Source organism: Gallinula chloropus (assembly GCF_964237585.1).
Source record: "Gallinula chloropus genome assembly, chromosome: 13".
Lineage (NCBI taxonomy): Eukaryota > Metazoa > Chordata > Aves > Gruiformes > Rallidae > Gallinula > Gallinula chloropus.
The window spans coordinates 11,867,211-11,922,826 of NC_140098.1; the positions used below are offsets into that span (position 1 = coordinate 11,867,211).

General features: G+C 42.6%; 1 protein-coding gene across 1 annotated transcript; it reads right to left on the reverse strand.

Annotated features, from left to right (window-relative positions):
• Positions 1–953: 953 nt before the first annotated feature.
• Positions 954–49,501, reverse strand: SLC12A4 (solute carrier family 12 member 4; the record flags this gene model as incomplete). Its single annotated transcript, XM_084270128.1, has 26 exons — positions 954–1,210; positions 1,931–2,105; positions 3,188–3,321; positions 5,198–5,212; positions 6,036–6,220; positions 7,027–7,134; positions 7,233–7,364; positions 7,535–7,704; positions 8,381–8,576; positions 9,608–9,776; positions 10,823–10,927; positions 11,625–11,744; positions 12,096–12,194; positions 12,690–12,808; positions 13,197–13,371; positions 14,119–14,176; positions 16,108–16,206; positions 16,290–16,454; positions 17,423–17,637; positions 19,542–19,783; positions 20,194–20,324; positions 20,603–20,657; positions 21,240–21,386; positions 27,574–27,705; positions 29,559–29,653; positions 49,228–49,501. 25 exons carry the CDS (start codon positions 49,499–49,501, stop codon positions 2,014–2,016), a joined length of 3,432 nt encoding a protein of 1,143 aa, XP_084126254.1. The 3' UTR covers positions 954–1,210; positions 1,931–2,013.
• Positions 49,502–55,616: the final 6,115 nt, after the last annotated feature.

The following is a 55,616-nucleotide window of genomic DNA, read 5'->3' on the forward strand; positions in this document are numbered from 1 at the left end:
TGTTTTTTTTTTTAAAAAAAAGAGTATCTCATAGTTTGGCCAACAACATCCTGAAGAATAAAATATTTTTCATAAACTTTATTATTTCTCCTTTAAGAGTGTTTGCAAATAGGTGTTAACTATGATGACTGCTGTATCCTTGCATACTACTGCTCAGTCCTGTAACAAACAGCACGTGAGTTATAAGTGAGATTTATTCTTCTTTTAAAATGCAAGTAAAATGAATTTTCATTTTCAAAATCAGAAAAATACAGACTTGTTAAAAAAAATAGAGAGAACAGACCCTGGAGTTGTTTCCTGGCTGTTACCTTGCAGGGACCTTGTACGCACTAGTACCAGCCTGCTCCCATCAGGTATGGCCTGTTTCACAAAGAACAAACTTAGGCTTTAGCTACAAAACTCTTTAACAAGCATTTTGTTGCTGTGCTATTCTTATTCAAGATAAAAGCCTGGATAGTTTCTCACAGTCCCGTCTCAGAGAAATGGGTGATGCTGTCATCAGTGAACAGCCAGGAGCGCTGCCCTGACAGGGTTGGCAGGACTAGTGAACCAATGAGCAAAAGCACACAGGTCAGAAATGTGTCAGTGCCCACCTCTCTTCCCATACTACTAATCCAGCCCACCGACGTCAGCTCCCACTTGTCCCTTGTATGGGAGTACAGCTTGTCCAGGCAGACGGAAATCCTCAGGAGGCACCAGCTTGTGCACATCCCCCAGCCTACAGGCACAGAGCTGCACCCAGCTACTGCATATGGCCGAACTCCAGACCCAGGAGCCTTTACTCACTAAGCCGGCACCTCCACAGCGCAGTACGTGTGCCTTTGGGGGAGCACTGGCACCTCCCTGCACCTTCCCCTCACCCAGCAAGAAGCTGGAGCCCAGCAGCGCCCCGCAGGGACGGACAGAGGGGGTTTCCCCAGGTAACTCACCACAGCACAGAGAACAGGTTCAGAGTGTATGCAACATTTTATTGAAAAAATACGAATGTTCTGTACATAAAGTACAACTCAATGGGCTTGATAAAATCTCCAGAGACTTATTGGTTAATCTAGGTCTTCTTTTCTTCCGTTTCCTCTAAGGGCATAAAGCATACAATGAAGCAGCAGGTCCCCTGTACTTGTGCAAGTGCAATCCCATCGCTGTGCGTGCAGCATAGCACCTGGCTCTACAGACGGGGCTCCAACATGCTCAATGTACTTTGATGGATGGTCTGCAAGAAATTTAAAGCATGGAAGAACTGCACAGGACTGGTCCTTCAATCCGCTGATGATTCAAAATTTATTGAGAGATCTCTGATCCTAAACAGCCTGCATCTGCATATCCAATACTTCGGACAAATAAATACAAAAATAAATAGGGATCTGGCCTCACAGAACCTCAAGTCTCAGAAGCAACACAGTTTGTAGCAAGCTACATACATAATTTCAACTATATCAACATAATTTATTTAAATCTCTATCAATAAAGGTATTAAAAGTATAAATTCTTACCCAATACTGAGAGTTTAGTTCTGGAAATAAACCCAGAAAAACAAAGCTTTAAGTCCTCTCTTACAATTTAGTGTGCTCTTAGAAAAGGCTTTATAGTTGAACTTCAGCAGAAACTAGCTGCTATATAATGTAATTCTATTCCCCCAAACCTAATACAAAAAGCTTTTTAAATCTTTTTACAGTAACTGGCTTTCATGTCCTAACTTTACATACAGTTACTAAAAATACTGCACGTTGCAGTGCTGACTAGAAATAGGTTTAGTGTTAAACTACATGCACAAATGCTGAAGTACCAAAGCAAAAACAATAATGTGGCAGCTTCACAATTAATTTATGTTGCTAACTGGATGGGGTAACAATACTGCATCCCAAAAGATATGTATGTTGCAAATGGAAAGACAACGAATAGGACTGGATGAGGAGAAAGTTAGGCAAAAAACCTTTTTTCTTCTCCATTTAAAACTGGAATGTCCGTTATCGCCAAGAAGGTACATGTAGACCAGGGTTAGAGGCTTGTAGTAAATCAGGAGTAAATTGTGATGACTTCTCGGCCGCCTCCTCTAACGAGTAATACTCTCTCCAGACCCTCCGTCAAGACTTCAAGGAACTCCATGTCTGTTTCCATGCAGTTAAGGAGAGAAGTAGTATCAAACCCAAACCACATGGCGATTAGTCCCTGTATGGGCTTTACGTGCCAGGGTTTGGCAGCGGGGAGGGGCTGCAGGGGCATCCTGTGTGGGAAGAGGGAGGGGCTGCCCCCATGTCGGACAGAGACAGTTTCAGCAGCTCCAAACCAAACCATCCCCAGCCTGAAGCTGAGCCCATCAGTGCTGCAGGTCACACCAGGCTACACAGTCACACTCCCTTCCAGCTGTTCTCTGTGAATACTGAGTGTTTTGCATTTGGAGTGGCTCAGCCTCCCCAGGGACGGGTGAAGGAACAAGCGTCCTCACCCACAACCTCAGGTTTAAAAATCTCTCCCAATCTGTAGCAGCTGTGGTTGAAACCCCCGTATGCTAAAGAGGAGTGTTTTTATCTTAGCCAGCAAACTGTCCTGAAACAGATATTGCTGCTATCTAGACTGAGGAGAAACAATCGCTTGGTCTGCAATTTGTGACCTCTATATTTTGGCACAGGCCAGTGAAAGGCTAATTCAGTGGCACATCCAAGGCTGAAGAGCAGCTGCGGACAGAGAACCGCCACTCCAGGAGGCTCACCTGATCACACCCTCAGCTCTGGCCTTGCTGAGGGGCATGCTGCAGGGATCCCTCCAAGTGCCTAAACACTGTGGGCTTGAATTTCATCTTACCACAGCATTGCCTGTGGGGCTACACGCTCCTGGGTTCTGATGAGAGATATGCCTGAGATGCACCTTCTCCTGCAGATCATCTTGTTCCCTTGTGTTCAGACATTGCCCTGCCCAAAGAAGGCATTTTGTGAATGCCTTCAAACATCTGCTACATCTACTACTGAGAATTAAATAAACTTAATTACATTCCATTAATTAATTAAATAAAGATTTCAAACCTACAAGGCTTCCAGAGCAACCAGTGGCAACTTTTACTACAAGCCAGTGCCCCTGCTCAGTGGATACTACGTCACATACTACAGCGTGACAACATTTGTAGCACAATGAATTCAGGAGCACAGGGCAAAGGAACATCATTGTGTGGGCCAGGCCTTGCCAGAAAGGATACAGTTTTCATCGCCGTCAGTGTTCTTTGGAGGACCAGGCATGTTGAGGAGAACAAGTCTGGCATCATGGGATCTATTTACAATAACTTCATTCAGCTTCACTGCTGTGTGCATTCTTCGGACATTAGACTGGTTCCTGCAGAAGAAGCACATTCAGACTTACTGTTAGAAACAGGCCTCTGAAAAATGAAAATGATTAAAAAGGACCTTAACAGCATGCTTTAAAGCTCCTGAACACCCTGGTGTGTGTCAGCACACAGCTAAACGTCTCAAACTTGATGATGGAGATCCAAAAGAAATTTCAGAGAGTTCTTCAGGTACTGTTTAGTCCACTGGGTTTAAGATCCCTGGAGTCAGGTCTCCAGCTTACAAAGTTCCATGCCTCCTCAGGAAGCATATTTGATACAGAGGATTTACAGTCCTGCATAAGAAGTTACAATGCATTTGCACAGGGATATGCACTCTGACTCTGGACACTTGTGCCTGCAGAGCCTTCCCTGCTGCAGCCCTCTGCAGATCCCCTCACTCCCACAGCAGCACAGACCCCGCGCCTCCTCCAGCGTGGTACTGGAAGACTCTCTCAGAGACCCACTGGAACCAAGCAGGAGACCAGGACCACTGAGCTCAGCCCACGCTTCCCGTGAGCACACGTGATTTGTGTGTGGAACAGCAGTTGACATCTCCAGAGAAAGCCTGGCTTCCTACAGGGATGTAGGAACACAGCCTACAGACGCGGGCTGGATGGATGCCTGCTTATGGGGCTTTCACGGGTACAGTATAGATTTTAATCCTGCCTTCAGCTGGACGCTCATCAGCCTCTGCCTGGCTCTTCACAGCAAACACGACACCAGGATCTCTAAAATCTGAATCACGATTTCAAATCCAAGTAGCCACTTGGTTCAAAAGGTATGGGAGAGAAGGCAATAGAAGGAGCTTGATCTCATAACCTCTGCTCCTTGAGAATCCAGGCTAACTGAGGTAACAGGATTAATTATTCAAAATTTATCATCATAAAATAACAGAAATTATACTGGGACAGAACTGGAGAGTATTCTTTGGGGATCTGGAGACAGGGAATGTTTTCTTCCTACAGGAAATTGTTATTTTGGTAAAGCAAAAGGAAAAACAATACAGAAATAGACATTTCAAAGGGAGAATGTATCCGCAGCTTTGAGGATTTCCACTTGGGTTTTTTTTTCTTAATTTTAATATATTAAAAACAAGTCTTAGTAGAAACAAATATAACATAAATCTATAGTCCAGCTTTACATGTAATGAGTGAAAGTCTTTAGTAACCTTGCTGCTCTTCCTAATATTTAGGTTTGCAAAGAAATGTTTTATACAGTCAGAAAATAGAAGATGTAAAGGTAAGAATGATGTGTGTGATACTAACACCACGATTTACTCACTTCAGAATTACCTCTCTGTTATTTCATGGTCTTATTTAATTTAGAGCAAGAACACCATCACCTCAGAAAGCCAGGGCCAACACAGAAGACGTGAAGAAACCAGCAGCACAAACAATATACTGTTACTAACAATGTATAGTTTTGGAAAAGTAATTGAAAGCTAAAGGTTTGGTCTCATCTAAAGTGACATTTACAGCTGGCATCTCCCCAGTGATTTGAAGGTGTAGGCTGTTAGAAAGAGTTTGTTTAGTGTCCAGAAAGAACATCAAAGCAGTGTTGTGGAACAAGAGCTTCTCTAAATGAGTAATGTTTTCCACTTCTTGTGTCATACCCTGCGCAAGTAAATAGGTTCAGACCTGTAATTAATTGTTTTCTATCCTGACTTAGTTCTTGTCAGGACAATCCTTGCAGCTTGTTACGTGCTGTTTATAGTGATACCTAGCATAAGCAGCTAATCCTGTGCCCTTTAAAAACACTGCTAAGGCCGATCAACTCTAACTCCTTTTCTTCCATAATTACATAGTTTTCCTGCTTTTAGTTAAGAAAATTAAGTCTTCCCTCTCAACCATCTTAATGTACTTCTAAGTTAAATAACAAACTTACAAGTTTTCCCACTCTCTGAAAGCATGGAAGAGGAAAAAGTACAGGTAGTTAACACCAGATTCAGCAGAATTTCTACAGTATACAGACTACGTATGATCCATCCTAAACCAGGTTTCTCATTGATTTATGAGGATCAATCATTTATGAGGATGAATCAAATCAATTCTCATTGATTTATGAGGAAGAAGAAAATCTGGAACTTTGTCTACTACACAAAGCTGAGTGAGTGAATGCCTCGTGCAAGAGGAGGTACATCAAAGAGGTCGCAGAAGATTCACGCGTTTTTATGCAAAGCCACAAATGGAGCTTCACTTCTACCTATTCAAGGGGCAGGCACGTGGTAACACTAAGGCCACTGTTAGGTGTGAGTGCTCCTTGGACAGCAAGCCTGTCTTAGAGGGTTTTATCACACACGTGGTCTATTTACAGCCATTCATCATCATCTCCACAGCTGCTTCCTTGCTGCATTAAACATCCACACTACACATTAGATAGTGAAATTATCATTCTTTAAAAATTCTGATTAGATCAGGGAAACTTATCAGTCTGGTTTTTAATTGTGTGCTTTGTTGAGGTATTTGGGAGACATGAGGGAAGTTATAATAGGATTTAACAGTTCTAATTTACAATTTGACTTTATCAAGTAAAATGTTGAGGGATGTGTGCCACGTATAATTGGTTAGAGATTTCTCAGGAGGCTAACTGCTGTCTTTTTAGTAGTCAGGTCTCAAGGTTTGTTGCACAAGTCTGAACGAAGGATTAGGAGACAAAGGATAAAAAAAGCACAGCACATCTTGAGTTTCAGGAGGAGCAAGCTGTTGCCTTAGACAAGACTCACGGCTTAATGCTGATGAGATCTCTAAAGGTTCCCACAGCGCTGCCTCGGTTCCGCTTCTCAGCATCACATTTCTCTTTTGTCCAGGTCATCTGGATGTTCTCGGGAACTGAGTCCCCCTCATCTTCTTCATCAGAGTAGAGGCTCTCCAGACGTGCTATTGAATGCCTGTCCTTTACCAGCTGGGCCTAGAGGGCACATGAATGAAAAGGAGACTCAGAGACCTTATTTTACCTTCTCTGGTTCTGTTTAAGCAATTAAAGACTTATCTGTGCAAAATAAAGGATACAATGGAGCAGTCAGTTTAGCATTTAAAAGAGCTCCGATACCAGACATCTGCCCCAGCCAGTGATCTTGGACACCACACTGACTCTGAATAGTTCTGGTGGGTGTAAGTTGTGCAAAACTGGAGCCCAGAGAGGCCTGTATCTATACAGGAAAAAACAAGGTCTAGCTCAGATCACATCATCGTCTGAAACAGTGGGCAAGTCTGACTCAAAATTGACAGCAGCAAAAAGAGTTGGACAAACACACACAAAAAAAGTTAGATCATCTGCACCTTTCATAGCTACAGGTCCAAACTGGAATGACATCATCAGGAGGAAAACAGGATGTGCTATAAATTGAGACAAACCCCAGACATCCCATATAAAGCAAAAGCAAGGTCAAGAAAGGGCTGAGAGGAGGATTACATCCTTAAGTCATGGAGTATCATTTACATCACAAAGAGGAACACACAAATCATTTCTACAGCATACACACTGCCATCATTTTCCCCCAAACCAAGTCCTTTCTAGCATCCTTTAGCCAAGTACAGGCTATTCGATGACTACCTGCCACTTTGGGAAACAAGAAAAGCTGCACTAGAAGTATTTCCTTACACCTTTGGAACAAAGGAGTTAAATTTAAGCAGCTGCTATATTTAACACTCCTAGGAAGGCACTTTGTGTCATCCGCCTCAGCAGCCCACAGCGATCAACCACAAATGACATACCTCCCTTTCCCTCTCTGTTTTTGTCAGCCTCATTTGCCTCAGCATCTGAGATCTCTGCTCCATCATAAGAGTTCTCTCATAAGTATATGCTGATATATCACTATTGTGCTGTAGAAATAAGAAAAAAATAATACTGTTTGTGAACAAGTCAGACCCAAATGGCACCATTCACATCATAAAGGGGAAAACAGGCTCAAATCCCTTACCATTTCTACCACTTCTACCTCTGCCTCTATTCGGAGCTGATAGAGGAAAGTAGCCAAGTCCTTCTTCATCTGAATGCTGTTATCATCCATCTGAGCTACGGTGAAAATTCTCATTTTGCATTTTCTCCAGACCTGGTGAGGGAAGGCAAACTCAGTATCTGAGCCAATAATTTGCTCACTAAACAGAAGCATCGATATATCCACTCTGGTTTACCCCTACAGGCTCCACTACTGCATCTTGTTTCTTTAGGTTAATGCACATAGAAGTAGTTGGGTGACAAACTCTTTGGCTAGCTCCTTACTTTGTGCTGTTTGAGAAGAAAAGGAAGCAGCATCAACATGCCTCCATCATGCACAATCCACCACACGTCAATGTTGCCTTCGTTGTAACGCTCGTGGTTGCTGGGGTAGAAAGACACGTTTTTGGGAACCAGCAGAGCCAGATGGGCTGCAGTTGTGCAGCGAACAGTACCTGCCCAAAAGGGGACAAACAGTTACTCACAATTCTGCAAGAGTGATCTATGAGGTTTAAAAGAAGAGGACACATCAGCAAACTATAAAAATCATCACTTCCATACAGAAAACTATGCACAGCCAGGCTTGTATAGACAGGCCGGACCAAATGACAAAGGTAGGATAAAAAGACTTAGAGGAACACAAGCCCTGCTTCTCATCTGAAATAAAAACATTAATCTTCAAAGCTAAGTAGGAGGAGAAGGCATCTGCTCTGTTCCAAAATGACTGCATTAAGTAACTGGACCATAGGGGAAGGAGAGGGATACAGGCAAGGAGAGTGTCAGCTCTGTATTGAAGGGAGACGGATACATTACAACCACACAGATTATCCAAGAAACAAAATCTAGTTTGCCATAAAACCAGTATCTCTCAAGTGCATAACTCTGTAGCCATTTATGAGGCAGAGGAATTTTAGATGCTAGATTAATCTTTGAGGGTCTTTCATAGGTCTTTTACCTACAAGAAGCAATATTTCAAACATAGAGCACTTTTGTGGGAAATTACTGACTTCACAATCATTACTAGAAAAATCAGACTAAAACCCAAAACCAATTTCACATGGATTCTGTTAACACCCCCTATGTGTACCATATGTGTAACACACATGTTCACACAGAACCTGTGAAGCTCACCTATAAACGTCTTCCATGACCTTGGGTCTTCACTTTGTCTCCAGCCGTACGGCCATCCCAAAACCACAGTGTTATGTTTCATGCCACCTAGTCCACAGGACTGGATCAAGTGGGCAATTCCTTCTCGAACTTTATTGGCCACAACTACTTGACAGAATCCTTTCACCTTCTCAATGTCCATCATATTTTTAATAGTCTGCAAGACAGACAAGCAAGAACCTCACAACCAAAAGGAACTCTTAGTACCCCTCTATCACGTGATTACAGTGTAAGTCCCTGGTTCGCACATCCACAGGTAAAACATATTTCAAGGCAAAGCTCTGCTCATCAGCTTTCCTTGGTAGAACAGAAGAGAAAATAGCCAGTACTTGTGAGTAAGGCTTTTTTAAACAGACAGTTCTCTTCCAAACATAATTTCTAACATATTAGGGTAAGAGTTTTTTTCTGTGCTATAATCAATAGTTTGTGGTATCTGTGTTACTGTCTGACTTTCCATTTTCTAATCCTTCTAATCCTGTTCTCATAGCTTAGCTAACTTCATTCAGATTTCCAGTTTCAGATTTCTATGTAACATGCTATCAAATCAATTTACAAACAGAAGCACCAAACCCCCAATGCCCATCAAGAATACTATACCCTTTATTTGTTTAAAAACTAAACCTAAGAATTAGCTTTCCCTTTATAACAGGTTTTCTGTATCAAAAAATACCCTGGGGAAAGAAAGCAGCAATGTGCTGATACAACACAGACACAAACAGGGTTCTGTTGTCACGTTTACAAAGCAAAGATGATGAAATAATTTATTAAGAAATTCACAGGACCACCAGTCTGTGCTTTCTGTAATAAATCTGTCACCACACGGTGAGACACCCTGCATACTCACTAAGTTTGTCCTGACAGTTATTGCAATGTTCAGAAAACTCAGTAGCTCTCTGCCCTCCACTGATCCACACACATAACCTTTCATGCTAGTTCTTTCTTAGAAACAAAGAGAGGTGCACGGTAAGGCTGTCTGCATAAGTGGCAAGCATTACTACTATTCCCAGCGCCACAACTGGCAGCTGAAACACGTCTGCAAGCCCTCTACGCAGCAGCTGTAGTGCTACCCAACTAGTCCTGTATTTCATGGAAGACTTATGGATATGCTTTTTCCCATGTAGGATTATGAAACTTCTCAAGCCATCTGCCCACTCACCCCATTTTACTTCCGGAATTTAAGACACCGACCTGTTCAGCAGCCTGGGCTTCTCCATAAGTTTCCAAGAAATTCCCTTGGATCACTGATCCTATGATAGTCAAACCTTTGCCAGCTTTCAGCTGAGATGCAAATGTTAACAATCTAGGGTACTTTACATGTAAATCTTCATCAAGTTTCAGAAGCACCAGCAACTGAGGCCTGGAGAAAATAAAAAAGGGGATCTAATTTTACTAAGGCTTTAACAAAAGCACTTCTAAAGACCTGCCTCTCTCCTCACTTCAGTCATGCTTGAACACTACCTCAAAACAGTATGTTCTTTCTGTATCTCACACACTAGAGGGGGTTTAATTAATATTTTGTTTCGGTTAATTCAAAGCAGATTTGAAGCACTGAGAGAATTATTCTGTTGCATTGTTTTGACAGTCACAAAATCCATTCATGTACTTAGCTGAAGAGGCCTGTGTTAGTGTTTTATTTATGTGGTTGATTTTCAAGGCCTTTTAAGCACTATTAGAGCACATGCTGTGATCGTACTGTAAGGCTGTCCTTCAGATCTATCTGGGTACTTGTGCCAAACAGTTGGGAAACATGAATATTTTCATCTAAACACAGAACCCATCTGCCTTCCCACCCCTGAAGCTATTGCTACATATCAGTTAAGTTATTTTCTCTCTCGAGCTGTGCTTGAGCACGTATAAAAAGATTTTATAAATCTTTTATAAAAAGATTTTATACTTCATAATTTTGGTAGATTCGTAGTCCTTTTGTTCAGAGCCTAGGAGTTGTGCAATGCATAACTCAGAGGAAGGTTCTTGCCCACTTAATCTGTCTTCAACACACAAAGCCAGGGGAGAAATGCTGGCCACTGTTCCAGTTTTTAATCCTAGAATGTCAGCAGTGACTTCTTTGCACCCCCTTGGGAGTTATCATGGGCTCTGGACCTCTGTACTTGGGATCTCCACAGGTTTCCCAAGTTCTGCTTCTGAATGTGCCAGTTAAAGATCCAAAGGACACAGAAGTTCTGCCCATGCAGAGCCCGCACAGTAGGGCTTAGGCAGTGGCAGGGCAGCTTACCTCAGACTCGACACTTCTTTCTTCACCACCACACCCCATCTCCCCACCCCCCTTTTTTAATTAAATATTCCGGGCATTTGAATTAATTCACACAGACCAAAGGCCAGATAAACTCCTTAGGAGTAAGTAGAGAATCATGGCAGTGCATTTGGTTAGTCTAAAATCAGTACCTCCAGTTCTTTGTGTGCGGAGGGCCCTCCTCCAGCCTGAGCAGAGCGTATCTGGCTGCGCTGAGCGACAGGCCCCGGATACCATCACCCCATTCCTTCTCCGCACTGCAAAGAACACACAACTCTCAGCCTGTACATGGTTCCGTGAGCATTTAACCACACACAGTCATGATATAGAGGAACCACTACCTAATGGGTTCAGTAAGGCGACACACAGCATACATCCCAAGTCCATTTATCATTTGTACAGCTGTGCCCCGGACACCACGTGTTGTATATACACCTCATCATCTAATTTGCAATCAACACTCCACTGCAGAGAACACTTCCCAAGCACATGCTGGCATTGTAACACTCAGGTCGTTTGAATTCAGTTACACAGCCACATTGCAGCCCGACTCCATCATATCCAAACCATCTCCAGGAACCTGACCTGCAGATTCAGCTTTCCAAGGACAGTTCTAGACAGCCCTCTGCACCAGATAAACTGCAGTAAGAGGGCTGCCTTCCAGAGTTCAGGGCCTGACATAATTAAGTGTGACAGCAGATGGGAGGATCCCAACCAGGGTTTCCAATCCCTGTGACTCAAGTTTCATCAGACACCTTTAGAGGCTTAACAACAAAGCACTTCAGGGGCTTTGGTTTAGAAGTGACAGAGTAGAACAATGAAAGAAATGCACTAATAAGGGAAGCCATCTAAGCCGTATCTTTGGGCAGTTCCCTCTCCACATGTGAAGGCTAGACATGATTCACAGAAAACAGACCCAATCTCCTCCCTCTCTTCTATCCAGTTAATACTTACCCTTGGTATTCAATATACTTGTAAATCATGCCTGCAATAAGCATAGCTACCAAAGCATAATACCAAGATGAAATGAACATCAGTGCCAGGCAAATACTCATGCCTAAAAATGAGAGGGCCCTGGAACAAAAAGCAAAGATATTAGTGACTAGCTGAGTAGAAAAGCTTAAAAACTAGTCAATTATTTCTCTTGCTCTTTTTTCTGTAAATTGCTTCCTCTGAGCTGGCAGTGGAACTAGAGCTTTCAGTGAATCTCCCTGGCCCCCACCAGTTTTAGTATCCTGCTGCTGGAATGAAGCTCTCATGTCATTAAATACTTGGGTCTGGCCCACTGCGGCTATTACATGGATGGACTCTTGCCTTCCGCTGATAGCCAGAGAAATAAAAGATGCCCAGAACCCTCATGGAGAGAGCCTCAAAACCCACGCTGCAGATGACAGACTAGGTGCTGAGCACCGGCCTTCAGCTTACCAGTGATAGTATTTAAAGCGGGGCCGCCAGTTCGGGGTCCTGAGAAGCGTTTGCACTGCGCACGCGAGATTAACAAAGAGGTAGCACATCAGGAAAAACCTGCAGAAGGAAAAAAGCACAAAGACTTTCAGCACACACACTGACAGATTCTGCCACGTATTATAATCACATGAATGATCAACTGTCAAAATACAGCCGTCCTGTCACATGTGCCAATCCCTCTGGTTTTTATTAGTCTGGACTATCAGTACAAAGGGGTCAGAACAGGCTTTTATTTGGATCAAGCCAGATCTATCTACAACATCAATGCTATCTTTGTTCTGTGATAAAAACAACGTTTTCCCCCAACAAAATAATAATACACTAAAGCCATATTTATTCACCGAATACTCCAAAGCAAATAAATCTGTATGTAGAGCCTGAGACCAGAGAACTCTTAGAAATACTGAAAGTGGAATTCAGGCTCCAATCATTTGCTTTGCTGGTTTAAGATGTGGTTCAGAAGGACAACCAAACTAGCAAAAGTCAGAAGAGCATCACTCTCTTCTCAGCCCACCCTCTACCCCCTTGAATAGCAACCCCCCCGTTTCTTACATTGAGAGAATTGGAGCAACCATGTCAAGTGAAGCAATAAGGATTCCCAGCTCAGCAATTAATGCTGTTAACAGAAGTGCCCATGTCGGTTCACCATTTGCTTTACCATGACCAAAAATCTGAAGAAAGAGAAACATTAAGCATATCTTCCTAGTAATTAATAAAAATTAGAATAAAGAAAAAAAGGCACCTTAAAAACAACAGTAGGTTTTCCTACACACTGTTTCCTCTAGAGCAACGAGTCACATTATTGTAATGGCTTTATGTGCTTCACTGAATTAATTTTATGAAGAAGTCTAGTATCTACAATATATGTCTATTCAAACTCCTCTGTAAATTCCCAGTTTTTAAGAAAAGAAAACAAAGAATTAAAATTAAAACTACTGATCTTCACATCAACTCTGGGTAAACTAAAGTAAATAGATCCGGTTTCCAAGAGCATAAAGTCAAAGGGCGGTTAGTTACTACGTACAGAATGTCTTTTTTAAAGAAAATACATGTACAGACCCAGAGGAAAGGAATGATGTTGTCCTTTGCTATTGCCTGCAGCAGCCGGGGGGCTCCGGTAAGGCTCTGCAAGCCTGCTCCACAGGTAGAGAAGAAGGACCCTATCACAATGACCCATGGCGAGGGCCACGAGAGGGTCCCCACCACTAGGTTCCTGTTCACTGCGTCCCCGTACCTGCGGAGAGGAACAGTGAGACACTCAATTTCAAAGCAGTGTTCTGACACTCACCTGGGCTTTCTCAGGTCAGGGAGCCTACAGCAGACCAGTCACTGACTTAGGGAGCATGGTCAGCAAGCACAGGCAAGATGAGAGCAACTTTGCAAGCTATGTGCTAACATACGGTAGGCTGTTTGGTGGACACTATTGACCTCACCAGTATGGTTACAAAAGTCAGCAGTAGTGCCTCAGATGGCAATGAAGCCAGAAAATAGTTTGCAAAAAGTAAGTTTGCCAAACTCAGTAATTAACCAAAAAGAGGACAATGAATCAAGGAAAAATAGGTTCAGGTTCATCTGGAGAATCAAAAAAATATATAAAAGGAAAACAGAAAGATAATTTTTGTTGGTTTGTATGTTGCTTCTTCAGGGAAGAGAAAGAAAAAATAGAAATCTATAGTTTACTGTTAGGGATTTGATCTTTGAAGGAGTACCCATGGAAACTGAAAAGGGTTCATCAGCATAAGACACAACAGTTTTGGGGTGGGGCGGGGGAGGAGGGGAAAGAATTAAGACACAAGATGCAAAATCTGTATTAAATCAATACAAAAAGATTCCCAAAATGTTTACAATTTATAAACAAATATGACAAGGCACCCAGCAGTGAAAACAAACAAACAAACAAAAAGAGCAGAAGGAAAAAAAGGGAGGGGGGTGTGAGATGGAAGAGAACATTAAAGAGGGGCATTAAAGCAGTAGAACTTACTTATCTCTCAGGACTACACCTTCTATGCAGGCTCCAAATAATAATACACAGCTGAAGTCTTGAGTACAGAGTGTGCTAAGGAAGCAGGATTTATTTAGACATGGCAGATGAAAACAAACAAAATACTGTGGAAAGTTCATCACATGCCTCTGTCCTACTGCATTTGCACCACAGCATCTCCATAAGCACATGGTAAAGCTGATGAGTAAACTAATGCCTCACTGCTCACATATACCTTACAATTCTAAAGCAACAAAGTTATTATTCTAAGTTTCAATTTTAGAAAAAGATAGTTTTAATTATTATGATACAGGAGGCAACTTCAGACACAAGAGCAGGAGAGAAGAAAGATATTTTACTATCAGTCTCTGGCCTAATCTAGCAGATTAAATTAACATTTACATATAAAATTCTTTCCTTTTAAGTTATTTTAAAGCAAATATAGCAAATATAGCAAAACATTACCTTGCACTTTCTCATTTTGTGGCCTCTGATGATGTCCATATCACAAATAAATCTTTGTATATTGGGTTTGGTTTTAAACTGTACTACTGCATTGGGGTTTTTTTTGACCTGCAAACGTTAACACTAGATCTGGGGTTATATCTGTGACCTGTTTTAAAAGTTATACTTTTCACAGGAAATCCAGACTTCCCAAAGTAACATCTGGAAAAACTGCGCTCCTAGGAAGCCTGATTCCCAGCTTGGCAAGGTTTGCCAAGAAACAGGTTCAAAACAACAGAATTTCCATGAGAGTCACCTCAGGCAGCAGCCCTTTGAGTGAGATGGATTCAGAAAGCCCTGACAACAAAGTTTTGAGATCCTTGTTCCTATTAATTGACTTTTGCCTTCGTTTTGTGTTTTCCTTTAATCTCTTACATCAATAAATTGTGGTTTAGGACACTAACAGCTGGATGAAACCAAAAGACCTTGGCTTCATCTTTTCTTTAGCAGGAGACAAGAGATTAGGACAGTCTTCCCTAAGCAGATTCTAGGCCTGAAGAGTTTAAACCACATACAAAAACCAGCAACTTGAGCTCGGGCAAAGGATGCTCCTCTGAACAAACAGCCCCCCGACGTTCCCCCACCTAGAAATCTGGTAGGAGGAACATCCTCACATTCCACAGATTATGTACTCCAGTCTCAGGGGAATCAGACTGTAAATGCTGAGTCGTTCACAGCTACATGGAGCTCACTAGTGAGCAGAGTGTTTGTAACACTTCCACACACGCCAGCTGGGCATGTGTCAAACAATCATGGAATAGCACTAAATCAGATGACTGAGTTAAAAATCAAGGGGGAAAGAAAAAACATTCCATAAACTGATGTAAGATGGCCATGTTCCACTGACTTCAAAATTAATAAATAAAGTCATTGAGCAAAGGATGGTCCTCTGAACAAACAGCCCCACCACGTTCCCCCACTTAGAAATCTGGTAGGATTCACATTCCACAGATTACGTACTCATCTAGATGAGTCTTCCCCGACCCACCCCACCCAAAATAACAAAAATCCCCTGAAAACCACTTCTGGGGTCTATCTAGTCTAATTTCTAAGTCCAGTTTATCAAGAAAGCCTATACTCCTCCTTGATGTCACTCAAACTAGAAGACTTTTTTTTTTCTTTTTAAAGGAGCTGAAATTTATGCTCTCTCCCATTCAAAGCCCTCCCTCCCCTTAATGGTCCACTGCCTAATAAAACAATATATATATACCTGTAACCTACCAGCCTGAAAAGCTACAGACCACTGCATAGCAAAGAAAACCAACAGAAATGCAAAAACACAAAACAAAAAACCCAACACAAAGAGGGGGATGGAAAACACAAGATAATCACTCTGAGGCTTTCAGTTCAAAGACTGTTGGTGTTTTTATCCCCCACTGCCCAGTCATACTCACACTAATTCAGTCACCTGAAAGCAGTTCAACAGATCAGATACACAGCCATCTGAGTAACTCACAACAGGACTCTGCGAATTGTAAAGGATACAGACTAACGAGGTGGTGACAATAGCAAGAATTGTTCCAACAGGAATAGATTTCTGTGCATCTTTGAGGTCCCCTGATCTGTTTGAACCAGCCATGATACCTGAAAACACATTTTGGACATAAGATCATGGGAGAGAAGAAAGCCCAGAGACCCAAGACGCCCCCTTGTCCCAGTATTCTCACCGGTCACTGAAGGGAAGAAGATGCCAACCAGGACCATGAATGAAGTAGCTATATCTGAAAGCACATACAGATGAAGGTTGTTCTTCTGGCCCGCTACATCAACAGATGGGTGATGTGCTTTCTCCAGTATCTCTCCTTTCTCCAAATAATTGCTCCACAAATTGTCTTCAAAGTTGAAGAAAAGAAGAGCATGTTTCAGTTCAAACCTGTTCTCATTATAACAGCTCTACAAGTGAAGATTACAAATGCAATTCACACAACTCAGTGACCAACGCAAATTAAGACATGTGCAAGTTAAATGAAAGAAAAGTTATTGCATGCTTCAAGGGAATCTGCAACAGAAACAACAAATACATATATATATATATATGAAAAGCCTACAGAAATCTCAGGACTTTTTGTATCTTTTAATATTACTATGTATAACATTCTTTTAACTTCGTATCTAGTTTAACTCTTAATAAGAACCACCACACCCACAGAGAGGTGCTGGAAGAACCCAAAGCAGCAACACTGACCATCTCTCTAGGTAGAAATGGGATTGTTCCTCAGACAGCAGAAGAGTTACATGGCTGGCATCTGAAGTTTCACCAATAAATGCTGTGACCGTTTTAGAAACTAGAGTACTGGCCTGTGTGAAAACAGGAGTCAGAGGCTCTCAGCACCTGCACAAAGCAGCTGTTTGCTGGAGAAAGGCCAGTAACAAACACTTTTCAGTGGTATATTCAGAAGCAAGCCAAGAAGGAGGAGCACTGTTTTTACAGAAGTGCTCTTATCTTTCAGGACACAACCTTAACCTGCTTAAAATGGGGAGTCAAAGCTACACAGAGTCCTGAAGAATTTTAATAACTTACATTAGTATAGTTCATAATTATAGCTGACTTTCTGCTGAAATGAGGAGATGTACAAGACAAATTTAATCAGTTTTACAGCAGACAAGTACTGTACAGGTGAAAAGTTCCATCAACTCTTTTTAAAGATCTTCAGACTTGGGTTTTTTCTTGAAGATAATTTTCTTCATTGTAATTACATTTCTTTCATTCTTCTTTCTTAACCAGCAGGGAACAGTTCAACCCATTTCAACTGCTTGGCATGCCACCTCCTTAAGGGGAAAAAATTATATTCTATCCTACCTTTTAAAATACCACTGGCAGCTCCTGGAATTCCTGCTATCTCAGAGACATTGTTCATTAGGAAATATTCATCACAGTTCTCGGTGGTTAAGTTTGTGCTGTGGCAGAAGAGCTTCCAAAGCTCAGAGGCCACAGTGACGTTATCCTTAACTATGGTTTTGGCACAAACATCAAACTGATCTCTTGACAAAGTCCTGTTGCCCAACATGCAAATCCTGGAAGGGAGACATGAAAACCAGTGTTGTTATATGGTGCCAGGAAAATGAAACCCACCCTTCTCCATAATTCTTCTTCCGTATCATGGAACATTGAAGCAGCTCTAGTCTGCAACCTCATTGCTTGCGTTCACAAAGATGGTGGCAGGAGGACAAAGACTTTGTATCTGTTTCCTTTAAGGGCCAGAAGCGTAAAGCTGCTTTGCCAACAATTTTGGGAGAGGTTTAAAAAGCTCCATCAGTGTGATTTATTGAATTGCGTAAATTTACCTTGAACAATGAAAGGGAAAGATTAACTGGGGGCCGAGGAGTGGGAAGGGAAAGTGGCCTAAACAGAACTACTTGAGTGGAAGAGGTGTGAAGAATACTAGCATTCACATTGCTAGAAATTTGGAACAAAGATATTGGGAATCACATTATCCCAGTCTTTGAGTAACAGCATTCAAATGACCCCTGACATTTTAGCTTCAGAATTAGGAACGTACATTTCCGTCACAGTAAGCAAAGGCTCTCCTTGTCTGAAGATACTCCACGTAATTGCTAAAATCCTCCAGTGCCAGTTGTGTTTCACCAAACTACAAATAAGGGTTATTCTGGCACTGAAAATTTTTAATCCACTTCTCCAAAGAGGGAGATATGACACCCTATCACATGACAGGGTGACAAAACCTAACAGCTTGTTGCACTGAAAGTTCATTCACCTTCTCTTCCCAGCATCAGAAAACACCCACTGGGGGAGGAAAAGTTTCTTCCATTTTAGTAAGTTTAATTGTTCCACAGATCTTACCAATCACTAAAGCCAGGGAAGTGGAAAAGGCAAGGCCGTTTTTGTAGTGTTTGCTAGCCTGTGAACTGTAATGTCAGAGAAACTTCCCCCTGTCCAGAATTAACTACAAAAACAATATCTAGTCACTTGAAAAAGGTATACAGCCCCAAGAAAAAAGGTAGGGAGAACGTTCAAGAACAATCCAAGAGATAATGAGGGAGAAGTAGAGACATTGTTTTATTTTTACTGCTGTAAACCTGCCACTGTTGTAAAACATTATAATCATTGTGCCCTGAAGGGAGAACTTGAGGGCTGCAAGTACTTAGTTATGGTCAAAACATTTCCAGACGTGAATAATTATGCAGACTCAGCTCTTCTATTTCCATCCCCTTCATCTCTTGTCAGCAGTATCAGGAAATGCTTTTTGCATTTCTGGTAAAACACATACATCCACATTCAGGGCAGGAGCAGCAGTAGACTCAGAAATCACAGTTAGATGCTGAACTGCCACCATGCCAAGGAGCACATGCTGTGTTCAGAGCAGGGCTACTCACATGGCAGACGGATCCACTTTCAGACCAAGAGGAAGTCTCACTAGAGCCTCAGCATGGTCCCCCATCACGTTTCCCACATTCCCAAGAGATGCCCTATTTCTCTGCAAGCCGCTGCATCTCTCCACCACAGTTTCCAACCATGAAGGCAGCACATCATGTCTGACTGGCCTGGAGCAAACGGACCTGCCAAACTGCTTCCTACTAACTGCCATAAATAACCTAGAAAAATTCTTGCTAATACTTAACTCAACAGCCACAGGCTAGGATACTGGATTGTCTTTGCAGGAAGCAGAGAGATGTCAGTCTCCATCAATCTGTACACTCACCCTGAGACTTCATTCCACCCAACCAGTTAAAGAATGTAGTAACAGATTCATTTTAGCATAAGAGGCTTCTAGTCCACAAGCTCTGCGTGCTGAAGTCTGCCACTGCCACCATACACAGCTAAAGAAATAATCTGAAGCAATTCACAAAAAAACATAGCTTTGCCAACATATTAGGTACAAGTTTTATGTAACTGCCATTGAACCCCACCTTCCAAACCTGCAGGCAAACCTATACCCCCACCCAGAAATATTACTCACGGAAATTCAGGTGGATCAAAGATGGACTTGATAGCTCCGGCATAAATGGACAGTATGGATATTACCACGCAGGCCAAGAAGAGGGAGGCAAATTTGTTAACATATTTCACACCTACAAAGACCACCACTGCCATAAGGATGAGGAATACAGTTCCATACACCCTCATGTTGTTCAGCATAGCACTGGATGCATCATGGGCGCCAGATGGATGAAAAATCGCTGCTTGCGGCACAATGTACGTCTGAAACAAGAAGGGAGCAAGCTGAGGACATGGGAACAGAACTCTATCTAGATTACTGTAGTGATCTTGTACCTACACCAGAAATGCAAACCACTTCCCAATTCACAACATCTCCACCAGTAATCTTCAGTTCATAGCAAAAGCCAAGGGTAACAGACCACTATTTCGGCAGTAAAATTGAGCCAACTTTATCAATGACAATTACGTCTTAAATTAAGTCATACTTCCATCTACACTTTCAGGAGAGCTTCCATTCTTCATATTTCCACAGGGAAGCACTAGCAGTACAGAACTGGACACCAGGAGACTGGAGACCTTCTGGTTTCTATCCGTAAATACGTGACAAGAATACAGTGGTATTTTCTAGATGCTATTTGCCTCAAAAGCACCGCTACTCTGGTACTACTCACCAATAAAATCTCAATGGCACCAAGGATATACATTGCTCCTGCAAATGTTGTTCCCAGATAAAAGCACAGCCCTACAGCTCCACCAAACTCTGGGCCTAATGATCTGGATATCATGAAGTAGGAGCCACCAGCTGTGGAACAAGAAAAGTGAGATGAAAATTGTGATTTATTGATTGTTATAAACTGCAAAATATTCACAACAAAAACACAGCAAAATTATACACTGTGTACCTGCCTTTTATTTTTACTCTACAAATTAATTAATCTTTAGCCTAACTGATACTAAGAAATACTAGATATGAATTCAGGCTTAAACAAACTTTTCTGGAATAAAACCACACTAATAGCTTACAGCACTTTTTTACATGGTTTTTTAAACACATCTGAGCATTTTACTAGCTACACTTACCTGGAACAACACCATTTGTGGCAATAGCACTCATTGATATGGTTGTCAGCATAGTCTGGGGAAAACAAGGAAAAGGAAGCAATTGTGTCAACAGCATTTTTTAAAACATAACCTTTCTCTTGATAGAGCAAAGCTGCCACCACTTACAGCAGACAACATTTCTATTTATTCTGCCTTGACAAGCCATTATCTGAAAGAAAACAAGGGTAGCAGGAATTTAATCATCAAGCTGTTGAGACTTTTGCTTGAGAGATCACCTCTGCTTTATCAGGTGAAATAATGGGTGTCTGAAGACACGGAAAGATAAAAGAACGCAGGTGTCCATCCATCCGTGGAGCTGAAACTCCAGCAAAGGCTAGTTCAGCACAGCAGGCAGCCATGACCTGGCACAAGCACAGAAAACAACTGTTTGCTGAAGACTGAAGAAACACCATAAGCCTGTATCTACACTAGATAATGGTTTGCCAGTTTAAAGAGGTAAAAACGAAAAGAAAAATCAATTAGAGGGCTACAACAAGCAGAACCCTCTAACAAATCTGGTGTTTCTTTACACATAAATTTACAACACAGCCTCTCCAAGTTTCTCAATAGTTTCACAAAGGTTACATCACATGCACCATTTTACCTACATACTTACACAACAGCAGCAAAGTAACACGATCAGGAAGGACTGAAGAACCCCAGCCATTCCCACCATCCAAGTCAGCCGAAGGAAGAGAATAACCCCGAAGATATTCTGCATGCATGGTAAATACACCCCCATCAGGGTGCCCATGCTGGGTGACTGGGGAAAAAAAAAAAATTCATTAACATTCATGAACTGGAATTATGCAAAGCATAGATAATAATTACCCCTATGACTTCAGCCTTTCAAATGGTAGAAATCTAGGAAACTTATGGCAGCCACACACAAATACTATCACAGTGGACTTGGACAGAACACGAAGCAAGCTCCTAACACCAAACCCATGAATTTCTGAAGGTAATCCTGACCCTATCACAGCTTCACATTTGAAGTAATTCTACTCCGCATTTAACAGTGATTACTAACAACAGAACATATGTTAATTTATTGTAGAACCACAGTTTCTAGTATGAAACCCCCTGAGTGCTGCAGACTGCGACTAAGAGAGATCCTACCCTACTACCCAGAGCCTACACTGTAGTTTCATGGAAAGCAAACTCCTGTGACATTGCAACTAGAAAAGACTTGGAGACATGCACAGTGTACTTCCATCCACTTCATGTATCTCATATAAAACTGATGATCCTACCGTTCTCACATTCAAATAACATTAGCAGACTGAATGACATCTGACTGAGAAGATACAAGTTAATTACAGGACTTCACAGGAACTGCACATGATTGGTATTCAACGCAGTATCTTGTAGAATTCTCCTTTGCCCAAACAGCTGTTGTCAGAGGATGGCTGGATTCAAAGCACCGACATCAAGATGCCACTGCTAAGGTTTCTGTCTCCAGGAATACAAAAGCGTTCCCTGCATTGACACACCTAGCAGCAAACCTGAGTCCCAAATCTCTGTGGTTTCCTGCCACGACATTTCATGGCTTCAGCTTTCTGAGGTTTTCTTTTGCATTTAAAATTATACAGAATTCTGAAACATAGGGGGAATAGAGTGTAACTTCTCAAAGGCTCATCCCTTTTCACACTCCTTCGTGTAAATAAACTTGAATTTCCAAACATATTACAGATAGACAGCACTTAAAGAGAATGCTTCATCACAGAATGCTTTGTGTTGGAAGGAACATCAAAGACCATCTAGTTCCAACCCCCTGCTGTGGGCAGGGACACCCTCACTAGACCAGGTTGCCCAAAGCCCCATCAAACCTGGCTTTAAACACCTCCAAGGATGGGGCTTCCACAACCCCTTTGGGCAACCTGTGCCAGGGCCTCACCATCCTCATACTAAACAATTTCTTCCTAACATCTAACTAACCCTGCCCTCTTTCAGCTTGAAGCCATCACTCCTTGTCCTGTCACTGCCCTCCCTGACGAACAGTCCCTCTACCACTTCCCTGTATGATCCCTTTAATTATTAGTAGGCCACAATTAGGTCTCCCCGGAGCCTTCTCTTCTCCAGACTGAGCAAGCCCAACTCTCTCACCCTGTCTTCATCAGAGAGGTGCTTCACAGGAGAGGTGCTTCATTGAAAAGGATATTAAACGGAGGTGACAACACTTGTTCACATTTGACTCCACCTAGCATTAACTAGATGCAAAAATAAATAGGTAATGGTCACTGTTAAGACAAGTTAGTCATGAATAAAAAGCAGAGGTACTTAAGAGAAGCACATCACTCTAAAAGCAATAAAATGACTGTCAAAACTTTGTTCTTGCCTAGTTTTCACTATGGAAAAATATAGTTACCTGAGCTAAGTCAAGAGTATATTTTGCTACACAAAGCAAAAGCCTAGAAAAATAAAATTCTATATTGTTGAGTCAAAATAAGCAACCTAGGAATGCAGGGCTTCAACTTGCAATCACATGTCGCAATTTGAAAGATCCTCACCTGCATCAGGAATTTGTCCTGCCTGAGATAAAAGGGAACTGTGCCACGATTGTGATCTGAACAGTTCTTCGTTAGAAATGTCAGGAATCGCTGACTGTGTTGTTTGAAGTCAGCTTTGAACTCCTTGTGTGACTAAAGCTAAATCAGATCAACCAGCCTTTCCTCACACACACTTCAATTCCAGTGAGCCTCCTGAAGTGGGCCACAGAACCATATGCTGAGGGTTTGCAACGGACTTACCCTATGAGATATCCCATGTTGGCAGCATGGGGACAGAGGATGCTAATGCACTGTTCTAACACCACAGTGCAAAAACAAAACAAACAAACAAATTAAAGATCCCTAAAACATCACCTACCATTTGTACAAAATTTTCCACCTGATAGAACTGACCTGATCAGCTTTGCCAAGATGATGTACGAGGACAAAAGGAACTGTCTTCTGATACTAACAGAAAGGACACTTGTACCTAAGTATCCTGATCAGGGTAAGGAAAGGGTTTTTACAAATTGTTCCAATACATAGTGAAGAAGGACCTTCTCAGGGCGTTCTTTATAGTGTATCATTCCCTCAAGAAGGGGAAGCTTAGATACTTCTGGTCCCAGCACTTCTATCCGATCGACACTGTGTCTTCAACTGCATCAACATTAACTGAGACAGGGCTACATAATTCTGCCCAGCACTGGGCAGATTTTGTCCTGCATATGGTCTTTCTACTGCCATGTTCACGTACTCTTTGCCTTTCTTAAAGGGGCATTCCACGTAATTTTATCACCTATCTGACCATTCGTCTGACCCCCTCACATCATCTCTACACGCAGCAGCCAGCACCAAGTGAATTTAGCAGGTGTGAGGCATCTCAGGGGTAAAGCAGTTTCTGAATACTTGTCAAAACCGGAGTCTGGGAAAAAGAAAGAAGCCCCATCTATTGCTCCTATGCAGGAGAAGCAAGTGCAGCACAGCTGTTACATGTTCTAGAGGACAGTACTCCAAGCACTATCCAAGCAGGTGAATTTTCAGCCTGGCCTGTACACATCTCCAAACATCTTCCTTCGCATAAGAATTCACCTTAGCTCAGCTCACTCCTCTCTCAGTGGCCCCTCCAGCTTTGCTCTACGGTTCATCATTTTCTCCCGCTCCCTTTTAAGTTGCTTCTGATGTGTATCAAGTCACAAGCTAACTTCAGCCAGGGAGGAAGAGAAACTGTGCATTAATTGCATAGTTACGAGACTACTGCAGAGCAGAGCAGCCTAGGAGATGCCTAAGTGTCTGCCCACAGACAAAACCCAAGCCACAGCATTACTAAGTGGACCTGAGGCAGAAGAGTTTACTCTCGGTTTTCTTACCCTGTGGAATAAAAAAAAAAAAAACCCCAAGCCCAAAACAACCCACCAAAACCCAGTATGGAATAATAATCCACAAATACTACTTGAACCAGCTTGCTCACACCAGTATTTACCACCAGCAATCAGCAGCACCTTGACCCTTTTTTATAGCATCTTATAATCAGCAGGTGATATTAAACCTCAACAGAATGCAACGTGAATTAAGAAGAGCAGTGTGTTGAGTCTCCACAGCTACCGAATAAAAACAAAACCAGGTGAACACTCCATGCTACATGAAGGAAATAAAACATAAAAGCCTTTTGAAGAACGCTGGTTTAGATGAACCAAGAAGGGACAGAAAAATCCCGAAAACAGTTTCAGTTTCAGTGATGCAGATCATGTTTCCGTTCACTCGAATCAGCTGCAGACACATAATTGATACAAATATTGATCTGAGTCTGAAGGACATTATTTCCATTGTGCCAGCACGATGGGTTATCAAAGCACTTGGCTGCAGGGCTCAGGGACATTGATCAGCCATGACAGCTCCTGCGGCTGCTCTGTAGCATGAGGGCAGACAGCAGCACAGAAATGAACTGCCTTATTAAAGATACATGAAGTAAAATAGTTAATCTAATTTTTTTCCATTATGAGAACAGGGTATTTTTATAGCACTGCCTCTATCAAGTGCATTAATACAAGACTGTATTTAGAAAATACAAAAGCAACCCAATTTCTACCCTGTCACATAAAGTAGTGCTGATCTTACCTGATGGGTACCTAACACAGAACACTACTATGGAATATATTTAACAGGAATGCTGAAAGGGGGCAGCATGTTTATATTAAGCTGGTTTGAAGAAAAAAGGCAGCTTACCTTTAGGCACACTGGTTACTGCTGAGTATACCCAGCACAGCATTCGGCACTGAGTCAGTTGGCAACGCTGGCACTTAAAAACAGAACCTGCCATCATCCCAGGGTGGACACTCATGCTTTTGTACTAACGCTCAAATGGGCAGGGTAAGGTTACAGCAGTGCATTGATTTATGCTTCAAAAGATGATTAAAAACAAAGAACAATCCCATCTGCAGTTTCTGGATACTTTCAAGCCACAGAATTGCGCAGTTACTGCTTTTGAGTTTCCTGGGTTTAATGATTATAATTACCGGCCAAGTTAATATTCAACTTTCTCATATTCTAAAGACATTTAAAATTTCATATTGTTCATGGCAAGAGAGGGAGAAGAAATACAAACTACAGTTATGCTATCGCAGCTGATGTAGTTTATTCCAGAGACAGACATGCCAGGCAAAGATTCACTTAAGCAAGCTGCGGTGTTTACACAAAAAACACTGAGGTGTTAACACAGGGTGATACTGTCACTTTTGGAATGGTTACCCAACCCATTCTACAAAAACATCATCTGAGAAGTCTGCAAGCACGCATTTTTGCAAAGCAGGAAAGTGTAACACAGGGCAATCCAAGCATTAAGCTCAAACTCTACCAGAGAAGCACAGCATTCACTAGGACAACAATCCTTTCTTATGGTAGTAACAGCTTGAAAACATGCCAGTGTTTACATAAACCATACCTAGATGTAGAAATACTAACACCAAACCTCACACAGCAACTTCTCAGTCTCCTAGTACGTGTCCCACTTCCACCTTAGGAGGCCACATGGCATTTGCTTTACACTACAGACCCAGCACCAAACTCTCCCAGTTCTCTGTCCACAGCTGGGAAGTGACTGTCAGACCAGACCGCGTCTCACCCTGGAGTGCCAGCCAGGCAATTACTAAGCACATAAACAGCAGATGCAATCAGAACTTTCTTGAAACAGTAAGGACAGTACCTGTTGTCACCCTGTCCATTCTACCTTTGTTAGGGTAGCTATCAACCTGCTTTTGATGGGAAGACACTGAAAATTACTTCAGATTATGCAATGCCACCACATTAACAGTTGATGCCTGACATTATTCCCAGCAAGAGCATGTTAAAACAGAGATGCAGCAGACATTGCATATTAGTAATGCAAAGACAAAAACTTCACACTCAGCAATTGATACACCACCAAGTACCACACAAAAGAAATTCACAGTTCAAATGGTTAAATTACTTTTTCAGTGTAATCTTACAGTACCAGAACACAGTTAATGCACCCAGGAAACCTTCACCCAGTCTCGTAATGATGTCATATTAACCACAATATTACAGCACTTCATTCAGTCCATGTGGTCCCAGATCGAATTGAATTTTAAGCTTCATGTTGACCAGACAATTTTGTTAATCCCAGTATAAAGCCATACAGAGTAAGGAACTGGAGCATAAAGGAGCTGGGATCCGGCTTTCAGCATGGGGTAATGCGTTCTCTTTGAGAACAATGTTTTTCAACCTTATCACTGCCATCTCTTTCTGAAATGGCTCAAACTTTGACAGTGCAGTACTATAAAACCTGTACAATTCAAGTGCTTGCTTTTTTTTTTTTTTAACCTCCTCTTTGAGAAAATTTGTGAGCAATCTGACAGGCCTGCAAGTGCCATAAAATCCAACCATTCCACTGGAGGGTTTAGCACTAACAAAACACCCGCCTGCCTGCCAGAGCACTATGCAGAGCCCTCCTGATAGAAATCTAACTACCAGCAATCAAACCCTACCTCCTACCTAGTTTTCCAAGGCCAGCCCGATGGGCTAACCATCTAAATGCAGATCCTTTGGGGCAGAATTCAGTTGTCTAACACCAAACTGACACTCGAGCTGCCCCAGGGTGTCCAATCTGACCTCCACCCACCAGACTAGAAGGGTGTTGGCTCCTGCAAATCCTCTGTCACAAGGAGCAGGCTGGTGAAAACTGTTGCATACTGCTAGGCAGCTAAAAGAGCAGTAGGTAGAAGCCCACCCTCCTTATCTATAGCCATACCAAGCTGTTTAACCACTGCATCTGCCTCAATTCTTTGGTAGAATCTGGTTACCTACAGAGCTCTATGTTATTTCTTTGCACCACTGTCATGCCTCCCAACAGAGGTTAAGATAAAGCAGAAAGGAGTCCAGCTCCCCCAAAACCACAAAGGGAATCATCCTGGTCCTCAGCTGGCTGTGAGTAGAATCTTTACTTACTTTTGATACTTTCTTCTTCGAGCCATCAGTACTTTCTGCTTCTTCATGTTCTTTGACACCTTGGGTAAGGTTTGTATAGTTGACCAACTTGCCAAGCAGAGATGACACTTTTGGCCGTATATCAAGTTCTTCCTGTGGAAGAAGACAACTAGTCAACTCATGCCATTCACAGGATTTATGGAGAATGGCTGGGGTCACATCTTCCTTGGCATGCCTGAGGCTGCCAGGGAACACACCAGAAAGTCATCCAGGGAATGACAGAATATCTCATTGTGCCATTGAACCACCGATGAGAGGATTTAATTTTCTGAAAGGAGGGTGAACCCAACAGAATAACGCTTTGCCAGCAGGTCTGTGCTTCTCCTTAAGTGCTGAAAAACATGAATTACAGCAATAAAGAAGTCTGAGCCTTGGGAGTGTAAGAAAATGGGTATGTACCTTGCATGTATCTCTAATGTCTGCTTGTATCAACAGATATACTTTGAAAAGATAAATTGCCAAAACCAAACAAACTCTGGTCATTTCTTGCATTTGTGCACTTGTATAATTCTACTACACTTTTTCAAACTATGTAATCTAATTTATGTGCATTTATATAAAACCCCCCAAAGCCACATGTATGGAGACTCACACCACTACATCGATGCCACCAAACTTCTGTTTCTGAAAGTTCAAAAAGTGAGAACAAAATCATTGACTTCCCCTTTCTCTTTGACATTAAAATGTCTTCTGTGTCCAAGTGCACCCTAAGTAACACATGGTAAAAAGAGAAACAACTTCTTTCACAGGAAATGAAAACCTTCGGTTGAGCAGCATGGTGTTTGAGATGCTATCTGCTCTTCCTCCTCTTCAGCACCACCAAAGAGCCTGCAGCCCTGCTGCTGTACTGTGCTACTGTGTATGAAAAAGACAAGCAGCAGTTGTGCCACAAGTAGCCAGCTCTTCATGACCACAGGTAAGCTTATGCTGATCACAGCTTTACCATGCCTTGGAGGGAGGAGGAGACACCACAGCTGGGAGCGTGTTTCAAAGTCTTTTAGCTCAAGCACGCTGCTGGCAAATGTGGTCATAGCACTTCCACAGCGAGCTCCTATCTAGCAGCAGGTCAGTTACACTTGTTCGGGCTCCATATCACACAGCTGAACTCTGCAGGCACGGTGCAGAGGCAGCCCAAGCTGCCCCACACCAAGTTCCCGGGGTGGGAAACACTGGGTACATCCTGCCAGCATCGCTGGGACACTGTAACACAGAAGCCTGGCTGGAAGGCAGCTGCAGAGCCACACAAAGCCTCTCTACATCACTACTCAGCACCCAAGCTTCCAAAAATATTTTTTAGAAACCTGGTCTTCGCACACTGCGACACATTTGCAGTTCATGCTGTGCCACTGAGGTGAGGGTGTGGAGGAGGATTCTGCTGGACATTGTGTGGCTCCAACTGGCCTCCTCCATGAGTCAGTTCTCCTTATCTCCACAGGGAAAGAGCCATACCTCTTTGTCTCACAGTCCCCAGCGGTCCTAATATCCCAGTTTTTTCATCACACAGGTTATCTCTGCCTGCTGGTGCCTCAGACAGCAGACACAGACCACAAAAAGCATGTAGAAACTGGTATTCCTGACGTAGTGCAGCTGTAATATAGGACACCCAAGCTTATTTGACTCCCTGAATTTAGGTGCTCTCCTACAGAATGACAAGGTCCCTTGTAACCCAGTAAATCAGCCTATGCACATTTTCAACACTGATTAGCCCACAGCTTCGCTATTGAAGTTATTCTGGTCACCTCCAGCATCACTATATTTTACTACTCTGTAGACAAGCCCCTACACACACCAAAGGCTCTCAGGTTTGCCATGCAGTGAGTTAGTTACCAGCCCATTGCCTGGACCTTTGCAATGCTTCGTCTTTTACTTTATACCACACACTCGATACCTCCCATCTTGGGCAATCTCAAATCATATTACAAGTATGAAAAACAGTTCGAAGTTACCTCAAACAAGGCCAGATTTCTGTCATAGTAATCCCCTCCCTTGCTAGCTTCTATACTGTTCAGGAAAGGACTGTTTTCTTTGTGGTTGCCGTGACCTGCAAAGGAAAAAAAAAAGAAGCCGGTTTTGATAAGAGCAGAAAGACAGACTGTGTAACCTTGACAAAAACCACAGGGAATAAACTTGTCTGGTCAACTGAATCTGATTCTTTTTAGTATTTGAAGTTATGCAATGTTATCAAGACCAGGGGTGTTAGTCTGAACACACAGTTATTCCTATGGCCACTCCTTCGTTTCCACTAAGCTAGAACAAAAAGTCACCTCAAAGTCAAATTTCCAAGTGGGGTCACAGCTACAGCACCATCTGCACCTTCATTCTTCATTGTTCCCCTTTATAACTACTTGCTATATAGAACGGTGACAATTGAAAAGATGGTTCTCATGCACTGAGAACCCATTACTAATGCTACGAGCAACTCCCGAGCACTGTGTCCAACCAGACTCGGTAGATTTCGTCAGGCCGAGTAATTCAAGGCCTACATTCAGTTACTGCAATACAGGTCAGCATCAACCAAATTCCCCCCGTTTTTTGGTGGTGGTGATGGTGTTCCTTTGATGCTGTTTGTTAAATATCTAAGGCACTGTAGCATGAAATGACCTCTGGAGGAGAAGGCAGCAGTGGGGGAGAAGATTAAATTGATTCCAGTATTCAGAAGTTCTCAGGCCTGTGGCTCCCATTACAGCCCCCTCAACAAACAAAAATACCTTTCTTTTGCTTATTACACTTCACTCCCTGCTCTTTTGGCCAACATAAATTAAAGATTTCCAAGAGTATCTCCTTAAGAAAGGACGAATCCAAGGAATACCTTTTTTATTTACAAAAAAAGGACCCACTAAAGAAATTGAAAATAAAAGAAAAATCTGAACCTCTCAAATGAAAATACTGCAAGTTAAAGAAGTATTGTACACCAAATACATAAAAAGCAGATTAAACATATGGATTTCCAGGTGCACAGTTTCCATTATTAAAGTAATCAACTCAACAAAGCTACACTAAATTATTTTAATATAATTGAAGTGCATTATGAAATCTCAGTCAGCTTACAAAATGAACCTAACAGCAAAAAGAAGGCTCCTCACGGACACACAGAGCACACCATCAGGAAAGTAACTGCTCCAAGTGAAAATGTTATGAGAAAGTTCAGCATGAATCTTACTGAGAGAAAGGGACCCAGGGAAAACTTGCTGGAAATTGGCAAGAGGTGCCTTGAACAGAACTGTTGAAAAAACAATATTCACATGAGACTTTTTAAACTTCTGGAATTCCACACTTCGCTGACCAAAACTATTTGTAGATAGCACTCTGCTATGTTTACATGTCTATTGCTTTTCCCACAGCTCAAAAAAGGCTGGTTAGCAGCTGCATGGCACAAGCATGCTCAGGTTATTTGTTGGCCCACACCTAGATGTTAAGGTGTTCATCATTGTACACTGCAGAACTTTTTTTTGCACAACTAGGAAAAAAAAAGCAGCAAGCTTAGCAACACACCATCAAAATAAAACACTTACCAACTTCAGCAAAGGTAAATATTTACCAAGAAAATCTCCAAAAGCTACTTGCTTACTGTATTTGTTATGTCTGTATTGGCAGGAGGAGGATACAAGACCTATGTGCTGCCCTGCATGCAGTAAGCTGGGCTGCAGTCCACTCTGTCCTACAGAGGCTGAAGTACATTTGCAACTTTTGCTGAGGAACTGGAGTTATCTGCCACATAGGTTTCACCCATTAAGTTGGACGTGGGTGGAAATGACATCAACATTAACAAAAATACCGTCTACTTATGTTCTTCAAAACTTTGGTCTGTGCACTACCTTCTCACCATCACACCTACCCAACACAGCAAGGGCATGAGCAACTTGGGTTTGTTTCCTCATTTCCTATAGACTAGCTCTGGTAAATGACTGTTTGAAATAAACTACTTTACATTTTTTTAAAAAATGAAAAATAATTACCAAGTGATTTTGAACTCAATTCTTTGCTGTTTTCCTTGTTCTTCCATCTGGAACCTTACCTTACAGAGGCAGCTTACTATTGTCTCAAAAAAAGCATAATGGGCGTTCCTCTACTTGTAATTAATACAGAAACTCTCACCCTTTTCATGTATAAAATCACACTGTTGTCAAGATAAGCCTCACAGGCTTTTATATAAGATGACAAGTGTTTTGCTCTTTCAAAATGCCAAGCCTCTTATTACCATGATCAGTATAACCTATCCTTAGTTAAGGAATATTTCTTCATACTGTCTCTCTGAGCCTCACAAAAGACCAGTGACTTAAGATGAATCTTCAAGTTAATTGGCATTATTTCTTAGATGCATCTTCATTTTACCTCTAGTAAATTTTTCACAGCTGCTCTCTTCAGAAGCTCGTGCTCTTTCATATAGACCTTCCAGCTTCTCTCTCATTCTTCCTTTCCATTTTTAAGCATCACCCAGTTCCTTCCCATTAGACTTTCCCTCTGCATCTGACTGCTCGTTGTGATTGCTTTACACATCTTCCTGCACACAGGAAGCCCAGAGAAAAATGCAATAGAAAAATAAAAAAAAACCCAGTATAACTAGCAGCTGGAAGCAGAAACTAGCATTGTTTCTGCAATTGCTAGGGCACAGTTTTCTCTCGATGGAGAGAAATACAGCTGGCTTTTTCCTCACATTCACAGCACTTGCTCCATTATTCTGAAAGTATATATAGATTATGAATTACTGCAGACAATGCAAAAATAGAAGTAAATTTTCAAACTAAATGATTCTACTGATCCAAAGAAGTGCCACATTAAACCCTCTCTCAAACACAGTATGCTTTCAATAGGAAGCAAAGGACAGCAAATTTAAATACTTTTAAATTCCTTGTTACATCCTATTTTAGCTTCACCAATATGTAGAACTGGGTGCTACAGATATGCATGCCGGCTCAAGAACAGTACTCTTGCAAAATTTAATATAGCTAACTAAATGATAGCCAAAATCACCCTCACCACAGTTGCATGTTTGGGGCAATCCCTACTTTCCAGGCACATCCTAAATCACAACATCAAAGTGTTCATCTCATTTTCTCTTTCCATAGCCTGTTTCCAATTTCATGAGTAAAATGTATGGCAGGTGACCATACCCTCAACAAGAACCACAAATGTCCTTTGACAAAACAGAATGGACTGCAGCACAGTATATACTATGTACTGTAATAAAAAAAAATGTCTAGTATAGTCCATCTGCCAACGAGCAATGCCAGCAGCTTCAAAGAGACTTACTTGCATGGGAAGAGCTTGTTATCTCCATCAGTTTTGGAAGAGAACGGAGGTGGCCTCGGAAAGCTACCTGGGGTAACTCTTGCCCCAGCTTCACACCAGGACAGTTTACATTCTGAAGCGTGAAGTCTCTTGGACAAGCACCATCTTGTGACATGCGCACAGTTTTCCACATTCTTAGTTATCAAGTCTTTGGTCTTGGACAGTAGCTATGTGGTGTTAGTTTTCATCATGCAAGATTGCTTTGCAAGGAACATTTCTTAAAGAGGGAGCTATATACTCTGTAACAGAGAATAATGTATTTGCCTTAGTCCCTAATTAATCTCAATTTTTGAGGCAGACAAGCTATATTTGAAGTAGGTTAGTGTTACCTCATCACTTGTTTCATTGCTTCTCAGTCTTCATTATCTTTCAATAATTAGGCATTTTATTTCTGAATACTACTAGTCCTTTTCCAAACCAAACAATTCTATTTGCAGCCATCAGAATGATACAGTTCATCTAAATCATTCTACCACAGTTCCCTCAACTTTTTAGAGCTCTCCTACTCAGGTACGGACACAGGTCTGTAGAACCAGGTTGATCACTGTGTGGATCACCCAAGTTCCATAAAACATCAAAGATGCCCATGGAAAAAAACCCGAAACTCTTCAGTGTGCACACTCACCAACACGCGAACACGCAACCCAGGAGACAGAATAAACGCAGTAAGTAAAACTTTTGCCTAACTTCTCTCATTGCCAAGAAAAAACACTGTTGAAAACTGCAGCAGATATTCTACTGACTGGCTTTATTTCACCCTTCTCCAAAAGGTTTATGTTGTCTTTACTTCTAAAAAAAATTAAATAGAAGAAGAACGGAGAGGACAGTGTTCGTCCTTTTGGAACAGGGCAAGGCCAGAGCGAGAGTTTCACTGCTTGAACACTCAGAGTGCAACTCTTGTGCAAGCCATTGTGTTTTCTTCAACAACTGAGGGATGAAAACCAGAATTCAGTGAGAATTACAGAAAAAACACATATAAGAAACCGTATAACACATCTAAGATTTGTGAGCGTTCTATGAGTACAAACACATACAAGAAACTATACAAGTAACTTTAAGGAAGACAGATTAATTTAGGATAAATGAAAGCTGAAGTATAACTCTCAGTGAGACTAATATAAAGACAGACCAGGAAGCTTCACAGTGATAAAGCACTCAGCCAAAGTAAATTAATAATCATCCCTGTGAGAAGGTGGCAGAAACAGCTGCATGACTCAACCTGTCAAGGATTTATTCTCCCCTGTTGTCAGTTTCTGAACTAGCTTAAAAAAAGCCACCACTCCCCTACTTCAGCATGTTCAGTTAAATAAGGGGAAATTAGTACTTCTTAAAACAACCTCAGATCTCTCCCTTTGGACATGACTAACTCGGACCCAGCTCTGACTACGTAACAAGTTAAGGCATGCTGAAGGCACAGATCGGCATGGTCTGGCTAGCTTTAGTCTAACCAGCATAGGTAGCAGGAGAAGTAAAAATATGGTAATGCTAATTAAACTGCAGTAAGGCTTAAAACATTGGGGGAAAAAAAAATCCCCAAGAGAGTTCAGCTCTGTCAACAAACTTCTGCCACTTCGATTTTACAGGCATGTATCTGAGCTAATAAAGAGCAGCCGGTAGGCACACATACACCGGGCTCAGACAAGTTCTGCCAGGCTGATAAGTGGGACAGAGCTGGCTCCAACCTGTGCTAATGGCACACAGACACCATAATCCTCCCTGCCTGAAATATCAAGAGATAAATCTTAACTGAGGGGATCAATTTCCTCAAAGAATTTTAGCATAAACAAAAGCACAAATGCTACAATTGACAAAGAAACCCCTTGGTTTATTTACCTCTTTATAACTGACAAACAGCAGATATTTGCTAGGAAAAAACATCTCCAATGACAGCCAAACACTCCTCCCCTCAATGTAATTTAATTTCTGGAGCAGCATAAGAGCTAATATCTCACTTGTAATTGTACTATGCATGTACAGACTCCTTTGTGTACACCACAGTATTTTTAAAAAAATAATAATTATATAGATTGCGTAGCTGCTAACACCACTTTCTTCAGTTATTCAGACACTACTTAACAAGCATCACTGGCCACAAAGCCTGTGAAAGCTAGGGATACAACCTGAACTATTTTCTTGCACAAAGAACAACAGACTTGTATTTTTTAATACAAAAAATTTAAATCATTCCTACTTTTAATATTCCATCTAAAATAACATTGGAATCTAAGATTAGAAATTAGAAATTAAAAATTAGAGCTGATACCCAAGCAGTTGGTGTGGGCTTCCGTTAACCTAATTTCAGCTACCTAAACAGTAGGCAGGTACAGTCGACACATCATGTATGCTCACCATTTACTCAGCAAGAGATGGTTCAATTAGCCAATGCCTGTTGTGTCTCTCCCGCACACACACCTTGGCATGCTGCAAATTACCTCTGAAGAGAGTATAACTTAAACAAAAATCTAATTTATAGACGGTATGGTATGCAAAATTGATCCCACTTTGGAAAGCCAGTTAGTTCTGTTACGATTTATTTACACTATTCCAGATTTCATGTGTCAAAATCCTCTGAAATTTCTACACAACTGGCAATCTGGCCAGAATTCAGCTTGATACTTCACCACAAAACCAAAACAGGCTCGCTACACTTACTCTTCTTACAAGACCCAGAAGCAGAAGACGACACCCAAGACAGGTATTCTACAGAGGGGGAAAAAAGACTGAAGAGCAATGGGGTCCCTGAGCAGCCTTGTGTAAATCCAGGCCTGGAGGTTGGTGTCCCTGCCTGTGGCAGGGGGTTGGAGCTCTGTGATCCTTGGGGTCCCTTCCAACCCAGACCATTTTATGATTCTATGACTCTGTGATTGCTGCAAACAGAAATTGTTTTCAGGCAGAATGCTTCCCTGCATAATCAGGTAATTTTAGTCATGTTGTTTTTGAAGACATGTTCACAGCCTTAAGGATAAAGTTTTAATATTAAAAAACTGTCCATGTCCATTTTTAATACACTTTGGGGTTCTGGTTGGTTTGTTTCTACAAAAGAAGCTGTTTTAACACAGTTCTTGAGAAAACACTTTCCAGATGGTAACAATGTTACTAATGTCCCAGGCACTTTGACAGTGAGATAAAACTTGGTTGCTGTGTCCAGAGAGCATTCTCTCATCACCCACCGCCCTGGAGTTTTGCAGGAGTGAGTACTGCTGAGGAACACAAAGCACTAGAGGAGTTCCTTGGCAGGTAGTTGCAGAACCCCGGTATCTCCGAGAGCACTGTCGAAGTGTATCAAGAGCCTGTCATATTAAGATAACCTAAGAAACAGGTAGATGACAGCTTGATGTCAAATACATTCCAAATCTGCTTATATATTTATGTGTTTCCTCACATGTGCTGGGCTAACAGAACTCTTACTTGCTCTCAGAACTGTTATGAAATCTCTGTCTTGGCTCATTCGGGAGACTAGAACAAATTATTAAAATTACAACTGTATTTTTGCTGACATCATTATCTCTAAATTTTTATAAAGATAAATCAGATATTGCTGCTTCTCTCAAATTACTTTCAACTGCTTAGCAAAAATGCTAACATCAGTAATAGTTCAAAGCAGAGATCTTATTTTAAAAATACAATAATAAGACGACAGCCTATTAGAAATGCTTGTCTCTCCGTGGACAGCACACAGCTAGCCAGAAGCACAAAGCATTTGTAAAATGAAAAGTCTGATTACTAACTCATTTGTGGCAGCAGAACAGGCAGCTGACATGACAAATCTGATAGTGACAAATACTTATTTTCACTTCAGCTACAAAGTAATCAGTATTATCCAAATCACTTTTTTCATGCAAGACCAGAAAGTCATGATTTAAGGATTAACTTCCATGTTAAAATGAGAATTCTGTTATTTTGCAGTAGCAAAAGACTGACAGCAGCATTCCAAACTCAGAAAAAAGACAGTTCCCAAAACATTCTGAAAACTTGTTTTTGGGGTGGGGTGGAGGGTGTTTAAGGTGTGGGGATTTCTTTTTGTTATTATGAGTATTCCAGTTAGATCAGAAGCAGGAGAAACAGGAAAGAGTGAGTACTGCATCTTGTTAGATAAACCTCATCCACACTATAAGCAAGGCATTGGTAATTGAGTGAGTGAAATCTGTTCATGCTGTCCACTTGACACCTTGGGCTACCAGGTCTTTTTCACTGAAGGTGCCTGAAACCATGAGCTGTAAATTCCAGGCTGACCCAGTATTTTATGAAAACAAAGGCCAAAGTTGCACTAGATAACCAGCCATGCACCATTAAGGCTCTATGAGTGGAAAGAAGAGCAGAACGGAAGGACAGATTATTACCTGGAGAGCTTGTAGGCAGCAAAGAGATCCCCTGTACTTCAAACACAGGCTCCAACAATCAGTCCCACTGACAACACTGAGCTCTCACATGCCAGACCCAGACACACACTTCTACCAGAAACAGCAGCTTGAGGCCGAACTATTGACAGTAGTGGACATTTTATAAATATATTGTGTTCACTGACCATTTTAAGACTAATACATGACGTTATTTGCTTCACTGCTAAACTGACCCTTTCATTAAAGTTTGAGTTTACTGGTCTTTATCCAACTACTACAGGTGTGCTTCTTAAAATGCACTGCACACTACACTGCAGGTAACACATACATATATATAATCAGCAACAGCTTTGGCATCTATGAATGCAGCACAAAGCAAGCACGGTTTTACCAAAAATTAAATTAAAAAGCTGTCTTGTTGATAATGTATTAGTTCCTCTGAAGCAGTTGGGAGTCCTAAAGACTGCATTTGTGTTCTGCATGAAAGAGCCAAAACTTTCCCAGTCAACAACCTATGCAACAGTTAGGCTGCACCAGAACACAGAATTAAGTGTACCATTAGGCACAGGTCCTTGATTTATCCCTAGATAAAGATATGTGGAGCTACTATCAAACTTCCACTGTACTTTGGTAAAGCTGTTGTCTATTTTTGCAATCAAGTTGACTGATACTACACAGCTGGAAGGATTAAGCAATTAATTAACCCTGCATTTCAAAAAGCACAACGATTTTACTTGTCAGGTAAGGCACACTGATAGTTTTGTAACACCAAAATCCTTTGCCAGTATTAATAACAAGAAGTACTTACCCTTTAGCAATAGCTCTTTGCCATTTTCAGTAATTTGGTTTACCATTATTCTTCCTTCTGCTCTTAGTGCATGCTTTAGTAAATGCCTTCTTTGCGAAGTCCTGAGGATTGGACAAGTTTAATAACACCGTATTCCCAAATGAACTTCTTTCTACCTCCTCTGACAAACTGATTTGATTGCAATGTTGAATGGGACTGATCTCTTTCAGGAAGCCAAAGGGTTTCTTACAGGAAACCAAGCTGACACTGATACAATCCTGGCAGTACAATCCTTTCAACACTGAGAAGATATACAAGTGTCAGGACCTTACTGAAAACGCTACTTGTGAAATCCAAACCCAGCCACACAGAAGAGGCACACTGCTGGCTGCTTGCACACTTACTCAGGGAAATGAGTGCCACAAATCATCTGCTTGCTGAGTGTGGAATCGGAGAGAGTTTTAAAGCTGCTAATGCCACGAAAAGCATAGCTCTGTGACGTTAGCCCTCCAGGCATTTCAGCTTTCAAGTGAAAACAGTGATGTATTTCTTTCCATCTTCAATACTTTTTAATATGATTACCCACTAATGGACAAATCAGATGCAAGATCACAAAAACAAACAAAAAAAAAAGCATCAGCACGATGAAACAGAGGTTTATATAAGATACACAAGTAAATATTAACTTATGACTCTAAGCAGCTCATAATTACCGGAGCCCACTCCGTCCTTCCCGTTCATAAGGAGGGTCCCCTGAACACCAGCACACCACACAGACTTATCTGCTATACAGCAGGTGCAACCACCAAGAACTCCTGTGTAATTAAAGATGCCAAATGACTTCTGAGAAATCAGATTTAGGAACTCACATCACTTCGAAGCTTTCATAATACAACTTGTCATTGCCAGCCAAAAAAAAACCAGTATAAAAACAACTTTTGTACTTCACTGCAATGCACTTCAGAGGTTCTTTCATGTGGAACAACTCCAAATCATTTCTCACGACTATCCTCCCTGAGACTGTCCCTTCACATGCATGAAGGCACCTCAGATACAGCACACCCTGTACCAAAATACAGGGAGAAGCATTCGAGCGTACTTCCTGCCTCAGGAACAGCCTCTTACCCTCCTGTAAAGTGTTCTCACTTTCTCTGTGACTCAGCAACATACATCTACAAGACCAACCTGCAGATCTAATGTGATATTCAACTCACCTTTCTTTCTGATACCAGGTATAGAAAATTGTTTCCAGCCCTATAGCCATTCAGCTGACTGTGGCTGTGCAGTGTGCCTTGATGAGAACAACAGATGCAAACTCCAAAGAAACCCCACAGCACACACCACAATTTCAGAGACGTTCTCTCCCTCCTCCAACTCAACACGTGCCAAAGAAACAATTGCACAGGCACAATCTATGGAGTGAGAACCAGCAGATGAGAACAGTGACCATTAAGTCAGTATTGCCCCCAGCTCAAAAAACTTCCTACAGGGAACATGTGGAAATGGAGGAAGTACAAGCCAGAGTGCTCAAAATCTTCAGACACACAGAAAATATCAGGAAAAAAGGAGGTTTAATTACTTTGTAGATGTCAACGTATGTAAACCTATGCATTACATCTTATACAGAGTACATTAACAGACATCTACTATCCCTTCCTGGAAGACAGCAGAAAGACATCTGTTATCAGTTACAGCTGAAACTTTTATTAGGTTTTCAGTTAACTGATACAGAAAGTGCTGAAGATCAGATTTTTCTTACATCTGAGAGTACTTTGTTCCACATGAAAACAAAGTGTGGGATATTTTTTTAACTAAGGAAAACAGAAAATTAAGACAGACAAAAAAGAGCTAATCTTGTATATGCTCCAAGGATGATGAGCTGACCTTTCGATGTGAAGTGCTACAAACAGCCAAAACTCACTGTAACTCAGGTCATAATACTGAAACAAAGTACAAGTCAGCAAGAGAGCTCTCCAAGCAAAGTCACTCCATCCCACTGAACATTTTGGAGGGTGGAGACTGCTCTGACATTGTACTTGATAAACCACAAACCCCAGTTCTTGTAAAATACACGTTTATACCGAGCTCACAGGTCTTCCAAATGAGCACAAAACATTTCACAATGCAACACCGCACAGAGGAAGACCAAGTGAAGTATGTGGAGCGGCCACGGTGGCTTAACCATCATTTTACAAAAGGGTCACCAGCTTGCAAGAGCATCAGAGCAAATGAGTACAACACATTAGCTTAGAGAAACTCTTCAACGAGCAATGGGCAACATTAGATCGCTCGTCTTCTGCTCCACCAGTCAGGGATTAAATCAAGCACATGAAACAGAATCAAAGAGGACACTCAGGGACATATGTTCTGCTTAAGATACACTTCTACCACAAAGTTTAGAATATACTGACTTAAAAGGGCAATGGCAAAACACTAATTAAATGGTTCTCTGTGTGTCGCCTGGAGTTTCAGCTTTAAAACACAAGGCAGATAATCATCCCAGGGCCTGGTTACACAGTCTCACTAAACATAAGGGCTGCAGTGTCCCCAAATTTAATCTCTGACAGGTCCTCTGGGCCATACAGCCACATCAGAAGTTAACAGTTTGTCTCTGCTCAGGCACAGGAGCCAAGATTTAAGTCATATCCACGTGGGAACTGAATATGGATAAGATTTACAAGGGCTGGCCTCTGATGCTCTAGAAACAGCTGTACCTCGGAGATCATGTCCCATCATAGGGTGGAGAACACAAATAAGAACCAAGGGGAAGGAAGGGATCTTGTTGATGGGAGACAGACAAGTGGTACTGCTGCTGAACACTTCATATTGTAAAATCTCAAACCAGGCAGTGAAAACCTCAGCAGAGGAAAGCCAAAAATATTTAGGAGCAGTACGTTCTTGAATCAGACCTGCAATTAAAGAACCTCCACCTTCAACCTTTGCATCAGTTCTGGATACAATACACACTATAGCAAGTAGTAGAGAAAGCAATGCCAGTTACATTATTTAGAATTTAATTGCTCCTGACTGAGGTCTGACCTACATGGAAATTCAGAGGTGGACTCTGTCCACAGGAACTAACCTCAGGGCTGCTGCAAGCTGTGACAGGGTCATAACACAAACTAGCACAGCTATAGGCAATTTTATGAGAAACAACTATACTCCAAGGCATAAAAAATTGTGTTTTACTTAAGCAATCAGCAATTTAAAGTATGCAAGAGCAAGTCTTGACAAGTTTGCCCTCGTTAGGAGTTACTCTTACTCAGCAAATGAGCAGCTTCTAATGGCACACCATAAAACAAAAAAATCTTCTTCTGTTTGACATGGAAGTAGAAACAAAAGTTTGGATGGTCTAACCTGCTTCAAAATAAAGATGTATCTGTAACCATTAAACAATGTTCCGAATCCCTCAGATAAATACAAGACTTTGCTGAGTACTTGCAGGAGATGAAATGAAGGCTGGTAATTAGACTGTAGAAGAAAAAAAAAAATACAGTTTTGTTCTGGCATAATTAGTTGGAACCCATACATAGTACAGCATGGCTCTGCCCTAAACACAGCGCTCTGCGTCATCTCTCCTCTCCCAGGATCTTGTTATACAATCTCTGCTACAGTTCCCTGCAAGCCAGCTTCCAACATCGGCTTACAGCTTTGATTCTAATTTTCAAAGTAATCAATGGATTGCATCCTAATTATATTACAGGCCACATGTCAGTCAATGAAAGAGATGGGCTTCTAGGACAATGCAGGTCACTTGGGTGGGGTGGGAAGGAGGGAAAAAATTAAGCATTCTGGATTCAAGGTGGACCTGTGGGACAAACTTCCAGGGACCATTAGGCAACCTCTGAACCTGAATACCTTTGGAAGTGCTAAGCCATGGCATAAGCAAATGAACCTCCCAGTTTCCTGTCGAAGCTGGGTGACCACCAACACAAATGTGAGGCAATGACCACCCCCTCACCGGTACCAGCCATCCCCTCCCTCACCCCAGCAGCCCAGTCTGGCACTGTCCTCTCATTTTGCTCAGCAAAATGCCTTTTCATTTACATTTCCAACAGGTCCCTGGCTGTCTCCTGCCAGCACAGCATAGCTCACTTGGCAAAACCACCAAGCTATCAACCTTCCCCATTCATCGGAAGCTAATTGAGTCAAAGCTCCTTTTGGGCAGCTCGCGCTTTATTCTGCATGTCAAACTCCACCTTTCTGTCCTACAGAGCAGAATGAAGATCAAAGATGAATAAGGGAAAAAAACAATCCATTAAGTACTTTTAATAGGAACAAAAACATATTTTAAAAAAAAAAATCAAGTAAGCATTCCCGGAACTGTTCTAACCCATCTCTCTGCTGCTCAGACATGAATTAAGACTGCTGGGAAGGAAACAGTGTCCTTCTCCAGGACAAACCTAATACCTACCACAAAATGTAAAGCCCCATTACGTGACCTATTAGGAAAAAATGCTACTCCATTATCTCCAGTAACTTCTTTTTTTATGGTTCAGAAGTGACAGCTTGAGACTGCGGAAACAGCGGTTAAAAAAAAAAAGAGCCATTCAAGACAAATAGGCAGGAGACAGACCTCAAAGTAACTTCTGGATAGTTGTGCAGGGGATGACAGAAGAAAGGGGACCTCTACCTCATAACAGTAGTCAAAACACTATCATATCCAAAAATCCAGAGAAGTTCAGCCTACATGCATTATAAAAACTGTATTTTTGCTGATGATGTTGATGTTTCATTTTAAAGATAGAACACATTCAATATACATCAAGTATTTAATTTTGCTGAAAGACTAATATTTTGGGGGGGGGGGGGGGTATTTCACTATTCTGCCTGCTTAAAAAAGAAGACCCTGTTTGCTTAACATTCATCACAGCAGCCACTGTGAAGGATGCAGTTCCCCATGCGTGACAGAATCCAAGTACACCAAAAGAATCATCCGAAGCAGCTCAACTGAAAGAACAAGAACAGAACTTCTCACTGTTAAGGGATCACTGGCATCATTTAAACAGATGCCCATTGAGACCTAATTAAGTTTTTACAAAATCAATCAACAAAAAAAAAAATACTGAAACTTTCTTACCTATGACAATTTTAAAAATCAGCTTCGTACAATTAAGAGATTCAAAATTTCTGACTGAAAGGTTACTGAAGACAACAGAAATGTTCCCAAAATGTAATTCCAATAGGCTTTATTTGGTGTCTTAAAATGGTGCATTTTTTTCTCTGTAGTTCAGGTCACAGATCAAACTATTTAAAGACAAACCTTGAGCCAACAGGCTGAAGACATAAACCTGCTGATCAAATAAGTCTTGCTTCCACCTATTGAAAATAATAGCGAATTTTCTATAATACAAGTTGGTCTGCACATTAAATTGCTATGTCATAGTCAAGAAGAGGTATAAATCTTCAACTTGGAAGGGGAAACCAAACACAGCTTTTCCCTCCCTGTAGCACTGGGTGTCCCCCATTCTGTTACACCCACATAAAAAGAAAGCAGTGATCGCCAAGTTTGATCATCCCCAAGGTGGTGGTTGCTCTTTAACTTCAGCGAGGTGCATTTATTATGTTTGGCTGCATTTCGTAGTCAAATGAAGCTGCAAAGTACCTTAATCACCATTCCACACAGAACTTTAGAGCAAAAGCCAAATTTAAACTTTGCACTGAAGAACGTGCAAACATGCATCCCTTAACTTTGTTGCAGTGGAAAAAGGAAAGCCACTATGTTCTTTAAAGAAGTGAAGAGCTGAAGGAATTTGCAAGGGGAAATCAAAGAAAACACACAAATCTTTTTTACACGAGAGAGATATGTACTACTAACACAATAAAAAAAAAAACCAAAAATAAATTTTAATTTCTTCAGAAAAATGCAGAAATTTAATTTTTAAAAAATATAGCTTCTGCATATAAAAAAATAGCCAAACTTAGACTCGAGTTTGAAATTTAGCAAATCAAAAGGAGCAAGCATCTGCAGGCTTTCACTGGAAAATCCACGTTTTCTCACATGCAGTCACTTAGCCTCCCAGTGCAGGTGTTCTCCAGAGCACAAAAAGGCACACAGACAGTTGTATGGGTGTTCTTATCTTCTCCCAGTTTTTTGCAACATACAGAACCACGCACACAGGAGCTGCTTTCAGATCACTTAGGCATATCACGACAGTCCTTCCCATAGCTTCTGCAAATAGCTGAAATACCAGAGCACCCACAAAAGGCTTGTGTTTGCTATATTTAGCCAAGACTCCTAGCCACCAGCAGCTGGCACCAAGATCCCCTTGGTACAGGACAGCCGCAGCCTCTGCAGCTCTATCTTAATCACCCAAGAAGTGTGGGAGACTTGCCCAGCAAAGTCACAGCCTATGCAGCAACCTGACCTTTTTTCTTTCCCCAGCAAGCATTTTTATAGATTTATTAAACCTTACCAAACTGCACGCTGCTGAAAGAAACTTGAGGTATCCACCATGGCCTCCACTAAAATGAACTGCTCTGAGAAATTCCTTTGCTTACAGGCTACAAAGAAAGCATATACCATCTCCTTCATCCCCCTAAGTGTTAGGAACAGCTAAGCACATCACAAAGCACTTCCCCACTCTCATTTTTCACATACTGCACTCTTATCTTTCCTTATCTGAAGCAAGAGTCCACTTATCTATGCACGTGTGTTGTTGAAAAAAGGATTCTGGAGTTTGGCACCGCTATCAGTGCTCTGCTAATTGCCCATTGCACAAACAACAAAAACCCCACCCCACAAGGCTTCAGAAGGACAACCCTGCTGCCAAGACCCCTTTCAGGATCCGCATTTCGAGTTATAACCCCTGCTATGCATCCTACAAGCATCTTTTATGAAACAGAAACAAATATTGACATATTCAGCACAGACAGGACACCTTTATTATCTCCAAAACTACACAGTAAACTTTGCAGAGGCAAAACAGATACCAAGCTCAGCAGAACCGAAAACACCCTCCCTCATCAAAATGCAACTAAATTGAAGAAGCTGCTGTCTCCTTACTATTTACGAACCACCAATAGAGATGGTTCACTGCCATCAGAGTATTTCTATTCTCAGGTTACTTACTTTCCTCCCAAACAATTCAGAGCTTCTGCCTCAACTCCCTCCCAGGCTCCCTCCCTCCATGAATTCTTTGAGCACTTTTCAGGCAACAGGAGAAATGGTGAAGATGTACATGCTACAGAGATGATGCAAAAACATCCTGTGGTGACAACTGTACCAGCACCATTTCCCCACGCTGCTGGTAGCAGAGGGGTTTTTTTAATTTAAGATAACCTAAAATTTATTGAGACACGTTTCTTTCACTCCTATTTAGCTGTAGTATCTAATTCATTACATGACTAATTTCATCTTATCTCTGGGCTTTGCCAAAACACCTACATATAAGAATTCAGCACTTTGAAAAGGGATTTTTGAATGATTTACGTATCCCCATTGAAAGTATTTTCAGAAATATTTGAGCTGAGTTTTCTTTCAAGCCTTGCAAAAAAACTTAAAACCTTTATTACAAAGTTACCACATATAAAAGGCAGTAAACCAGGACTTTTTTATCCATCTTCTTGAAAATAGCTCATTGCAAACAACCAGCATCTGTTGCTGCACAGGGGCGCTGTACGTACTGACACAGATTGTAAGCACAAGGAAAAGGTCTCAAGTCCAGTTAGAAAACTTCAGGCTGAAAGGAAGCCATGTGATAACTGCAACATAAGCAGAGTAATTCATTGGCAAAAACCAAGGATGGCAGCTGACCAAAGCTGGTTAGTGACACCAAGCTGATTAGTGTCTGGTTTCCACAACCAAAAGTCACAGGCAGATAAATAACTTCCCACAAGACACATGACAGTGCTGCACTTTGGTTAACAGGGTACACAATCAGTGTGGAGCTCAGATTCCTATTAAAGCAAAGCTTATTTTTTTTAAACACTATTCAGACCCTGCTGTCCCTCTTCTTACCCTATGCACCCAACCTAACGTGCTGGGATTATTTCAAAGACTGAAGAGATGCCAAATTCACATTTCTCATCCCTGCCGATCCATGAAGCAGGGCTCACATGTTTATCATAGGATCACAGGATAATTCTTTGTACTTCTTTTTCTAAATGGAAGATGTCAAAATCTATTACAAGCAGTGGCAGTCGGTGGAACCTGCTTAGGAAAAAAAAGCCAAACTAATTTTATTCACAAGCAAGCACTAGAGCTAGCTGGGAAGGGTAACTATTGCACACTGGCTAATGTACGGAAATGGTTGCGAGAAATTCTACTGCCAAATGGCTTCACATCTGTAGTGTTTAGATGATACCATATCACTTGATGTCCCCAGTAAAGCAAAATTCAACAGAAACATGCAAAAAAACCCAAGGCTAGGACAAATAAACAGAGTGAGAATGTCAGAGCAAAACAAGAATATATCAAAATCATAAGCAACAGTCTAAGAGATTGTGCAAGGAGTGCTGGACAACATAGCCACTACTGTGCGCAGTTACACAGCATCTATAGAGTTACCATGATAGGTCGTAGGATTAACGTGTCACTTTAACCCATCTCTGGTCAAACTGAGCAACCTGAAACAAAACTCTTCAACTAAGGTTCTGAACAGCAAGCTGGTAAGATAAAATATTCCCTGGAGAAGATTCACCAGAACAACTGCAGTCAATTCCTAGTTCTGACTACAGAGGCACTGCTTGATTGCACAGCAAGACTGGACAACAGGCAGTTCTGCAGGCATCCAGGTACTACCAATATGAATTGCAGGCACTTTGGTAAGGCCACAACCTCAAACTCTGAAATCATGCACAGTCAGACAAAGTTTACCTTATCTGGACTCAGGAGCATCACCACCAACAATAAACCCCTCCATGAGTCCCAGAGCATCCTCTGGAGGGTCACACTCTTCCCTCCAGTCTGCAGGGTCCAGCCAGCACTAAGCAGCTCTGAGACACCATCTTCAACAGGAGCTTTGATCTCTATCATGTCATATTATCAACGCTCCCCAGAATGAGAGGCTACTGTACTCTGCACGGGATGGAGAAAGATGCACCAAAACCCAGGGGAGTTCAGATTCCCCTCTACAGAGCCAGAAACCTAGGAAGAGATGGAAAAGGCTAGTGGGGAAGAACACACATGTTAGTACAGGTAAGCAAGAGAGCATATCTCTATACGTACACCCTGAGGATATGAAACAACACTTAATTACTGTGAAAGTAAATTAAAAAATAGAAGGCAGTTATAGATCAAACAGAAACAGAACTAGCTACCATACATTAATAGAGATGTTACTAGATACTTATCAGTTTTAAAATTAAGACACTCAGCTAACTTCCAGCAGCACGGTTCTATGCTGCAGTCAGAATAGCAGTACTTCAGAGATCACAGCTTGCCAGCTACTGATAGACTGTGACAAGGAGCTGAGTATCTTGAAGTGTGTTGTTTGCACACATCCTACAGGCAGTCTCATTTCCCAGTGACAGGCAGTCTGAGCTGACCTTCCTTTATCCACCATGGCAGCGGCTTCTGCAAGCCACACGCACCAACCCACAGCTAATGCTAGCTAGGGGAAAAAGTACCCCATGAAGCCTCCACCTCAACACACAAAAAGCACTTGTGACTTTCATACACGAGCTACATGCTAAGTAACCCACAAGGTAACCAGGTCTTTTTTATTTAAAAAAAAAAAAAAAAGTGAAGAGCAGGCCCTGCACAGCCTTTAGGGCTTAAAGCCTCAAACTGTCTGCAGTGAGTTGGAAAAAGGACCTACAAAACACTCATACCACAAGTGGAAAGAACAGCCATAATGGACATCAGGCCTATGTAAGCTGCTTGACATATGAAATCTAAAATTAATTTGAAAACTATGCAAGGGGAAAAGAAAAAAAAAGTACATATTGGAGATTGAAACACAGATTGACAGAGTGCTGGACCTTGATCTCATGACAGCTGAGTATCACTCAGCAAAATAACCCTTTTCTCTTCCTTGAACACAGGCCTGAGCAGTGCAGGCTCCCTTCAGGGATTATTGTGCATCCAATAACATTTGCATTTGAAAAGTCTGACTGCACAGGCAAAGAAGAACAGGTCAGGTGTTTACTTATTTTTCTTTTGTTGCCTAGAGTCACTCATGATTCAGAGGGCAAGTCAGATTCACCAGCTAAGCCCGTGGGAAGATCCTCTTCCTAAAGGTTACAGAACTAAACATAACTGAGGCAGAAAAAAGGAACATATCCCACAAAGACCGAGACCAGCCTTTTACCAGAAATTACTCTACTCTCCAAATCTAAGTGTTCTTCGTCTTCTCAGGAGAAACATTCACTGCATTTAAATTGATTTATACCTAAAAGCCACAGCAAAACACCAAGGCAGACTCAGCACTATTAGCTGCCTGATTAAAGATGTACTTCCCACCACCCAAAATCCCCTCCTACTTACGTGATCCTCTACTGTAATTGGAATAAATTAACCGCTAACAAAAAGCAGCTCTGCCTAGCAGGAGCAGTCGTGATAGCCACACAGACACGACACGCACGCTGGCATTCAAGGGCCCAGTTTGAGAGAGACAGACCAGGCTGGACAGGCATGTTTTTTAAGATGACATAAACAAGAAAAGCGGTCACCTGAGATGCGGCTAATTTACCTCAATTTTCTGTCACCCGTTTATTCTGGCAGTGGAGCACAGCAAACATTAGCGTATCTCCACACACTCTTATCGCGCCTGGAGACTGCAGCTTGCGGGAGCACGATAACACCCGTCCCCCGCCTATCAACTAGTGGGTGCGGAGCAAAGGGTATCCCCGGGCGGGGGGGGGGATCCCCGAGCGTGCCCCCCTCGGCTCTTCCGCGCAGCTGGAGGACACCCCGTCCGCCGCATCCGGAGGACCCGCTGCAGCCACGCGGGCTGCGCTGCCACCGCTCGGCCCGGGCCGCCGGGGCTGAGAGTCGGCGACAACGCTCGTCCGCCGGGCCGAGCTCCCCGCGGGCCTCGCCACGGCGACCCCGGCAACAGCGGAATCGCCGCCCGCCCCGGCGGACCCCACGGGGGCTCCTCTTCCGGGCGCGGCACCCCTCGCCGCTCCCGGAGCCTTCGCCTTTGTCTGCCGCAGTCGGCAGCAGCGAAGCGGAGTTGGCGAAGCCAGGCTCGCCCGGGGACCCCCGGGAGCGGCCGGCACCGCCACCCCCCCGCCCCGGCCGTGCCCGCTCACCGTCGGAGCTGACGGTGTCGTAGGAGTCACCAGTGGCGGGTGTTGCCGACGGCTCCCGATAGTCCACCCAGCTGAGCCCCTCTACGCTGTCATACTCGCTGCGGTGCTTGTCCTCCACCGGCACCACGGTGAAGTGCGGCATGGCTGGCGGGGCGGCGAGGGCTCCCCGCGGCACCGCAGCAAAGCAGTCGGAACGCGGCGCGGAGCCGGCGGCGCATTCCTGCCCCGTGCGGTCACTTCCTCTCAGGAAACCGCGCTCCTCAACTCCACCCATTCCCCTCCGAGCGCCGGGGCGGTGCGGCGGCAGCCGCAGCCGCCGCCCCCGGTGCCGGCGGGCGTGCGGGCGGGCGCGCAGGCCGGGGCCGCCGCGCAGCGAGAACCGGGGGAGGGGGTCGCTCAGCCGGCCGGCTGCGCTCAGCAGCGGGGGCGCGGAGGAGGGGCCGGAGGCGGCGAGGCGGCGCGGGGAAGGGGGAGCCTTCCTCCCGCAGTCATCGTGACAGGAGCCGGGCCCGGGGGCGGCGGGAGCCGCGGCGCGCCGGGAGCGGGGCGGGGAGGGGCGGGCCCCCTCTGCCCGCGGCCCTCCCTTGACAGGCCGCCTCGGGGAGGAAATTTCCCTCCGCCGTGCCCCTCGCCGCCTCCGATCCCCTCCCGCCTGTCGCCATTTGCTGGGCAGGAGCGATGCGGTGAGGGCGTTGGCGCGGCGCGCCCAGGCCCGGGGCGGGGGCGGTTGTGGGGCGGGGGGTGAGCGGCCCCGACAGGCCGCGTTGGGCGAAGCAGCAGCTCCGTTACCGGCTGCTGGAGTCGGGGCGGTGGGCTGTGCGCTTCCTGCCAGGGGCCGGGAGGTCGCGAAACTCCAGGAGGGGTGGCGTGGGTACAGCATCCGCAAGCGAGGCGCTGGCGGGTCAAGCGGGACCATTGCAAGGCTGTGGAGGAGCGGAGCGCGCCAACGGAAAAGTCTCCCGACTCCCAGCAGCCTGTTAGACCCTGGCTTTCGGCCTGTCAACGGGCAACCGACTAAAGGCGCGCTGTCACCGCGAGAGCCGTTTCATTTTCATGCGAGCTATCGTTAAGTTCAGCCGTGGCAGCTGTCCCCGCTTCCTGTGCTTGCGGCGGTGGTGGGGCGTTTCTGTTGCGCTCAGTCTCGCCGCCGGCTGCACAAAACCCTCAGAAATAACGTCGCGGCCGGAGCAAGCCCAAGGGAAACAGGAAACATGGCTGCACGAAGGGCGGGGGGCAGCGCGGGGTAAAATACTACCCTGGGGAAATCTGAATGCCGGCTGGAGCCGAGGGTATTTCTGGCTGTATGCAAAGCAGACAGTTGCTAAGGCAGCAGACTGCCGGGGCAGATGAACTGTGGCCCCGCTGCTCAGGCAGGGGCCTGGGAGCCGGGGTTGCGCCATTGTTCTGTCCCACTGAGGGAGGTGGTGGGGTGTGCGGTGACAGGGCCCATAAAGCCTGAAGCACGCCAGCCCCTTGACCTCTTGTCCCCAAGAGAGCAAAATTAAGTTTTCCCTTCGCATTTAGAAAAGGCAGTGCTGGCAATGGGTATTTTGGCCTGCGTTTCGCATACAGTAGCCTTCACATGGAGTTTAAACATGAATTAATAGTTGATAATGCTATTTATTGTCTGTGTTTGAGAGCTAGCCTTGACAGTAAAAGGATCCCATTGCAATGCATTAGGTGATCATCAGAAAAAAAGCCTTAGAGAACAGTTTGTGACTTCCACTATGGAGCATCGCTCAAACTAGTTCTGTAGACTTTTTACCAGAATACTCCTCACTCAAGTAATACATCTACAGTGGCAAGTCAATCCAGTACTGATGCAGGTTTTGGTTTTGAATAGCACTGGAGTCTATGGGAGGATATAAAGCTTAGAGCTGAGGAAGACCGTAAGAGTAGACCTTTCCCGTGCTCCAAAGAACCTTATCCCTAGCTTCCTGAGTTTGTCTAGCCCTTTTGCAGAGCAACCCCCAGGTCACTGGGGGAAAGAAAAATGTATAATGAGCAGAAGAGAGACAAACAAGAGGGAGAATGCTTTGTTCACAAGAACCCAGTAATGTCTACTTTTAATTAGTTGGGTTTTGAAATAAAAAAGGATCCATGCTGTGGAGTGACTGCTGCCAAGGGGGTACAGATCTCTCAGTTCACTTAACACAAACTTGCTGGTAGGCCACCTCTGGGGAAAGCCAGAGCAATTACACCTCCTAGTATTGATCAGACAGGTGGAAAGACTTCTAAAACTCCCGTGCTTCCATATAACATAGATTTGCCTTTTGTCTCTTTGCTCTGTTAAGGAAAACAACAATGTCCATGTGTATGTCTCACAGCCTCATCAGTTTTGGAGGAGATTAAAAAAAAAACCCAGATTTTCTTCTATTCAAAACTTGGGTATCTTAAAGACCTAGGGAGAGATTGGGTTTTTTTCCCAGTAAATCTAAAATGAGCACATTTGTAAATATGATCCTACTGAGGTCTTTAAAGTTTTACCGACAATTTCTGTGGGCAGGTTAGGCTAATTTTGATAATCTGTTAATTTTAGAAGCATTAGCTCTGACGGTCTGGAAACATCCTGGTACACCACTTAGTCCACTGTCTTATCTGCAGCAATAGATTTTCCCTTGGAGGAAAGCAGAACCACTAGCCAAAAAAATTACGTGTTCTACTTAACCCTCTTTGTTTGAACTATGTTTCAGTAGTGTTCATAAAAAATATGTCTTAATAAGCTTGAAGCCACCAAGAAAATGGGAAAATTAAGTATTAATTGATAGGGGGCAAAGAATTTTATATAGAAAAAAGGCAAAATGATAACTCACCATTAAGCAAGATGATACATGCTTAGTCTTCTGCCTTCTTTCCCCTTCTCCACTTTATAAAGCTTTTGAGTGAAACTGGCTGGTCTAACTAAGATGTCCTAGAAAAAGGAGACAAGGATTATAAGAAAGAATCCTCAAGAATTAGTATTTTTGGAGTTGTGCTTGTTTAGGAAGAAGTATTAAACTGGGCACTTCCTTCTCATCTTGCTTTTGAAAGCAGGTCTGGCAAGGAGCTGTTTGTCTTCAGGCACCAAAAAAGGCATCTGTGCCACCACAAAATGTTTTAGCATCATGAAATCAATGGCACTGAAATTGTATCCCACGAGGGGAGAAAATAAATAAAATCAAGCTTATGCAGATATACCAACAACTCCCCTCTCTGGATTGAAAATTATACCCAAATGTCTTAGGAGAGAGTTTAGCCTTAGGAAACTATTCAAGTTTATTGAAGTACAAATATTTCTTTTGTCTAAAGGCGATGTTTTCTTTACTGACTTGTATAAAGCCCGTGTTTAAAGATTAGTTATCTACCCATATCAACTTTGTTGTTTAGCATTTCATTTATAAGAGAACTGAAATTTCAACCTGGGTGATTTTTTCCTGAGTATGAATACTGATTGTTACTTCTGAATAGTATGAGTGGGCCATCACAAGCTTAAAAGCTGTCTGACATGAATATCAGGCTGGCATGAAACTAGATTATCTCCAATACTACAGCATTTACCTAAGAAGATTGTTATCTCTCATTAAAGGGGATGAAAATTACCTGTTTTCTACAAAGCTAAATGGAATTTAGGATTATGGTTTCATATAGGTACAGATCGGTTAGTGAAAATAAAACAGAGTAATATTGATTTCCTTTTTATTTTCCTCTCTACACACCCCACCCCCAACAGAGACAAACTGCACTTCTCAGAATATGTCTGGTGGTTTCACTGTGAAAAACACTGAGATCAGCTTAGCAGAATCAAGGCTTATTTGATTAAAAAAATATCTGATCTTTTGGAGCTCTAGTGGGCATTACCAATCTCAGGGAATTCAGCAGCCTAAAGATCAGCAAATCCGTGAACTCTGATACACCGTTAGGAACCACTTTTAAAATGTTTATTTATTACCTACAAATCATGAAAGCAAAGACACAGTGCAGTTCCTATGTAGTAAGCCACTGGGTATTTGTGAACTATCTTAAGTAGCTATAAGCTTCCAGCTGCAAGGTCAGTATGCTTTCACAGTGAACAGCTATGCCATTAACTCCAAGTAAAAGGTTAGCTGAGAAACTGAGTCTGGGTACTTTGGTAAAGTGCTGAAGGGCCTGATAAAAATCCTCAGGGCAGGTGAGCAAGGTAAAGTGTGTCTTGAACACTTCTTATTACAGCTCACACCATTCAAGCATTAAAAAAAAGCCACTCGGCTTTTCCAGCCCAGTGTGAGATGGTGACTGCACACCAGAAATGGACATACACGCACAAGGTGTTTCCATCCCTTCCATGACAGAGAACAGTTCACAGGTTCTCATGTGGTGCCCATCCCAGGAGAAAGTGAACCCACGATTCGCATCAGCATTAGGGGTTGCTTTTAAGGATATTGTAGGGGGAACAGCCTGCCTCAGCACTCACAAAGGGATAAGGTACACACATGGGAAGGCCTTTGTGAATTTGCTCTGGAGTAATGTTAGCTTATGGACCTGCAATATATGATGTTCACCTCAATACATCAACAAAAAGTAACATCATTTCAAACCCTCTCAATGAAAGACACTTGTCATTTCTTTAAGGGTAGGAAGACTAAGCACCTGAAACTGTGTTTAAGGACAGCTTTTCTTACATTCACATCTTTCTGAATTTCATGGGGAGATGCCCCGTAGTGTGTATTTTCTAACTAGGAAAATCAAGGCCAAGCAAGAATTGTCATCCCTAGAAATAAATGCCAGATTATTTTTTTTTTTTTTAATTCTTCTGTGAAATTGTGTTGCCCTTAACATTATTTGGAGGGCTACCCAGAGAGGTGGTGGATGCCCTGGCCCTGGAGGTGTTCAAGGCCAGGTTGGATGGGGCCCTGGGCAACCTTGTGTAGACCCAGGCCTGGAGGTTGGTGTGCCTGCCTGTGGCAGGGGGGTTGGAGCTCTATGATCCTTGGGGTCCCTTCCAATCCATGCCATTCTATGATTCTTTAAGATGGTTAGTAAAAAGTTAGAATTAAATTTCTGTAAATTAAACTTTGAAACACCTCATTGGTGGAAAAACCTGCCCAGTTATTACTGTACTTGCTGACTGTAGTGTTTATGTCCCCAGGCAGAATATGTGGCCAGCTGAGAGGTATCTGCACAGGGTGCACTGCCCTAGAAGCCTGAGAGAGAACATCCAGAGCCGTGTTTCTCAAAAACACATGGAACTCCTTGAGTGGAATACCTGCATTCTAATAGTTTAGATAACAATCATATTGCATCTCTGTCAATACAGGCCAGTATAATGCATCTATCCTCTCTGTCAATGGGCCAATCTGTGAATTTATGCTTTGAAATCACGGGAAATGTCTAAACCATATGACATGAGAAGTATTTCTGAGATATCCTAGATCATTAGGTTAGAAGCAGGGTAGTCACCCAGAAAAAAAATAAATCTATTCTAGTTTGAACAGAAATGGGGTTGTTGGTTGGTGGAAAGGTTTGGGGGTTTGTATAGACAGCACAGATCTAACATAGTAAAAAAATCTCTGGGAAACTGAAACCCTGCTTAGTTATCTCCCATACAGTTAGGCACCATGCCCTGACACCTGGAAGAATTAAATACTTTATTTTTTTTAAGCAAACATGTTTTTAAAAAGCATGGTATTTAAAACTGTGCAAAGAGAAATGCCAGGATATGCACAGCAGTGGATCCATAACTATTATTTACTATTTTGAAAGATTTTTTTCTTTCTGTGGGAATGGAACCTGGGTAACAAGTAGCCCAGAGCTGACCCTCAGAAAAAATAACAAAACAAAACTTGCCACTGCCAAAGCACAGCTTCCCCAGACAGGAGGCTTGGCAGAAATTCTGCAAGTTCATGGCCAGCGTTTCAGTTTTCAGCACATTCCTGCTTCACCACATCCGAGGATCACAGCAGTGTTGTGGACAAAGCAAGCCAGAAACTGGCAACCTGTCTGCACAGGTTTCTCACTAACAAAGGTCAGGATTCGTTTCATCTGTGACAAAGATAAGCAGTTGCTGAAACATCTGGAGAGGACCACAACATGTGCATCCACATGTAAAGAACTGAGGACAGAGCAGTAAGAGCTTATGGGATGTGCAGTGTGCAATCCTCCATATGTCATTTCAAGGAGAAAAGTAAGGCAAGGGAAGGTCACATCATACTGAGACAGGAGTTCCTATGCTAACTGCAACTGAAAATTTTACTGCTGTTCTCATAAGAAAATGTCACAGGTTAGACAGTAAAAGACCACAAGAGGACACTATGGTGCCACTTCAAAATTTATTTACATCAGGGAACTTTGGTCTCTCTTGTGAAGTTACTCATAACTGTTTGATATGTAGAATATCCACTTCTACAAGATACTTCAACCGCATCTTTAAGGAC